At 42.0% G+C, this 72089-nt stretch overlaps 2 protein-coding genes across 2 annotated transcripts; both read right to left on the reverse strand.

Annotated features, from left to right (window-relative positions):
* Nucleotides 1-2187: 2187 nt before the first annotated feature.
* On the reverse strand, nt 2188-12305 carry LOC119817918 (cytochrome P450 4A11-like). The gene is made up of 12 exons (XM_038335381.1): nt 12050-12305; nt 11118-11250; nt 10618-10662; nt 10026-10153; nt 8492-8616; nt 7586-7746; nt 7053-7159; nt 6779-6969; nt 6545-6678; nt 4956-5020; nt 4756-4832; nt 2188-3000 (listed from the first exon to the last, which is right to left on the reverse strand). The coding sequence occupies exons 1-12, from the start codon at nt 12242-12244 to the stop codon at nt 2832-2834; spliced, it is 1530 nt and encodes a 509-aa protein (XP_038191309.1). The 5' UTR covers nt 12245-12305; the 3' UTR covers nt 2188-2831.
* A 10604-nt stretch (nt 12306-22909) lies between these two features.
* On the reverse strand, nt 22910-48276 carry LOC119817919 (cytochrome P450 4A12B). Its single transcript, XM_038335382.1, has 12 exons — nt 47984-48276; nt 46503-46644; nt 45833-45877; nt 45284-45411; nt 30189-30313; nt 29679-29833; nt 28751-28857; nt 28467-28657; nt 28235-28368; nt 27281-27345; nt 27058-27134; nt 22910-24149 (listed from the first exon to the last, which is right to left on the reverse strand). Exons 1-12 carry the CDS (start codon nt 48170-48172, stop codon nt 23981-23983), a joined length of 1527 nt encoding a protein of 508 aa, XP_038191310.1. The 5' UTR covers nt 48173-48276; the 3' UTR covers nt 22910-23980.
* Nucleotides 48277-72089: the final 23813 nt, after the last annotated feature.

Raw genomic sequence — 72089 nt, forward strand, 5'->3', positions numbered from 1 at the left:
ATTCTCAGCAAAGGACTCTCAAGGGCTGAGAAAGACAACATCCTCAGCTGTCAGGGAAATGCAAATCAAAACTACTTTGAGATTCCGTCTTACAGCTGTCAAAACGACTGATGAAAAACACAAGTGACAGCTCATGCTGGAGAGGACTGGAGCAAGGGATCCTCCTCCATTGCTGGAAGGAGTGAAAACCTGTATAGCCACTATGGAAATCAATACGGTGGTTCCTCAGAAAATTGAGAATCAATATACCTCATGACCCAGCTATACCACTCCTGAGCATATATCTAAAGGATGCTCCATCTTACCATAAGGGCACCTGCTCAGCTATGCTCATAGCAGGTTTGTTCATAACAGCCAGAAACTGGAAACAGCCTAGGTGTTCCTCAACCAAAAATGGATAAAGAAAATGTGGTATATTTACATAATGAAGTATTACTCAGCTGTTAAAAGCAATTACATCATGAAATTTGCAGGCAAATGGATGGAACTAGAAAAATCATCCCGAGTGAGATAACCCAGACTCAGACAGACAGAGTACGTACTCACTTATAAGTGGATATTAGCTGTTAAGTAAAGGATAATCATGCTATAATCCACAGACCCAAAGAAACCGAGTAACAAGGAGAGCTCAAGGGAGGACACATGGATCTCCCTGAGAACGGGTAGTGAGTAGACGAGCAGGTCTGTTTTTTGTCCTGCCCGGTTCCCAGCCACCTGGCTAGCTTATACCCCGAAATAACAACACATAAATTGTATTCTCTTAAACACTGCCTGGCCCATTAGTTTCAGCCTCTTACTCACATCTTGACTAACCCATATCTAATAATCTGTGTAACATCACGAGTGGTGTCTTACCGGGAAAGATTCAGCATGTCTGACCTGGTGGCTGGCTCCATCGTGTCTGACCCAGAGAGGAGAGGCATACTAACTTCCCTTCTTCCCAGCATTCTGTTCTGTCTACTCTACCCACCTAAAGGTTGGCCTATCAAATGGGCCAAGGCAGTTTCTTTACTAACCAATGAAATCAACTCAAACAGAAGATTCTCCCACATCAAGAATGAGAAATAGAATAGATCTTTTGGGTGGACTGGGGGCAGGTGAGGGTGAGAACAGGAAGAGTCAGTTGGGTATGGAGGGAGGGATAGACAGAAAGAGTACTGGGAGTGAGGACAGGACTAGATTTGGGAGGCTTTGTGGAAACCTAGTGCAGTAGAAACTCCCTGGAATCTATGAGAGTCACCCTAGTGACTAATCCTAGTAATGGGGGGAATATGGAGACTGAACTGGCTATCTTCTGTAACCAGGCAAGGCTTCCAGTGGTGAAAATGGGACATCAAGCCAGCCCCCAAACCTCTGACCTACAATTTGTAAGGTCTGCAAGACTTGTTTGGGGAAGGGAGGTGCAAAGCTTGTGGGAGTGGCCAACCAATGACTGGTCCAACTTGAGGCCCACACCACTAGAGGGAGCCCATGCCTGACATAGCCTGGATCACCAGGAACATAGGCTCAATAGCCCAGGGACCTAGGATAGAACCAAACATGACTGGACAAACAGTAAAATAAAAAGTCAATTAAATGATCCCTGATGATATTTTCTATACTCATAGATTGGATCCTAACCCAATCGTCGTCAGAGAGGCTTCATCCTGCAGCTGATGGGAGCAGATGCAGAGACCCACCATCAAACAGCCCACAGAACCTTGCAGAACAGGAGGAAGGATTGTGGGAGCTAGAGAGGGGTCCAGGGTACGATGAGAACATGGCTCATTGAATCAACTAATAGGGCTCATAAAGGCTCACAGAGACTGAACTGACAATCATAGAGTCTGTATGGGTCTTAGCTTGGTCCTCTGCATATGCTACGTTTGTGTAGTTTGGTGTCCTTGTGGGACTCCTAACGTGGCAGGGCTGGGGGATGTCTCTGCTCTCTGGATCCTATTCCTCTTTCTGGGTTCACTCTTACAGTCTTAATTAGAGGGTTTATACCTAGTTTTATTGTAACTCGTTATGCCATGTTCGGTTGATATCCCTGGGAAGTCTGCCCTTTTCAGAAGGGAAATGGAGAAGTGGATCTCAGGGAGAGAGGAGGTGGGGAAAGGACTGGGAGGAATGGAGAATGGGGAAACTGCAGGTGAAATATAATGTATGGGAGAAGAATAAATTTTTCAAAAAAGAAAAGAAAGAAAATTGGTAATGGAACATGAATTTATTTACACCTAGATCAAAACAACATGATAAATGCTACTGATTTCTCTCCATCTTTTTAGTAGCAGTATTATCATTTTATAGAAAAGATATGAAGTAACCCCAGGAAATTCATATATGTTAATTTTACCACAAAATAAGCTTTCAGAACTGTGTGAAGTCACCTCTTAAGAGTCAAATTCTTATAGCTGACATCAAGAATATTAGCTTTATTTTACTCCCAGTGTAGGATTACTAGGGACATTTTAATTCCTTTGGATCCATTTCTTCAGTAGTCTGACAACCATAAGGAGGGGCACAGGTATCTTCTAAAGTATCCATTTATCCATAGGAGCAATGGTTATAAAGTGTAAACTGAGGACAGGCAGGTGTTCAGGGGTTATGTGGTCAATCAGAGACATTGCCAGGTGGGAAACAGGTACACATACAATCTTGTAAGGAGTCTGGGGAGAGTTAGAGAAAGGACAGAAAGATGGGATGACAGGAGACATTAGAGTCAGCATAGGAGAAGAGGGTGGGGCCAGAACGCAAGCAAACTAAGTATAGAAAACCCAGGAACAAAAGCAGGTGATAGACAAAGTACTGCAGGCAAATGGCTTCCAGGGCTGTGCTTTTCTCCACAGGTGTTATTTTAGCTTCCTGAGACGAAGATAGATCCCATTCTTGGACCTTAGCACACTTCTTGGCACGAGGACTGGAACCCTGGTAGGATCTGACAGCAACTCAAAGCGGAGCAGGGTCAGGGCCACGGCAACCTTCAATTCATTCATGGCAAACTGTTTCCCGATGCAGTTTCTGGGCCAGGCAGAGACAGCGAAGTAAGATTTGGCCTCAGTCCTGTTCTCAGTTAACCAAGCATTGGCCCATGAGCCCCATTCAGAGCTGGGCATTAGGGTCCTCCTTCATGGTCCTAGACTGACTCCTGATTTTTGACAAAGTCTTTTACTCTTCCAGAACTAGCTCTGACCCTGGTATATCACATGGTATATCATTTGAATAGTGCCAGCACTATGGGGCACAGAGTCCTTCCACACGAGTCTTTTAATGAGTTAACAGTCAGTCAATTCCCCCACTAACAATCTCTGGATCTCCAGCCTGGATTCTTCGGTTTGGGGCAATACACTAAGGGGTGAATCACATTCCTGGGCATAATTATCTCTATATAAAACATATAAATGATTTCAGCATTACTGAAAAGTTAAACATCTTGGTGTTCCTCAAGCTGTTCCCTTAATCCTCTTCCCATTTAGGGTCATAGTCATCCATTAATCCTTCAAACTACCAGCATCTGTAGCCATGTGTCCTCTAGCCTCCGGACATCCAGCAGCTGCACCTTGTTTTGTTTTTTTTTAAGCTGGTTAAGATGAAATTCTTATTCCTGTATAAACTTTAGCCTAAAGTGAAGCACTGCACCTCTGACTTACTCGATGAAAGTTGATTTGGCATTGTAGAAGTCACAGAACTATTGAATCAGAAGAGCATCCTTTGGACCCATCAATTATGAGGTTCTGGCCATTTGTGACCTACAGGATGAGCCCTGTAGAACTGGTGGGTTTCCGCAACAGCACTTGCTGCTTGTCTCAGCCAGCAGCTCCATGCAGAGAGATAATCTCAGGAGCAGTCCTATCGCCACCACACTCCAAGGCAGGCCGAGCCTGTTTACTAAGTCCCTCCCCTCATGCCTAATTTTTCAAACAGGGAAAAACTATATACAAATTGCCAGAATTTTTATTCACGGTGAAAATTTGTGAGGCCAAAAGTCAAAAAGTGTGAGATGACTGTTACTGTGTCCAGTCTACAATAATCTGTAAACTTACACATGCATGACTTCAACAAGACCAGAAAAGCTCTGATTTTCAATCTATTAAAATATAGGATGCTACCTAACATGTCACATAACAGTATTAAATGTGTATACTTATATGTATTTCATATATATAAATGGGTGCTCATAAATTCATGGTAGTATTCACTTGCTGAATTAATTGAAAAAACATGTTGGGAAGCCCGGCTGCAGTGGTGCACACCTTTAATCCCAGCTCTCAGAAGGCAGAGGTAGGCAGATCTCTGTGAGTTTGAGGCCAGCCTGGTCTACAAGAGCTAGTTACAGGACAGGCTCCAAAGCTCCAGAGAAACCTTGTCTCAAAAAAAAAAAAAGAAAAAAGAAAAAGAAAAGAAACAGAAGAAAATATGTTGGGCTCTATTGAGATTTGGGGGAAAAGAAATTCTCCTGTCAAGTTTCTGATCATTGAAAAGAACACTTTAAAGTTGGTTCATGTGAAATTCTGAAAAATTTTGATATTGAAAAATCTGGGAAATAAGAAAATATGCTAATTTTGACACAAGTTTTTTTTTTCAGTGACCACAGAGCAGTGGGTTAAATCCCTGAGGTATGTACTGAAATGCCTTCTTCTTTTTTTTTTAAACAGACACACATCATTTAAATGCATATGAGAACTCTTGTGTAAACAGTCCTCAGAAAGCCATATGCAATGAGAAATATTAAACATTGGCACATGCCAATCATGTCCACTATCCCATTCTCCTTACCTTGATCCTCCCGAGAAGGGCAGGAAGGCATGGCTGTGACGGGCAGCATTTGGTGCGAATCTAGAAGGGTCAAACACCTGTAGAGAGAGCATGAGGGCCAGGACGAAATGGGAGTTAAGACCCTGTTTCCAATGCATAAAAGAGCAGAATGCCTATATTAGAAAGTGGGAGACCCTCCTCTCTTCCCAGGGTTTTCATACCTCTGGGTTTGGCCACAATCTTGGGTTATGGTGAAGGCCATAGAAGGAGAGACTAACCATGAAACCTGTGGGGCAGAAAGGACATAGATAGGCAGGTAATTATGTCAAAGATATAGACATCAATGAGGACCCTAAGAGAGACATACATAGATCTATTCTACATGGGAAGTATAAAAAGACAAGATCTCCTGAGTAAATTGGGAGCATGGGGACCTTGGGAAAGGGTTGAAGGGGAGGGGAGGGGCAGAGAGGAGAGCAGAGAAAAATGAAGAGCTCAACAAAAATCAATTAAAAAATAATAGCAAAAAATGTGCAGGGCTTTAGAGCCTCAGGAAGTAAGGGATACAAATACACTAACGGTTTGCATCCATAAATCATCACAGAGCAAAATGTTCCTATTGGGGATGAGGAGCTGAGTAAAGAATCCATTAGAAAAAAAGCGCACCTAGCAATAATGAATCAAGGGGTCTTGCTTATGATAAACTCATAAATGAAAACACATGCACAGCCTTCCATCAGTTTCTGGATGATACATTAGCTCATATGACACCTCTAAGACCCTTGCCCAGCCAAGGAAGACATTGTTTTATACTCATTTGCAGAGTCTCAGTGAGGCTAGTTATATTTCTTATGTTCACACAGCTTGGATGTGTCAGAGGTGAGATCACACCTAGTGGTGAGTGAGTTAATTTGTGGTTGACTACCATAACAGGAAACTCAGATTCTATCACCATCACCTCTTCTCTTCTTCACCCTTATCTCTCATTTACACTCACTCAAAGACAAAACTTCATTCCCACAAGGACTTGTCTCATTCCTTTTCAGACCTGATTTTTTAAATTAATGGATGTTTCAAGGCTGAGAATGACATTTAACTAGTGGGTCACATTATTTCTCAAAACATTGCAGAGGAAAGCATTAGTATGTAGCAATATTTTATTTGTAATCTAACAAATAAAGCTTGCCTGAAGATCAGAGTACAGAGATAAGTCACTAATTAGCCATAGAAGCCAGGCAGTGGTGGCACACATCTTTAATCCCAGCACTCAGAAGACAGTGGCAGATGGATCTCTGTGAGTTCAAGGCCACCCTGGGCTACACGAGATTGAATCTGTCTAAAAGAGAAACAGCTCACACAAAGGTGATCCCACCACTTGGTATCACATGCCTATAATCCCAGCACTAAGGATGTAGAGACAGGAGTGATATATGGCTGGGCAGAGAAAGGGATATAAGGTAGCGGAGACAGTAGCTCAGATGCAGTCTGAGGTTTCATAGAGAGAGGATGCATTCTGTCTGAGGAATCCTAGGGACAGAATTGCCCCTATAGTCTGAGGAGTCAGTAGAGATAAGAGCCAGTGACTAGTGACTCTGTTTCTCTGGTCTTTCATCATTAACCCCTGTATCTGACTCTGGGATTTTATTATTAAGACCAATTAGAATTCATCCTATATTAATATCTGGGATTTTATAGCCTTCTTCCAGCTTCAGAGTAAAGATCCAATATACTAAGAAGTGAGAGACCAAGTAAGGTTGAGAACATCAGAAACACATGATTGCTTGGGAGCCTGGGTCTGGGGGGTTCATACCTTTGGGTAAAGAGCGTCCATCTGGGAAGGTGACAGGTGTGCTGAGCTCTCTGGCTATAGCTGGGACAGGTGGGTAGAGCCTCATGGCCTCCTTGATGCACATGGTGGTGTAGGGCATCTTGTCCAGGTGGTCCCTGAAATGAGGCCCATCCTCAAAAGTCACACAGATATGGGAGGGCTAGAAGGCCTCTCCTATAAGAAGACAGGGTCTCCTTCATCTTGAGTTTTTCTCACCAGGTGACAGAGGTTCCATCACCCAGGACACTCTGAACCTCCTCTCTGCATCTCTGTTGGTGCTCAGGGTGTGTGGCCAGAGCATAGAAAATCCAGGATATTCCACTGGCTGTGGTGTCATGGCCCTCGAACATGAATGTATCCACCTCTGCACGCAGGTCCTCATCAGACAAGCTCTTCCCATCCTCCATCTGAGTAAAGGTACAGGTAAGAGAGCAACGTTGGTATCTAATCTGTGTTTCTGGACCAAACCTCATCCCTGAACTCCACTCACTTTGGCAAGCAAGAGGATGTCCAAGAAATCCAAGCGCCTCTTCTTCTTCACCTTCTCCAGCTGGTCCTCATTCTCCAGCTGAGCCTTCCTCATACTGATCATTCTGTCTGTCCCAGGACAACAGTTACCAGCTAGAGGTAAACTTTAGTGCAATGCAAGTACTCTTAATTCTACAGTCTTTGTGTCCAGCAGAACCCAGGATACATGAGTATGAGGATCAGGATTAAGAGTCTAGTTTCAGATTATTTAGGCCATGTCTCTATTCAGATTCACAGCCCACAGAAACAATGGCAAACATTGTCCCATGGGTCTCACAAAGCATCAATAATGTAATGACACTGGTAATTCCTGGGAAGCACTTCATGCTAATACCATACCTCCCCAAATTGTGATAAAGCAACACCCCGCACAAATGTATACCAGGTCCTACAGAGGCGCCAGGCCTGGTAGACTGAGCCTGAGGGAGGACATGATCATATTTTTGTCATGAGCCTGAGAAAGGAAGAGAGATTGGAGGGGAGGGAGGTCAGAACCTGTGTGTTCATGGGCAACCCGACAGGCACGGTGGAATGCACGGCCACTGGAGGACAGATTGTAGATGATATTACTCTGGTGAAAGGCAGTCCTCACTCTTGAGTGAACCCCACGAGTCAGCTCTTCAACCGCCTGAATGTAGGATCTGAAATTTCCGCAGCTTAAAAGGCACAAAATACTGGTCACAGTGATGCCTGATTCACAGACATAGTAAGGTATCTGTAGATATTCCCCCAGTTGTGGGAACCTATAACACTGGGGTACAGACCACCTCTGTCTTACAGCAGTTTTGATCCTTAAGCTTTTGAAGATGGGTGAACACTCAGGTACTGTGGAATATTCCTTTACACTGTGATTGGTCTAATAAAGAAACTGATTGACCAGTAGCTCGACAGGATAAAGCTAGGTAGAAAAAAACGAACGAAGGACAGGAAAGAAGGGTAGAGTCTGAGAGACACCAGCCAGCTGCTGAGGAAGCAGGATATGTAGAAAATGAAGTAACAAGCCATGAGTCACGTAGTAGACCTTAGATTAAAAATATGGGTTAATATTAAGTGAAAGAGCTTAATTAGGAACAAGCCTGAGCTATCAGCCAAGCATTTATAATTTATATTATGTATCCATGTCAGTTATTTGAGCAGCTGCTGGCTATTTGGGAGCAGGTAGTCGGGACAGAAAAACTCTGCCTACACCCAGGCTCCTGCACTCATTCTGCTATTGTTCCCATGGGTTCCTGTTTGGTGTCTGGGTTGTGTCTGGCTTGGAGTTTAACTTGGCCCAGAACTGGGTCAGAACCTTGCTTATTGCGGCTATGAGCATCTGAGCTGTCCCTCTAAAATGACTTCAGGTAAATTCACAACAGTTGGTAGCACCAAGGATCACACAGCTCAGGGGTGGTTACTTACTCATCCAGCTGGACACTGCCCTGGTAACTGAATGCACATTTCATGATTGTCTCCATGGTCATTAAGGAGACGTGTTGATAAATCTCCAGGGGGCTGTCCTGGCCAGCAAGCTGCTCCCACTTGTCCTGTGATAAGAAGGGGGAATTACCTTATTTTCTACTAAATACCTGTGTTAAAGAGACTGTGGCCTGCCTTTGAATCTACAGATAATCCGATCAGAATCTCACATCTTTGAGATCGGGGGAAAAACAGCATGAATCAAAGTTTTATAATCTGGTGTCTATTACAAAAATTTAACAAAATTGAATGCATCATTTCATGATGTCAAATCATAATTTTCACTTCTGTGAAAATACTTAGGACTTTTGATGAAATGGGCCTGGGTCGCCCTTGAGTTTTCTGATGGATTACTGGGCTCATAGACTCAAAAGGAACACATAGATGAGGACACGTGTGAGAACAGAAGAAAGCCTGCTAACCTCCACAAATATGCCTCCTCAGGACTATCACAGACTTTAATTTCTTCACTTACCAAAAATGTTCTGAGCACTGTGAATCAGAAATCAGGGTCTAATGAATGGTAATGATGCAGAACATTTGGACAGAAAGGTGCTGGCCTTGAGTCACTCAAGATGTCCAGGAAAAAACTTGATTTTGTGACATCCTTGGAAGTTGTCCTTTCTGACAGCAAAGCTGGCATTGTTCAGGTCACCCTAGAACTTACAGTCATGCTCTCTGCTGGGATTCCATTGTGATAAAGACTTTGGCCTATAATTACTAAGATGCCCTCTGTCTTAGAAAATGATTCCAGTATGGCTTGGTCCTGCTTATGATGACCTCTCCGTTAATCCACATTTGGGAAACTCACTACAGTAATGAGATGAGTGGCACTCTGTAGTGATAAGGCGCAGCCCTGCTTTTCATCCCGCCCTGCTCCCGCACGGCTAGCTTTGCCCCAGAAATAATTACACGGAAACTGTATTCATTTAAACACTGCCTTGCCCATTAGTTTCAGCCTCTTATTAGCTAATTCTCACATCTTGCTTTAACCCATATTTAGTAATGTGTGTAGCACCATGAGGTGGTGTCTTACCGGGAAAGATTCAGCATGTCTGACCTGGTGGCTGGCTCCATGACATCTGTCTCACTGAGGAGAGGCATGGCATCTGCCCGAGACGTCTGCCTCACTCCCAGCATCCTGTTCTGTCTACTCCATCCACCTATGTTCTGACCTATCAGGCTAAGCAGTTTCTTTATTAATTAACCAATGAAATCATCAGAGAGATAGAAGACACACCTACATCAGCACTCCTTGTGACTGTGTATAATAGGTATGGTTGGGCCAGTGTGTGAGTGTTGAGTCATGTGCACCTTGAATACTTGTATGGGTATAAAAAAGAAGAACAGAGGAAATAAAATGGTATGGAAAAGAGGGGAAGATAGATAGATAGATAGATAGATAGATAGATAGATAGATAGATAGATAGATAGATAGATAGATGCTAGATTGACATATTGGTAGACAGATACTCACTAGCATCACACGGACAGAATCTGCCATGATTCCCACATAAGGCTTAAGAATATCATAGTGGAAGGCTGGAGTTAACATCCGCCGGTGTTGGAACCACTTCTTTCCTTCCAACAGGAGCAACCCATAGCCTAGGCCAGAGATATGTATACATATTTGTTGAAGAAAGAGGGAGCCAGAGACCATACGAATATTTTGGAAGGAACTATGGTTTGAAATAAGCAAAACAACCCCCAAAGAAGGTAGAATTTCTTGGGCAAAGGCTTAAACAGCATAATGCAGTTCAGAAATGGAAGTCATAGAGATAGGGTGGTGTGATTGTCATGATCGTGACAGCGGTAAGCTCAAGGTTGGAAAATAGTCGTGAAGAACAGAAGTGCCGATTGGAATTTCAGAGGAATGATGTGCCAAAAGTTGAACTTCAGGTGGGCTCAGCATTAGAAAGGAGTGAGTCTGGCTAGAAGAAGAAAAATAAGACTTGATTTAGGGAGACACCATGACAGAAGCCACAGTCACCAGTTACCCTATGATATAAAGACAGTTGTTGGGATAACTAAGTGGGTAGTAATCTCAGTCCTGGTTTAGACATACATACCAATCCAGGGAGCAAAGAAACCATATGTTTTTACGGGCTTTGGATCTGCAAGAGAAGACTGATATGAACAGCTAATCAAAGATTAGATAAAACATCCCTGAGCAGACTGTTTTTCAGACTCTGACCTGTCAGAAACTCCTGATGACTTTCAGTGGCTATTTTATACACTCCCCTCATCCTTTTCTATCCCAGTTCTCAAAGCTGGCCTCAGAAAGCAGGCTTTATTGTTTCTGTCACTGTGATGTTCAGAAAGAAACACAAGTCATGTCTTTAATGGAAAAGAGTAAGAGAGCTTTATGGCTCTTCTGTAGTTAGTTGTGGCTTTAGTAATTCTATGACCCCAGAAAATCAACAATTAGAGCTTTAAGATCTAAGTCATTGTGCACATGTGGGTTAGACCAAGGAGAATGATTAGCAGTCCTTAGAAATTGTTGGCTGAAGTGCCATTCTTTCCTGGAATTTCACAGACCTACTGCAGCCACAATGCGGTTTGCTCTCACCTGATCTCCCCAGTATCAGCTTCATGTAGTCAGGATCATAGATCACGACACTTGCTTTGTTCCCCCAAAACCACTTTGAGCAGGTGGTTGGGAATTTCTCTACCCATAAAAGTGTCTGCTGGAGTTCCTGTTCCTTGGGGGAACAGACACATAAAAAGAAATAATTTTGAAATAATCATGTAATTACTTTATTATAATAAAGGAGAGAGGAAGGACCTCCACAGGGACTACTTAGAATTTTTCAGCAGAAAGTGGGGCTCAGATCAGCTTGATGACATGTGTGTATTATTATCCAGACCTTTGCTGTGTCTTGAGATTTGTCTTCACTAGATGCTATAGCCTTGGATGGAGCTCTTACCCTTGGGTAGGAGCTCCACATACTCTTTCTATTCGTAAGTGTGTTCAGTACAGAAGTTTTGCTGAGTGCCTTTCCATACAGTCACTTACCAAACAGTACTCTACACCAGAGCTGGAGACACAGAAGCAAGGTGATGCCCACCCCATCCTTCAGGAAGCACCTTGCAGTCATTTTTCATGACTTCATATATGTGTCATATTCTGTGCTAGGTACTAGTGTATATGAGATGCTGTTCTTGATGGTTAGGAGCTCATGGTACAAGGAGTGTGTAATAAAGCACAAAATTAAATCAATCCGCTTAATAGAGCAGTGCTTGCATGATTGCCGCCCCCCCCCAAGTCACCACTTCCAGAAATTACCTCAGTCTCGTCACTTGTATCCAGTACCTCATATCATTCCCCCACAAGGAAGTCTGGTTCTTTTTATTTTTCCTCTTTGCCTTGACACATTTGAAATACATGTATTGATAACAGATCAGCCCTCAGAAAGAGGCTGTACACTTCTCTCACAGGAAGTAGATTGAGAAGTTCTCAGAGATCGTGCGCTTATCCTATAACAGGCTGAGTCTTCTTACCTTTAAGAGGTTCCCAAAAAGCCAGTGGGAAGGCGTGGATGGGAACTGCTGGAGGCACTTGAGGAGCCATTGTCTGTGTAGGTAGTATTGGGCAGCTTTGGAGAGCAGAAGCAGCAGACCAAACAAGGAGATCACTTGGAGGAGTCCAGAGATATCAAACACGTTTGTGATGTGGTTCAGCTCAAAGAAACCCATAATGGAATGGCCTGTGGATAAGTGACTGTTGTTGAATTCCCTGAACACTTACATTTAAGTATTGTGTAATTTGTCCCACCTCCTGTGGGACCTGTGGGAGGGAAAAAGAAGAGGACAGGCGCTGCCCTCAGGGTCCAGAGGTGACTAATCAAAGAGAGCCACTTTAGCAAATAGTGAATTCAAAGCTGTTAGAGTTGAACTTAGAACTCATTAGACCACATTTCCTTTAGTCTTATGATCATGAGCAGGCACCTTGCAGAATATATGTCTGCAAGTCTACAACATATCTGGGGGTTCCCGGGCTTCAGAAAAGAAAGGCTCAAATCCCAAAGATGATGCAATTCGCTTCATCTGTGGTAGCTGATTCTTGGATCGCTGATAGGGTGCATATACTGCCCAAACAATACACCTGAAAGTGGCTATTGGCCACATCTCCCTATGTCACACAGTAAGCAGGGTCATTCCTTAACACCCCACAGTTCAAACTTTTCCTTCCCTCTTCCTCTCAACAGCTTTTATTGTTTACTTATTTATTGGCAATATGTATATGTGTTAGTGTGTGCATGAGTGGGCATGTTCATGTGAGTGTTGGTACCCAAGGAGGTCCACAGGGTCAGATCCTCTGGAGCTAGAGTGATGGGTCCTCTGTAAGAACAGTAAGAACTCTTAACCACCAAGTCATCTCACCAACTCCTCAAGTGGATATTTTTTGCCTTTCTGGTATTTTTCAAAACTCCTCTTATTTCCCAATGGACTCACCATACTCTCTCTGGTGTCAAATAAATCTTGTGTCCTAAGACACAGTCTGTCTGAATACTCTCTGACACGTCTGAGCCCTTATAAACGCCTTATCAGCTGGCCTCGGGAATAGTCATGGATATAATACTGAATTACTAGGGTACCTTTGAAAATGATGGAACCTCTCTTAGAAGGTAGGGTTTCAGAGACTTAAAGGCCACCAAACCACCTCAAACCAGTGACTTTCAGGTTCTTGACTCTCAGATGTGAGGAATAACATTCATAGGCCTAGAGGATGAGTTTTAGAGTTTTTGGTTAATAATGAGCTTATAGGGAAGAAAGGGAGACAGAGAAAGAGAGACAAAGATAGAATAGTTTCCATATTGAAGGAAGGTTATCATCCAGCTGTAATATGAGGGGTTTTTCAAGGACTTAATGGAAGAAGTAAAGATGAGGTGTGGGGAGGAGGCTGAGGCCAACCACCGTCTCCTCTCAGTTCCAGTCACGTGATCACGTACTGCCTTCGGGCAAAGACACTCGCTGAGATTTAACTAAGAGAAAGGAGTCAAAACGCCTGCATTCCTAGCCTCCAGCAAGGGATTCATATTCTAATTTTCTGAATGCCTAATAGCTGTAGTTATTTGTTTATTATGACTTCAGAGATGAAAATGAATAGGTTAGTGCATCTAGCTAAACATAGTTATTGAAGATCCAAGAGTTTGCATTGAATTCCAAATAAATTGGTGTGTGTGTGTGTGTGTGTGTGTGTGTGTGTGTGTGCGCGCGCGCGCGCGCGCGCGCGTGTGTATTATAATATTTTCCCTAGGGCTGGTGTCAGCCACCTTACCATCTTAACCCAGGGCTACTGGGGGATGGAATAGTGGACTCAGGAAGCTCAAGGTCCAGATGAATATCACTACTAGGCAGTTAGCAATTTACCCTCTCTGTGTTTCAGTGACTTCTTTAAACTGGGTGAGATATTTATACATTTCCCAAATGCCCATCATGAGCTTAACCATGAATTAATTACAGAAGTACTTCTTGTAATGGTCTGTACTGTACCTTTAAAAGACAAGCCCTGCCCACTGCCCATCCCATCCACCCTTGAGGCAGGCAGATCTTTCAGTCTTTCCTTTTCTGTCTCCCTCTCAAAAAGGCAGCTTCTGTCTCTTCATTATTCCACTTCTCCCCTTTCCCCCTCTCTCTCTCTCTCTCTCTCTCTCTCTCTCTCTCTCTCTCTCTCTCTCTCTCTGTCTGTTTCTGTCTCTCTCTCCTCTTCCCCCTTCTCCCCTTCCCTTTCACAACACACTAAATAAATATCCAACCTCACTCTGCATGGTGTGCCTATCCATGTCTTTGTCTCCTGCCGTGTGGCTCCCTGCCTAGGACCAGCCACCTTCAGAGACCTGCGGCATGGTCTCATGGCATACCCATCCATCTCTCCTTGTGGGACTGGCTGCTCCATTGAGGTCTCTCACCCACCACATGGCTCCCTGCCTGGGACTGGCTTCTCTCAGGACCCACTGCCTGCTGCCGGCTGCCACTTTGGGAACCTGTGGCATGGTCTCATGGCCCGCTGCCTGCTGCAGCCACTTGGGGATCTGCAGAATTTTACTTTTACCATTACACTTCTTGAGCTCGAAGTTGGTAAATTCTGAAAAAGATGTTTGTTAGGGCTGTGCTTGAGTAATTTCTGTCCAGGGAGGATAAGTAAAGCAAAAATAGAAAAATAAGTTCCTGAAAGGTTATTTATTCACCAACCAAACAGTGCTAAGATGGATCCTGACAGCTTATGGAGATTATTCCTAAGAATACAAGCAGGGGGGATGGTTTGTCCCTGGGGTCCTGTGGGGGTCCACAGAAATGAATCCATTCCACCTTGACTAAAGGTCAGAGAGTTTAAGCATATTCTTGCTCCTTCAAGGTTACTGACAGGAGATTTGACTTAAAATCTGACTACTAACAAAGATATCTTGGCCTTGGGTGTGGTTATTTGGTGTTTTGGGTATTAAGATCACTTTATTTGTTCCTTGTATCAAAAAAAAGTCTTTGCTTTCTTCTGCTTTTTTGAATTGGGATATTTAAAGACCATAAGAAATAAACATGGGCAGAATCAGAATTCACTGGGTTGCCCTCTGGCACTATCCTATGTCTCTGTATCTCCTTTGTATCTCTGTTTATTCTGCCTAACATATCTAATCCACATGCTGCTATCGTGGAATGTATGAACCCCCAAACCCAGCAAAACTGGACCTCGACAGATGTTGCCCCAGTGTGGGGCTATGACAGATGGTTCCCGGATGTGTGGCCAGTGGTACAAGGGAGAAAATGATAGACACTGCAGATGCATAAGACACTGCAGGTGTAGATAAAAAGGGAGCACTCGGATAAAAAGTGGAATAACTTAGGAGTAAAACTCTAAAAATCTCTGTATCTGTTTCTGCTCTACCCCAACCCTTCTGGCTATTGAAATACATCCAAGCAAATTCAACAGACAGTTGAACACTATTTCCTTGCCCCACTTCTACAAATGTTTAGAGTTTGTAAATAGTTTAAACTTCCTACTTTCTCTCCCACACTGGTGGCAAATCAGCTGCCATTTTAGGTCTGCCTTCTGGGAAGGGCCATGTTGCTTTCCCTTCCCCAAACCCAGGAACTCCTTTTTTTGGAGTAAAAAGCCCCAAGGTAAAACATAGATGAAGAGAAAAAGATTAATATAAGTTGTAACAACTAGTGGGACGAGCATAAGATAAGACCGAGCATTCATAACTAACAATAAGTCTCCATGTCATGATTTGGGAGCTGGTTGGTGGCCCAAAAGAAAGACTGATTACTACTATATGATTTCCAGTAAAAGAAACTAATCAAAAGTCCAAAATACCCCTGGAAGAAACATGTTTATCAAAGCTTGGCTTGTTAATGATTGTACTCTTTGTGATGTGCTGAGTTGTGGTGAATGAGAGAAAATGGAGCCGGGTGGTGGTGCACACCTTTAATCCCGGAACTCCGGAGGCAAAGGCAGGTGGCTAACTCAAGGCCAGCCTAGGACAGAGTAACCCTGTCTTGAAAAACAAAAACAAGCAAAAAATGAAAAATTTTAGATTTAGATCTACATATTTATTCTCAAGGAGCACACAGTCTGTTTAAACTCCAATGCGTGCCCCAGAGTAGATGTGTGTCCTGTAGGAAGAAATTAATACCATTTTGAAGGTGAAAGTTGTGTTTAAAATGAAAGACTCACATAAAGAAAATGACTAATTATTCTAGCTAGGGTTACTATTGCTATGAAGAAACACCATGACCAAAAGCTAGTTGGGGAAGAAAGGGTTTATTTGACTTATGCTTTGACATCATAGTCCATCACTGAAGGAAGTCAGGACAAGAACTCAGAGAAAAAACCTCAAGGCAGGAGCTGATACAGAGGCCATGGACGGGTGCTGCTTACTGGCTTGCTCATCATAGTTGCTCAGCCTGATTACTTATAGAACCCAGAACTACTAATCCAGGGATAGCTTCACCCCCAATCATTACTAATTAAGGAAATGTCCTACAGGCTCATCTGACTACAGCCCGATCTTCTGAAGACATATTTTGAATTGAGACCACCTTCTCTCTGATGACTCTAGCTTGTGTCAACTTGACATAAAAGTAACTAGCACATTTACAAAAAACAGGGTGTGTGGGAGGTGGTATGATACAGTTCTGTAAACAAATTCACTTTAGCATTTCTTTTGATTTTCAGCACAGTTCTAAGTAGTTACTCTCTTCATGAATAATAGCTGAAATATGTTGTATAAATAGGAAAAAATCCCTTCCAAACAAGACTCCGCAACTATTGAGCTCATACAAAAATGAGTAAATGGAGGCAAGCAAGGCTCAGCCTATCATTTCAGGAAATCTGTCCTGTTTGAACAGTGAGAGCTCCAAGAGAGAAAGGAGGTGTGGGCAAGTGTTTCAATGCTTCCGACCATAGTCAAAGCAATACCATTTCAAACAGAAACAGAAGTCAAACTGCTCTAGTTAATTTCTATTGCTGTGATAAGACATCATGACCAAGGCAACTTCTAAAGCAAGGAGTTTATTTCCAGCTTACAGTTTCAAAGGGTTAAGGTCTATGGATATCATGGTAGGGAGCATGGCAGCAGTCAGGTAGCCATAGTACCGAAGGAGTAAATGAGAGCTTACATCTTGAGACATAACCACAAGGCAGAGAGAGAGGGGAGAGGAATGGTGTAGGTTTTTGAAACCTCAAAACTTGCTCCCAGTGATGCACATCCTTCAACAAGACCACACTTCCTAATCCTTCCCAAATAGTTCCATCAACTGAGGATCAAGTAATCAAACATTTGAGTTTATGGGGCCATTCCTATTCAAATCATCACTCAAACATTGCTCTTTTTATTCGGCTTAGTCATTTCCTCACCCATTCAGGGAGAAGGGGAAATCAGTTACTAATGTACTTTGGTTATGTTCAACCCAGTATAAAAATATCAAGATACAGTAAATAATAATAATAGTAATAAGAACAATATAAGGCTCCTCTAACAAGAACCAGTTACATTCAATTCACCTTCAAGCCTACAAGTATCACACCTAATCCAAAACAGAGAAGGGCACAAGGAAACCACAGCTGACTTGTTATCTGGGACCACACATTGCTCAGACTGAGCTGCTCCTCTGTGGTATTGTTTTCCTACTACTTCTAGTGTTTTATCTAATTGAAAAGATCTTTCGATCTAGGGTGTATGCCCTTAAGGAATGTGTGCACATGCTTGTCCATAAGGTCTGAATGAAAATTCATGACCATTAACCGAATAGCGTGTCCCAGGCACAATGGGTACAAGCTTGCAAAGCACCTCATTTTAACTGGTGCGGCAGCTTTTTGTATTTTGGTTTTTGTCACTCAGTTCCTAATGATATTCTGCTATACTCATAGATCGATGCCTTGTCCACTCATTGTCGGAGAGGCTTCCTCCAGCAGTAAATGGGAGCGGGTGCAGAGACTCACAGCTAGGCATTATGCAGAAAGAGAGTCTAAATTGGAGGTCTTCATCAGGTCCCTCCCCTCTGAGATTGGAGAACATTGTGCAATGGGGGAGGGGAGATTGTAGGAGTCAGAGGGGATGGAGGACACTCAAGAGAACATGGCCCACTGAATTAACTAAACAGGGATCACATGGGTTCACAGAGACTGAAGCAGGGAGCATGCGTCCTGTATGGGTTTGCACCAGGTCCTCTCTGTATGTTTTGAACTGCTAGCTTGATGTTTTTGTGAGATGCCTAATAGTGGGAGCAGGTGTATCTCTGGCTCTTTTGTCTGCTCTTGAGACTCTTTTCCTCCTATTGGGTTGCTTTGTCCAGCCTTAATATGTGGGTTTTCACCTTGTCTTATTGTATCTCGTTTTGTCCTGTTTGGCTGTCATCTCTTGGAGGCCTGCTGGGTGAGTGGATCTGGGGGAGAGGGAGTTGAGGAATGTTGGGAAGAAGGGAGGGGGTGCTGAGGACGTATTGTATAAGAGAAGAATCTATTTTCAATAAAAAACAGTCATCATTGGTGTTTACTTTTTTTAGTTCTTTGTATATTCTAGATCTTAACCCCTTGGCAAATGTATAAATGACAAAGATTTTCTCTAATTCTCTAGTCTGTTACAGTTTATTTTTTCCCTTTGCTGTCAAAAAGCTTGTTAATTTCTTGCAACTCTATTTGTCCATTCTTGCCACTTTGGGTAAATTTACAGTTGTCACTGTGGATGTCAAAACAAAAGGGACCTGTCTTTACTGAATGAGCATATGCTGCTGTAGGATGTTATTTTTAACTAGACAAAGATGCGTTACTTTTGTTATGCTGCATTCATTTAACTATGTAAAGATGTATTATGTTTGTTTAACCTGGCCTGCCTAAGGCACATGATTGGTCTAATAAAGAGCTGAACAGCCAATAGCAAGGCAGAGAGAGAAAAAATAGGAAGAAAAACCTTAGCTCAAAGGAAAGAACAAGGGACATGATGCCTGGGGCCAGAAATCAGGCAACCATCAGCCAGTCAGATATAGAGACAGTAAAAAGGTAAGAAAAGGTGAAAAGCCCTGAAACAAAATGTAGATGAAAAGAAAGAGGTGAAGTTATAAAAGCTAGCAAACAAAGCGCTAAGCTAAGGCCAAGGATTCAAAACTAATAAGTTTCTTTGTGTCATGATTTAGGAACAGGTTGGTGACCCAAAAGAAAGCCTGGTACAGTGCACCATTATGTCAACAGACAGGGCCTCCAAATTATTACATATATATCCAAAATGACTCTAGACCTTCTAAACTTAAAACCAAAAGGCATCATTGAACCCTAACCGCATGAATTTCCTTGGTAGCCCAAACCCCTTTCTGCTATACAAGGCACCATTTCCTGATAGATAGCCTGGTAAAGCAACTGGAATCTTCTCTGTGTATTTTTGTCATTGCTACTTAACCCATCTCTGATCACCTCTATAGTTGGAATAACTCCTTAATCTTGCACACCATGAGTTCCTTTTACCTTTATAGGTTTTCAGACTCTATAACCACCTTCTCACCTACAGGCTTAGATCCCTCCAGATCCTCATGGTGTTAGGAATGTCTAAGGTCACGCTTCAGCCTTTTCCCTGTTGTTCCCAGTAAACAGAGAATCAAAAGAAGTCTGTAAAAAGATACCCCCAATATTTCTTTATCCTATTATCTGAACAAATACAAACATTTCCTGTTTTTCCAAAATGCTTCAAACCCAATGCTACTGTCGTGTTTTCAGAATTCTTAATTTTCCAGATACCAGACAATGCAAAGATTTGGCTTCTAAAGCCACAGACAGATTCAGAACGCCTTTCTTCCATAGCACACTTAAGTAGCCAGCATTCTAATTTTATCATTCAAATTTGGAAATGAATATTCAACAGCTGAAAGCTAGCAAAATCATGTCCTTCTGTCTATTAGGATCCTATCTGAGCCGGAAGTGGTGATGAAAATCTATAACCCTTTGTACTTGAAAGATGGAAGAGAGAAGAGTTCAAGGTCAGCCTGAGATACACTGTCACATTCAAAAAGAAGAAGACGAGGAGGGAAAGAAAGAAAAGGGAAACTTCAAGAAATATATGCTCCATGCTAAAATGTCACCATCAGTATCATACAACCACCTTAAAGGTAGAATTATCTAAGTGGACCACCATAGATTAAGTGGTGGCACATGAATGCAAACATTCAAACACAACAAGTATTTATTATTAATGGGCATACATATGAGGCACACTGCGATATTTCAATGTGTAGTTGTCACCGCATTAAGGTTGCTGGCAACCTATCACCCCAGACATCTGTCATTTCTTAGCACTGGGAACATTAAATAATTCAATATTCAAAATCCCCTGTACTAAATATATTAATAGAGTTGCTTGCTTGTTGTCAACCATAATTTTTCTATAGAGCTTTACATATCTGAGGTCAGTCTTCCTTCCTAACTGCACCTCTTCGTCTGTTAACCCTTCTCTTCCCATCACTCCTCCCCTCACGCCATTCCCAGGTACTAATGTCCACTTCTCTATTCTGCCTCTCTGAGATTGGTTTTTATCTTCTACATATATTAGAAAAGGCAGTCTTTGCTCTTCTGTGTTCAACATTTCATTAGTATAAGGTCCTTCAGTTACATCCATATTTCTACCAATGGCAGAATTTTATGCATTTTATTCCAAAATAATATTCCTCATGCATACATACAACACAACTCATAACAGATGTGTTCTCACCTGTTTATGGGTACCCAGTGTTGGGTCTATGTCGTAGCTATTATGGAAAGAGTTGTCCTGAACACATGAGTGCAGACATCCCTTCAACATGCTAATTTCAATTCCTTCATATGTACCCCATTAGTAAGATTGTTGAGTCATACCTTGGCTCTTTCCAGTTTCTTTTCTTTCCTTTTTCCTTTTGTGGTTTTGTAGATTGAATCCAAGGTCTCACAAATGTGAGCAAACTCTATACCAGAAATGATACCACTAGACTCTGTTTTACACAGTGACTCTACTAACACTCCTACACCTTTATATTAATGTTCTCTGAAGTTTTACAAAGATTTCTTTTTTCTTTTTGGTTATAACTATTTAAACTGTGAGGGGATAATGCTCCATTTTGGTTGTTACTTGTGTTTCCCTAGTGATCAGTGATGTTGAATACTTTTCACACATCTGTTTCCCTTTGTACATCTTTGTTGGAGGGATTTCTAATTTGGGTACATTTTAAAATCAGACTTCTTCTGGGTTTTTGCTGCTGAATTTGCTGCATATTCTGTTAATTTGTTGAATGGTTAGCTGGAACACACATTGTCTCTGCCTTCTGGGTTGTTTCCTCTGCTGTGCAGGAGCTGCTTTAGTTAGATATATTCCATTAGTCTAGTTTAACCTCTGTTGAATGTGCTATTAGAGAATATCCCCAAAATTCTGTCTAGTCCAATGTCCCAAAGTCTCCTTCCTATATTCTGTTGTAGTAGTTACAGGTTGAAATGTGTAGGTCTAATTGGGATTCAGTTTCCCCACTGTCTTTTTTTGAAGAGATTTTCCATTCTTCAATGTATTCATACCTACTGACTTTGTTAAAAATAAATAATAAATAAATAAATAAATAAATAAAACAACTCAATTGTTTGTAAATGTGTGGCTTTGCTCCTGGGTTCTGAGTTCTGCTCCATTTGTCTATGTAATGGATCTTATGGGTCTTTGTAACACAATTTAATGTGAATTATTATAATTCTCCCAACTTTGCTCTTTTTGCTCAAGGTTCTCTGGCTACTTGGACTTTTTCTATAATTCTATACAGTTTTCAGGGTGCTTTCAAAACCTTCTTATGGATGTCCAAACTGTCCTTTTCTGCTCCTTCTCAGAACATAGCTGACCTTATCTAGATACCTGAAAATCCAAGGAACTGAGAGCAAGGTCCTGCCTAAAGGTAGTACAGTGGCGTGAACCCCACTCAGGGAACAAAAAATGACGTCCCATCCCAAGCAGAGGGCCTCAGGGGGTTCTGCCTATGGCATCCAGGGTTTTGATCTAGAAATGGTTTGGAAAAGCAAGAAACGTGTTTACAAGAAACAAGAGAAGCAAGTTCAAGTTCAAATGAGGTATTAGAGGCAGAGACAGCATCCCAGCGAACTTAATGCAAGTGTATGGGTAATGTGTGTAGGCAACAGTCCCCAGGGTCATGAGCAACAACACTCAGGCAGTAATCAGATGTGAGCAGGATTGGTGAGGTTCTCTCTCCTTCAGGGTTGCCAGAGAGGGAGGCAGAGGGTCACCAAGGAGTCCTGTGTGGGAGGATCTGCTTCGGTTTCTCCCACTAGCAAGGCCTATTTTCCCACTTGAACTCTTTTCATCCCTCATTGGGCAGCTGTCCACTGCCCAAGCCTTCTGAAGAACAGACTAACCCTAGTGTGAGACAAACTGGCAGACACCATGGCTAAGCTACACTGCTTTAGTATTCTGAAGAGCAAGGTTCCAAAGGCTCACCTACTAACCAAACCTCAATCCTTTCTTGCTCGGGTCAAATCAGGCTCTGCCTTGGTGCTCTTCTGAAGAATCAAATGGGAGGCTGATTAGTGACTGATATTAATCCTTTAATAGCCCGGAGGCCTGGTTATTTTTTCACAGGAGATGTGTTTCTTCCTCTGAGCTCACAGACAAGAGCCCATTGTCTAAGCTCAGTCACATGAGAACCTTACAGTTGAGCAAGTGTAGGTATCAGATGTCAAATAGGTGATGCTTCCTGGAGTATGTGGGATCCGTCTTTTGACAGTCTAGAGAGGATCCATAATATCAGGAAGCAGATGTCACCTCCTTCCCTGGCCTCAAAAGGGACCTATCACCTCCTAATGTCTCTCTCCTGAAGATGGACGCTTAAAAGAAATCCCACAGTAGCTCAGAATTGAGAATAATAGAGGCTTATTTATTTAGGAGTAGACTCACAAACCATTACCCTCTGCTGGAATGGAGAACTGCAACCAAATCCCGCATCCAGAAAAGAGACCAGGCGGACTTTAAGTAGGCATCAATAGTATACACGTCCAAGTGGGCAGGTAACGTAAAGGCTACCGGCTGTAGGATTTCCTACAACACTCTCCCATTTAGTTTCTCTCTTTTCCCTCCCTTTCCTCCAAAGAGGATAGGAACAACATGCCACCTTGTGAACTTTATTGCAGGGAAGAGAGAAGATGGCTCAGCTTGCTTTAAAAATAAGCGGGTAGATGGAGACTCTGAAGGAAAGATTTAGAAGGATATATGAGGTGACAGTCAGGGAAGAACTATATTAGGTTGGTTAAACAATGGCTCTTCTGACAGGCATGTCCTGATCTTGGTAGAACTGCGAGCACAGCAAATATTTCCATTTCAGGCACAAAGTGAGCATACACCTCGGAAAGATGGAGAGATGATCTGGAGACAGAAGCAGGGATGCTTAAAGATGGTGTTTGGTTTTAACACTTAGGAGGGCTTTTAAAACCCAGGAAGGCAGCTCTGGATTATGGAAAGGGAAAAAGAAGAGACGCAGCAATAGCCAAGGGGCTAGCATGGCCCTGCAGTTATCTTAGCTTCACCCCAGTTAAATTATGTAAAATGTCTGGTATTTAGAACCAGAAGAGCACTTGCTTCTGTTGCAATCACTTACAGCATCAGTATAAAGCGCATTCAAGGACAGACAAGCAGCAGAAAAGAATGAAAGACCCAGAAGAGCAGGCAGGGTGGAAGTCAGCGAGATTTTTAAGGTGGAAGATCAGACATGCATTCATGTAGGGGACAGGTAGAGAGAAAAGCAGGTAGTGATCCTGGAAGAAGGTGAGGAAGAAAGACTGGCAGACAAGATGACAGGAAACACACAGAAGGAGATGAACAAGGAGGGAAGAAAGAAAGGATGTGAGCAGATGGGCTGGGACAAGAGTGAGTGACAGGAAGCCAAGATGGCAGGCAGCATGCCATTGGAGCTGTCCTTGTCCTGAGAGGATTATTGGAGCTTTTTGAGACATAGATGAATCCCATTCTTGGACTTCAACACAATTCTCGGTATGGGGACTGGGATCCTGGTGGGATCTGGCAGCAGCTCAAAGCGGAGCAGAGTCAGGGCCACGACCACCTTCAGCTCATTCATGGCAAACTGTTTCCCAATGCAGTTCCTGGGTCAGAAAGGGACAATAAAATAAGAGGCCTCAGGTCCTGTTCTGAGCTGCATAGGCATTGTCCTTTGTGTCCTGGCATAGAACTTGGCATTCGGGGCACTCTTCCATGGGATTCAGCCCGATCCCTTTCCTTACGGGTCACTGGACCCTGATACTTGCTGTCTTTTTTTTTTGTTGTTTTGGTTTTTGTTTTGGTTTTAGTTTTTTGAGACAGAGTTTCTCTGTAGCTTTGGGGCCTGTCCTGGAACTACCTTTTGTAGATCAGTCTATCCTTGAACACCTGAGTGCTAGGATTAAAGGCGTGTGCCACCACTGCCCAGCTGATTCTGCTGTCTTAATCTTTTACAAATAGCCCTCTTTGCTGAGACTGACTCTAAGCCTGCTTTGAGAGGCAAGGAATCAGCTAGTCTTTGGCTACCTGACTCCCACATTAAGAGTTTCTGACCCCCCAGTGTGGATTCCATTGGTCAGGGCAACACATGGAGTGATGGATGACACTGGTAGAAATCACTGTCTAGGGGGAAAGTCTCAGTGACCCTGATGTGGAATCAGATGCTAGCAGAGAAGTTCTTGTAGAACATACTGGGTTGGGGATCCTCAAGCTCCTGCCTATCCACCTCCCACTTATTGGTCAGGATCCCAACTCCTCTTCAGTCAGTAGCAGCTGCAGCCCTTGAGTTCTATTCCAGGGTTGGCCCCGCGTGCTGCCTTCAGTTTCCTGTCCCAGACTTCACTGGTACCCCTGTCCCTTCTCTTCATATTGACCCTCCCATCCTTTCAATTTGGAAGCAGGGAGGATGGTGGGTAGGTAGGATGGGAGGGAGGGGAGATGGGGGAAATGGAGTGGGGGAAAATGTATAGCATGTTTCTATCCAAACAGTTAAAATGAGAAGGATTTAATTTTTAAAATTTGGTAGCATAGTGTCTAGATGTCTCAAATGCAACCATACCCTATACCCTGTGAGTGGCTGGCTCCCTAACTCTTACCTGTTCAGCTCCTACTTTCTGTCTCAATAAATGTTGTAGAGACCAAGGAGAATGTTTCTCTCTCTCTCTCTCTCTCTCTCTCTCTCTCTCTCTCTCTCTCTCTCTCTCTCTCTCTCTGTCTGTCTGTCTGTCTGTCTCTCTCTCCCTTTCCTTTCACATGCTCAAGGCTCAGAACAATGAGCAGCTAGCCCCTATCTTTAAGCCTGTTGTTTCTTTCTTGGACACTCAAAGCTCCATTGGTGCTTTATTGGCGTCACAGCATAGTCCAGGGCCTAGGACAGTGTCAGAAATGTGGATCATTCTATTAACTTCTCAGTAAGTAAAGTATCAAAGAAGAAAGATGTGTCTGTTTCACACAAGGTGGCAGATTCTGTAGACCAGCTTTTTGCTCTTGATGAGCCAGAGGCAGAACCCTATGTCTCTGTGTTTCTGTCACAGCAGAGGACTTGGCACAGAAAAAAATAACTTTAATAAATGCAAGTGTGAAAATTAGCTAATTAAAAAAATAAAATGCATTAGAATATACAAAAGGTAAATATTTTATATAGTGATTGAGCTACCTGATACTTCCCTATCCATCAATGACCTCATCATTAATCCCTAAGAGGAAGTGTTCACCCCTAGACTCATTCTAGATAAACAATATGCCTGTTCTGTGACAATTAATTCAGCATGGCAGAAGTCACAGAACTGTAGCTACAGAGAAGCCCTTCTTCTCTTCATTACTTCCTTGACAACACACATTCCACAAGAAGATTAGTCCTCCAGCCTTTATTCATTTCCACAGAAGCTCTCTGAACTAGAACTTCTGAACTCAACAGCTATTTGAGGAATGTTTGGTGTGGGAGAATTGTCTGTAATCTGCCAATCATGTTTTAAATAAACGATGATTGGCCAGGCAAGAGGTAAAGATGGGAAAACCAGACAGGAAGTAGAAATGATGTAATGAGAACAGGAGAATTCTGGGAAGGAGGAAGCTGATTACTCTCACTCCTGCCCAGACGACCGAAGCAGCAGGATGTGATCTGCCTCACTGAAAAAGGTACTGAGCCACATGGCTAAAATAGATCAGAAAAATGGGTTAATCAAGATGTAAGAGTTAGCCAGTAAGAGGCTAGAGCTAATGGGCCAAGCAGTGTTTAAATGAATACAATTTGTATGTTGTTACTTCGGGGCATAAGCCAGCCAGGTGGCCAGGAGCTGGGCGGCAGGAACGTAGCCCGCTGTTCTTACTACAAATGTTTGTTAGTGTTATAGCTAGGGCATGTCTAAGGTACTCTCCCCATTTTTCAAAACTGGCTAAGTGGATCACCACTCTACAGTGTAAAATCCTTCTCCAAATTTTGCTCATTTGGGAAGCTATACATATTAATATGCAGTGAAATTTTTGTTGAATTAGAAATCAGAATTGTGTAGGGGAAAATTCATTGGTGTTCATCCTACCACAGTGGGCTCTGTACTTTTCCTAACATAGCTTCAACATAAATCTAAAAACATAAAAATATTTTTATACTCATTTTTGTGACTGATTGGTGAATTAAACAAAGTGGTAGGATGAGCGGAGAATGATGGAACATACATTTATCCTTTAAGATATCTGACAGATGAGAAAAACAACTGCCTGGGGTAAGATTATATGGGAAAACAAAGTATGAAGATTCATATTCTAGAAATGGTGAAAATTTCAACATATATTGAAGTTTAAAATACGCACTGACACAAATTTATATGGCTTTGGGGGAAAGTAGTCTGCCAAAAAACCCATGTTGCCTCCTGAAATACCAACTCTTTACAAAAAAGTGCATCCCACCCACAAACACCTGAAGATGTCATATAGGAGCACAGGGAATCATAAACACTAGATATATACCCGGAAACTACACTTTTCTCCACTCATTACACACAGTGGACACCTCACCTTGCTCCACCTGAGAAGGGCAGGAATGAGTGACTGTGTCGAGAAGAATCTGGTGCAAATCGAGAGGGGTCAAACACCTGCAGTGAGAATACCAGAGCCAGGGCAAGTAAGACTCACACTTCTGCTTTCAACTCATAAGGAAACCAAATATCCAAAAGTTAGAGTAGGGCTAAGTCTTGGTCCTGAGATACCTTCCCCTGACATTTTCCCATTGCCCTGATACCTCTGGGTTTGGCCAGACAGTTGGGTTGTGATGAAGGCCATACAAGGAGAGCAAGACTGAGATACCTGTGGGGTGAGTAGTACAAAGAGAGACTGGTTATGCCAATGGGGTAGGTAGGGCACTTACTCCCTTATTCAGCAGAGAACATGCACACGGAAATGGCCCACATACTAGAAACCATCATTTTGACCAGAGGGAAGTAGGATGGGCTTGGAAAGCACTGAGCACAGGTTAGTTACCAAAAGCCATGCACCTAGGTGTGAGAACAAGAAAGACTTTGAGAATCACTATTATATGAAGTGAAATAATAACTCTCTTTCATCAAATGTCTTCCATGGGCCTTCGCCGCATTCAACAGTCACAAGCGACTTCCAAAAATGCACTATTGTATTCTCCTTTTTTCCAGATGAGGTTATGGAGTATCAGCCAGACTGATTAGCCTTTCTTGTTCACACAGCTTCAGTGTGGCATACAGGGAAATCATACCAATGATTACTGATCCATGTACTTTTTCCACCATGATGTTGGACTAAGATCTGGTGATCTGGTGATCAGCTGAACTCTTCTATCAGCTTGAGGTATCCTCAGACATTAGACCACAATCTATCCATGATTTGGGAGTGCCTGAACTTTCTCATTTTCCTCCACCCATAGAAAGAAACACATTTTCCCAACACTTACCTAATTCTCTTATACATCAAATAATAATTTAACAATTAGTACCTAAAGGCTGAAATTCAAATAAAAGTTGGCTTTTTTTACTGAGATTTTGCTGAATTTTAACTGCATGAAAACCAATTCACACACTACATTCTAACTTAAAGTAAAATCCCTTCACAACTCCTGATAGGGAATGGGAGAGCCATTAGAGACTTTGCTAGTTCAGAACTTCTAAAGACACAAGGAAATCCCATTCTTCTTTGCCTCGTCTGAATTTATCTGGGGAATTCATACCTTTGGGTAAGGAGCGTCCATCTGGGAAGGTGACAGGTGTGCTGAGATCTCTGCTTACAGCTGGGACAGGTGGGTAGAGCCTCAGGGCCTCCTTGATGCACATGGTAGTGTAGGGCATTTGGTCAAGGTGATCCCTGAAATGAGTCCCATCTGAATCACACAGAGCTGGGTTGAGCAGGAGCTCCCCATTACTGGAAGACAGGAATCTCTTCTATCATGAGCTCCCACTTACCAGGTGATAGAAGCTCCAGATCCTAGAAGACTCTGCAGCTCATCCCTGCATCTCTGCTGGTGTTCAGGGTGTGCAGCCAGAGCATAGAGGATCCACGAGATACCACTGGCTGTGGTGTCATGGCCTTCAAACATGAACGTGTCCACTTCAGCACGCAGGTCCTTATCAGATAAGCTGCTTCTGTTTTCCATCTGGAGAAGACCACAGATAAGAGAGTAATGTTTGGTGGCCACTCTGTGATTTAGGTCAGGTCTCAAGCCTCTCCTCGGGTTTCACATACTCACTCTGGCAAACAGGAGGATGTCCAGAAAATCCAGTCGCCTTTTCTTCTTAGCCTTTTCCAGCTCTCCCTCATCTTGAAGCTGAGCCTTCCTTGATTTGATCACTTGATCTATTCAAGGACAGTAGTTACCAGACAGAAATGAGAACACAGTTCCCAAGAAGTCCAGGCACCTCTGTCTCAATCTCTACTTATTCCAGAGGCCAACGTGTCTATGGTCGAGGGTTGGCTAAGGTGTTAGAGTCTAGCACATCTTGTTGACAGAGGTTTCTGTTGCACCAGGTCCTACAGTTGTTCATTCCCAAAAAATCACACAGAGGTCTACATCAATTATAAACTGATTGGCCTATTATCTCAGTCTTCTTATTAACTCTTATAACTTATTTTATCCCATAATTCTTGTCTGTGTTAGCCACATGGCTTGGTTTTCAGCAAGGCAGTCACATCTTGCTTTCTCTGTGGCTGGGTCATGACTGCAGACTGTGTTTTCCTCTTCCCAGAATTCTCCTGTTCTCGTTGCCTCACCTCTACCTCCTACCTGGTCACCCTGCCTATACTTCCTGTTTGGCTACTGGCCAATCAGTGTTTATTAAACAAGTACAAAAAACAAATCTTTACAGGGTAAAACCATTGTTCCACAGCAACATCTGACAGATATCAAGTTGCCCCCTTGGGATAACAACTGGAGAAGATATTTTTTTAATGCTGCTTAGATGGATTTCATTAAATATAACCAATGTGATGCCCCGGATAACCACCACATATCATTTAGCAACCTACATCTTGGCTTCCTTGTTCTAGGAAAGTATCCAACATAAGTTCATCTTACATCCTTCAGAAGACCAAAGGACCTTATCCTGTCTCAAAGATCATAATTAGCCTCTTTAAGCTGAGCCTGGCAAAAGAAGGGAGAGAAAAGAAACAAACAGGACCTGTATGATCATGGGCAAGTCGGGAGGCACTGATGGCCTGGCGGCCATTAGAGGACAGACTGTAGACGGTGTCATTCTGGTGAAGGATGTTCCTCACACGGAAATAAAAGAGATTGTTCAGGTCCTCAACTGCTTGGATGTAGGGCTGGTATTTTCTGTGAACACAACACAGTAACAATAAGTTGATATGACCCAGAGACAGGTTGGTAAATCCTTTGATTTGGACAGGGATAACACTAGGACTCATGTTATTTCTCTTATACCCTTGTAACCACCATGTCTTTAGAAGATGGCATGGGCATTCAGGCTTCCACCTGTCTGGGAATTAATGGTACATCTGAGGCAGGGTAGTGCCTAATCTAGAGTTAGAGCATGGCCTAATTTCTTGCTGTATAAGGAAAGATCTTGTGTTTTATGGATGCTGGTATCTAATATGTTCCATCTGCCTCTCAGGGAAAGCCACATTAGTTGGCAAGACCAAAGACCCTAGAGTTCAGGGATGTTACTTACCCATCCAACTGGACACTGCCTTCGTGACTGAAGGCACACTTCATGATGGTGTCCAAGGTCATCAAGGAGATGTGTTGGAAGATCTCCAGGGTGGAATCCTGGTCAACAATCTGTTCCCATTTATCCTATAGTGGAAGTAGAGTCCTGACCCCAAGTGTCCAAGAAGGCTGGTGCTACCTAGATTAGACTCATTCCCTGCATCTCTAGATACAATTTTCTGACTCCCTGTACCAGCTGTGGTACCAGATGGCTGATTTCCATTGTCAACTTGGTTGGATTAAAATACACCAAGGAAACTCACAGGACACTCTAACAGGGAAGCAGGTAGGCTAATTACAGACCTTTACTCTGCTTCTGCTCCTCCAAATTAACCCCCTAGCTCTGTAATAGAACACCTCCTGCAGCCCCCCCTTTCCCTCTGCCCCCAGAACCAGTGACTCCCATCGATTTCCCCTCCTAAACTCCCTCCCCCAACTCCAGCTTTATCCTAGCCCCCAACTATGTGGGAACCCACTGGCCACTCTAACCAGGGATGCAAGTAGGGATGCAAGCTCAGATCTTCACTCCTCCCTCCATTCCTCCAAGTCCAGTCACTTAATCTCATGACCAACTCTTAAGTATCATACTGCTATGGCCTCTCCTCACTCTCCATCCTCATTCCCAGGAGACTAAGAAGATCCTGGTAGAACATCTGCTTACTTCCCTCTTGTGAAACTCCTCCATCATCCCCAGCTCAAACATCATTACTATGTCCCAATACTCAGAAACAGATTTTACCTGGAACCCCCAGTGCCCACACCTATCAGGACCTGGAAGATTTTCTTATAGGCAAAACACAACCACCACATACTTCTAAGACCCACAGAGGAAACAGAAACTAAGGAACAAAACACTACCACCAAAAGTAACCGGAGTTAAAAAACCATTGGTCATTAATATTGCTTAATATCAATGAACTCAATTCACCTATAAAAAGGCACAGGTTAAGAGAATGGATACAAAAACAGGATCCAGCATTCTATTGTCTACAAGGAACACATCTCAACCTCAAAGACAGACACTACCTCAGAGTAAAGGGTTGGGAAAATATTTTCCAAACAAACAGACCTAAAAAACAAGCAGGTTGTGGCTATCCTAATATCTAAATAAATTGATTTCAAACTAAAATCAATCAGAAGAGATGGAGAACTCATGCCAGGAACAATTCATCAAGATGAAGTCTCAATCCTGAATATCTATGCCCCTAATATAAAAGCACCCACATATGTAAAAGACACATTACTAAAACTGAAATCACACATCAAACCCCACACACTAATAGTAGGAGATTTTAACACTCCTCTCTCACCAATGGACAGATCAACCAGAAAGAAACTTAACAGAAAAATAAGAGAACTAACAGATGTAGTGAATCAAATGGACTTAACAGACATCTATAGAACATTCCACCCAACCAGGAAAGAATATACCTTCTTCTCAGCGTCTCATGGAACCTTCTCAAAAATTGATTACATACTTGGTAACAAAGTAAACATCCACAGATACAATAAATGGAGTAGCCACCTGTGTCCTATCAGATCACCATGGAGTTAAATTAGAACTTAACAACAATACCACCCCCAGAAAGCCTACAAACTCATGGAAACTGAAGAATCAACTACTGAACCACCCCTGGGTCAAGGAAGAAATAAAGAAAGAAATTTAAAGTCTTCCTTGAATTCAATGAAAATGAAGACACACCATACCCAAACCTATGGGACACCATGAAAGCAGTGCTAAGAGGAAAGTTCATAGCATTAAGTGCTCACATTAAAAAAAGAGAGAGAGAAAGCTCACTTTAGAGACACAGCACACCTGAAAGCTCTAGAAAAAAAAGAAGCAGACTCACCCAGGAGGAGTAGAAGACTGGAAATAATCAAACTGAGGGCAGAAATCAACAAAATAGAAACACAGAAAACAATCCAAAGAATAAATGAAACAAAGAGCTAGTTCTTTGAGAAAATCAACAAGATTGACAAACCCCTATCCAAACTAATCAAAAGGCAGAGAGAGAATAGTCAAATTAACAAGATTAGAAATGAAAAAGGAGGTATAACAATAAACACTGAGGAAATTCAGAGAATCATTAGGTCTTACTACAAAAGCCTGTACTCCACAAAATTGGAAAATGTAGAAGAAATGGACAACTTTTTAGATAAATACCATATACCAAAATTAAATCAAGACCAAGTGAACATTTTAAATAGATGTATAAGTCACAAAGAAATAGAAGTTGTCATCAAAAACCTCCCAACCAAAAAAAAAGCCCAGGGCCAGATGGTTTTAGTGCAGACTCCTACCAGAACGTCCAAGAAGAGCTAATATCTATATTCCTTAATGTATTCCACATAATAGAAACAGAAGAATCATTGCCAAACACTTTTTATAAAGCTACAGTTACTCTGATGCCAAAACTACACAAAGACTCAACCAAGAAAGAGAATTACACACTAATCTCACTCATGAACATCAATGCAAAAATTCTCAATAAAATACTGGCAAACCGAAACCAAGAACACATCAAAGAATCATTCATTCTGATCAAGTAGGCTTCATCCCAGAGATGCAGGACTGGTTCAACATATGAAAATCTATCAATGTAATCCATCTTATAAATAAATTGAAAGAAAAAAATGATCATTTCGTTAAATGCCAAAAAATATTTGACAAAATTCAATACCCCTTTATGATAAAAGTCTTTGAGAGATTAGGGATACAAGGATTATATCTAAATATAATAAAAGCAATATACAACAAGCCAACATCTAACATCAAATTAAATGGAGAGAAACTCAAATCCACTCCACTAAAATCAGGAATAAGACAAGGCTGTCCACTCTCTCCATATCTCTTCAACATAGTGCTTGAAGTTCTAGCAATAGCAATAAGACAACATAAGGAGATCAAGGGGATTCAAATTATAAAGGAAGATGTTAAACTTTTGTTATTTGCAGATAATATAATAGTGTATTAAGTGATCACAAAAACTCTACCAGAGAACATCTACCACTGATAACTACCTTCGGTGATGTGGCACAATACAAAATCAACTCAAAAAAAAAAAATCAGTAGCCCTCCTATACACAAGGGATAAAGAAGATGAGAGGAAAATCAGAGAAACATCACCTTTCACAATAGCCACAAATAGCATAAAGTATCTTGGGGTAACACTAACCAAGGAAGTGAAAGATCTATTTGACAAGAACTTTAAGGCTTTGAAGAAAGAAATTGAAGAGGATACCAGAAAATGGAAATATCTCCCATGCTCTTGGATTGGGAGGATCAACATAGTAAAAATGGCAATCCTACTAAAGTCAATCTATAGATTCAATGCAACCCCCATCAAGATCCCAACAAAATTCTTCACAGACCTTGAGAGAACAATAATCAACTTTATATGGAAAAACAAAAAACCCAGGATAGCCAAAACAATCCTATACGATAAAGGAACTTCTGGAGGCATTACCATCCCTGACATCAAACTCTATTACAGGGCTACAATAATGAAAACAGCTTGGTATTGGCATAAAAACGGAGATATTGACCTATGTAATCGAATTGAAAACCTAGATATTAATCCATAAATCTATGAACACCTGATTTTTGACAAAGAAGCTAAAATTATACAATGGAAGAAAGAAAGCATCTTTAACAAATGGTGTTGGAATAACTGGATGTCAACATGTAGAAGAATGAAAATAGATCCATATCTATTACCATGCATAAAACTCAAGTTCAAATGGATTAAAGACCTCAATATAAATTCAACCACACTGAACCTGATAGAAGTGTAAGTGGGAAGTAGCCTGCAATGCATGGGCACAGGAGACCACTTCTATGTATAACTCCAGTAGCACAGACAATAAGAGCAACAGTGAATAAATGGGACCTCCTGAAACTGAGAAGCTTCTGTAAAGCAAAGGACACAGTCATTAAGACAAAAGGCAACCTACTGAACGAGAGAAGATCTTCACCAACCCCACATCAGACAAAGGTCTGACCTCCAAAATATATAAAGAACTAAAGAAATTAGACATTAGGGGCTGGAGAGATGGCTCAGCGGTTAAGAACACTGACTGTTCTTCCAGAGGTCCTGAGTTCAATTCCCAGCAACCACATGGTGGCTCACAACCATCTGTAATGAGATCTGGTGCCCTCTTCTGGGGTGCAGGTATGCACACAGGCAGAACACTGTATACATATTAAATAAATAAATCTTTTTTAAAAAAAGAAATTAGACATTAAAATTCTAAATAACCCAATTAAAAATGGGGTACTGAACTGAACAGAGAATTCCCAATAGAAGAATTCCAAATGTCCAAATGATACTTAAGGACATGTTCAACTTCCGTAGCTATCAGGGAAATGCAAATCAAAACAACTTTGAGATACCATCTTACACCTGTTAGAATGGCTAAAATCAAAAACACTAATGAGAGCTTATGCTGGAGAGGATGTGGAGTAAGGGGAACACTCATCCATTGCTGGTGGGAATGCAAACTTGTGCAACCACTTTGGAAATCAGTGTGGCGGTTTCTCAGAAAATTGAGAGTCAACCTACCTCAGGATCCAGCAATACCACTGTTGGGAATATACCCAAGAGATGCTCAATCATACTATAAAAGCATTTGCTCAACTATGTTCATATCAGCATTATTTGTAATAGCTAGTACCTGGAATCAAGCTAGATACCCCTCAATGGAAGAATGGATAAAGTGTGACACATCTACATGACATCTCGAATTTCGCATGCAAATGGATAGAAGTAGAAAACACTATCCTGAGCTTGCACCAGAACCCCCCCCCCCCCGCCTCATCCTCCTGTCTTTGGGGCCACAAAATCCCACAGCCTGTTTGGGCGCCTGGGACCTGGAATTGAGTGCACCCAGGCGGGTGGGAGGTCCCCTCCTTCATTAGCCTGCTGCCTGCAGCAAGGTAGGCCCTTTGTCAGCGAGCTGCTTGGCCTGCAAGGGGACCTGAGAGTCTGCCAGAGGATCCATCATTCATTGGGGGAGCTGCTTGGCCTGCAAGGGGACCTGAGAGTCTGCCAGAGGATCCATCATTCATTGGGGTGAGTGAGGAGTGAGTGCCTGAACCGGCAGCTGCCCTGAGAGGGACCACCGACATTCCCCAACTCCCCCCACCACCACCCGCACACTTCCTGCTCTTCCTGCAGGGGTTATTCTCCCCGGATACTGCCTCTCTCTTCCTGTCCCTTCCCAGCTTGCACCCAGAAACCACCCTCCCCCACCTCATCCTCCCGTCTTTGGGGCCACAAAATCCCACAGCTCAGCCTGTTTGGGCGCCGGGGACCTGGAATTGAGTGCACCCAGGCTGGCGGGATGTCCCCTCCTTCATTAGCCTGCCTGCTGCAAAGTAGGCCCTTTGTCAGCGAGCTTCTTGGCCTGCAAGGAGACCTGACAGTCTGCCAGAGGATCCATCATTCATTGGGGTGAGTGAATTTAATTCATTGGGGTGAATTGAACTTCTAAAAGAAGACCCAAAGGGGATTATTCAGAGGAACAAATGGGCAGGCGCCAATGCAAGAATTCCTCCAACAATTTGAAAAACAACATGAAAGCACCAGAACCCAGCGAACTTATAACAGGAGGACTTGAACGCACTAATCAAGAAGAAGTAGAAAAAATTGATTTTATGAAAGTAATTGAGTCCCTTAAACAGGAGGTGAAAAACTCCCTTAAGGAAATGGACGAGAAGAATAACAAAAAGTTTGAAGAATTGAGTAAATCCGTAAATGATATCCTAGGAAACCAAGAAAAAACAATCAAACAGATAATGGAAACAGTGCAAGACTTGAAAACTGAAATGGAGGTAAGGAAGAAAACACAACCCGATGGCCAGCTGGATATGGAAAATCTATGTAAACGAACAGAGACTACAGAAACAAGCATAACCAACAGAATACAAGAGATAGAAGAAAGAATCTCAGATTCTGAAGATACCATAGAGAAAATAAATGCACTGATCAAAGAAAACAGCAAATCCAACAAATTCTCATCACAAAACATTCAGGAAATCTGGGACACAATAAAAAGACCAAACCTAAGAATAATAGGCATAGAAGAAGGAGAAGAAATACAGCTCAATGGTCCAGAAAATATATTTAATAAAACTATAGAAGAAAACTTCCCAAACCTAAAGAAAGATATTCCTATTAAGGTTCAAGAAGCTTACAGAACACCAAATAGACTGGATCAAAAAAAAATCCCCACGCCATATTATAATCAAAACACAAAACATACAGAATAAAGAAAGAATATTAAGAGCTGCAAAGGAAAAAGGTCAAGTAACATATAAAGGTAAACCTATCAGACTAACACCTGACTTCTCTATGGAAACCATGAAAGCCAGAAGGTCCTGGATAGATGTTTTGCAGAAACTAAGAGACCATGGATGCAAGCCCAGTTTACTATACCCAGCCAAGCTTTCATTCACTATAAATGGAGAAAACAAAATATTCCAGGATAAAAACAAATTTAAACAATACATAGCCACAAATCCAGCCTTACAGAAAGAAATAGAAGGAAATTCACAAACAAAGGAGTCCAGCATTGCCCAAAATAACTCAGACATCTAGCGACCCTTCACCAGCACATCTCAAAGAAAGGAAACACACAATCTCTACTACCAAATAAAAAATGACAACCGGAGTTAACATCCACTGGTCATTAATATCACTTAATATCAATGGACTCAATTCACCTATAAAAAGGCACAGGCTAAGAGATTGGGTATGAAAACAGGATCCAACATTCTGCTGTTTACAAGAAACACACCTCAACCACAAAGACAGACACCTACTCAGAGTAAAGAGTTGGGAAAAGGTTTATCAAGCAAATGGACCTAAGAAACAAGCCGGTGTGGCCATACTAATTTCTAACAAAGTTGACTTCAAACTAAAATCAATCAGAAGAGATGGAAAGGGACACTTTATACTCATTACAGGAAAAATCTGTCAGAATGAAGTCTCAATCCTGAATATCTATGCCCCTAATACAAAAGCACCCACTTATGTAAAAGAAACATTACTAGAACTCAAGACAGCCATCAAACCAAACACACTGATAGTGGGAGACTTCAACACTCCTCTTTCACCAATGGACAGGTCAATTCGACAGAAACCTAACAGAGAATTAAGAGACTTAATAGAGGCAATGAACCAAATGGACTTAACAGACATCTATAGAACATTCCACCCAAACAGGAAAGAATATACCTTCTTCTCTGCGGCTCATGGAACCTTTTCGAAAATTGACCACATACTCGGTAACAAAGCAAACTTCCACAGTTACAAAAACATATTAGTAACCACCTGCATCTTATCGGATCACCATGGATTAAAATTAGAATTCAACAACAATGCTACCCCCAGAAAGCCTACAAACTCATGGAAACTGAACAGCCAACTACTGAACCACAGCTGGGTCAAGGAAGAAATAAAGAAAGAAATTAAAGTCTTTCTTGAATTTAATGAAAATAAAGACACAACATACTCAAACTTATGGGACACTATGAAAGCAGTGCTAAGAGGAAAATTCATAGCACTAAGTGCCCACTTTAAAAAAACGGAGAAAGCACACATTGGAGACTTAACAGCACACCTGAAAGCTTTAGAAAAGAAAGAAGCAGACTCACCTAGGAGGAGTAGAAGACTGGAAATTATCAAACTGAGAGCAGAAATCAACAAAATAGAAACACAGAAAACAATCCAAAGAAACAATGAAACAAAAAGCTGGTTCTTGGAGAAAATCAACAAGATTGACAAACTCCTAGCCAAACTAATCAAACGGCAGAGAGAGAACACACAAATTAATAAGATCAGAAATGAAAAAGGGGACATAATCACAGACACAGAGGAAATTCAGAGAATCATTAGATCTTACTACAAAAGCCTGTATGCCACAAAATTGGAAAATGTAAAAGAAATGGACACTTTTTAGATAAGTACCATATACCAAAGTTAAACCAGGACCAGTTAAATGCTCTAAATAGTCCTGTTAGTCGTGAAGAATTGGAAAGTGTTATCAGAAACCTCCCTACCAAAAAGAGCCCAGGACCTGATGGGTTCAATGCAGAATTCTACCAGAACTTCCAAGAAGACCTAATACCTATACTCCTTAAGGTATTTCATAATATAGAAACAGAACAGTCAATGCCAAATTCCTTTTATGAAGCTACAATTACCCTGATACCTAAACCACACAAAGACTTAACCAAGAAAGAGAATTACAGGCCAATCTCACTCATGAACATCGATGCAAAAATTCTCAATAAAATACTGGCAAACAGAATCCAAGAACACATTAGAAAAATTATCCACTATGATCAAGTAGGCTTCATCCCAGAGATGCAGGGCTGGTTCAACATACGAAAATCTATCAATGTAATCCATCATATAAATAAACTGAAGGATAAAAACCATATGATCATCTCATTAGATGCAGAAAAAGCATTTGACAAAATTCAGCACGCCTTTATGATAAAGGTCTTGGAGAGATTAGGGATACAGGGGTCATTCCTAAATATAATAAAGGCTATTTACAGCAAGCCGACAGCTAACATCAAATTAAATGGAGAGAAACTCAAGGCCATCCCACTAAATTCAGGAATGCGACAAGGCTGTCCACTCTCTCCTTATCACTTCAATATAGTGCTTGAAGTTCTAGCAATCGCAATAAGACAAAACAAGGGGATCAAGGGGATTCGAATTGGAAAGGAAGAAGTTAAACTTTCGTTATTTGCAGATGATATGATAGTGTACATAAGCGACCCGAAAAACTCCACCAAAGAACTCCTACAGCTGATAAACTCCTTTAGTATCGTGACAGGATACAAGATCAACTCCAAAAAATCAGTCGCCCTCCAATATACAAAGGATAAGGAAGCAGAGAAAGAAATCAGAGAAGCTTCACATTTCACGATAGCCACAAATAGCATAAAATATCTTGGGGTAACTCTAACCAAGGAAGTGAAAGACCTATTTGACAAGAACTTTAAGTCTTTGAAGAAAGAAATTGAAGAGGATTCCAGAAAATGGAAGGATCTCCCTTGCTCTTGGATTGGGAGGATCAACATAGTAAAAATGGCAATACTACCAAAGGCAATCTATAGATTTAATGCAATCCCCTTAAAGATCCCATCAAAATTCTTCACAGATCTTGAGAGGACAATAATCAACTTTATATGGAAGAACAAGAAACCCAGGATAGCCAAAACAATCTTATACAATAAAGGGACTTCTGGAGGCATTACCATCCCTGACTTCAAACTCTATTACAGAGCTACAGTATTGAAAACAGCTTGGTATTGGCATAAAAACAGAGAAGTCGACCAACGGAATCGAATAGAAGACCCAGATCTTAACCCACAAACCTATGAACACCTGATTTTTAATAAAGGAGCTAAAAGCACACAATGGAAGAAAGAAAGCATCTTCAACAAATGGTGGTATAACTGGATGTCAACCTGTAGAAGAATGAAAGTAGATCCGTGTCTATCACCATGCACAAAACTCAAGTCCAAATGGATTAAAGACCTCAATATCAATCTGAACACACTGAACCTGTCAGAGGAGAAAGTGGGAAGTACTCTACAACATTTGGGCACAGGAGACTGCTTCCTACGTATAGCCCCAGCAGCACAGACATTAAGGGCAACATTGAATAAATGGGACCTCCTGAAGCTGAGCAGCTTCTGTAAAGCAAAGGACACTGTCACTAAGACAAAAAGGCAGCCTACTGACTGGGAAAAGATCTTCACCAACCCCGCAACAGACAAAGGTCTGATCTCCAAAATATATAAGGAACTCAAGAGACTAGACTTTAAAATGCTAATGAACCCAATTAAAAAATGGGGCACTGAACTGAACAGAGAATTCTCAACAGAAGAAGTTCGAATGGCCAAAAGACACTTAAGGGCATGCTCAACCTCCTTAGCAATCAGGGAAATGCAAATCAAAACAACGTTGAGATACCATCTTACACCTGTCAGAATGGCTAAAATCAAAAACACCAATGATAGCCTTTGCTGGAGAGGATGTGGAGTAAGGGGTACACTCATCCATTGCTGGTGGGAATGCAAACTTGTGCAACTGCTTTGGAAATCAGTGTGGAGGTTTCTCAGGAAATTTGGAATCAACCTACCCCAGGACCCAGCAATCCCACTCTTGGGAATTTACCCAAGAGATGCCCAATCATATTACAAAAGCATCTGTTCAGCTATGTTTATAGCAGCATTATTTGTAATAGCCAGAACCTGGAAACAACCTAGATGCCCTTCAGTGGAAGAATGGATGAAGAAAGTGTGGAATATATACATATTAGAGTACTACTCGGCGGTAAAAAACAATGACATCTTGAATTTTGCATGCAAATGGAGGGAAATAGAAAACACCATCCTGAGTGAGGTAACCCAGGCCCAAAAAGATGAACATGGGATGTACTCACTCATAATTGGGTTCTAGCCATAAATAAAGGACATCGAGCCTATAATTCGTAAAAAATCCTAGAGAAGCTATATAAGAAGGTGAACTCAAAGAAAAACATATAGTTATCCTCCTGGATACTGGAAGTAGACAAGATTGCCGGACAAAAAATGGGAACATGGGGGTGGGGTGGGATGGGGGAGGGGGGATGGGGAGAGAAAAGTGTGAAGTGGAGGATGGGAAGAGCTTGGGGGAATAGGATGGTTGGGATATAGGAAGGGTGGATATGGGAACAAGGAATTATATATCTTACTTAAGGGAGCCATTCTAGGGTTGGCAGAGACTTGACTCTAGAGGGGTTTCCAGGTGTCCAGGAAGACGCCCCCAGCTAGGTCCTTGGGCAGCTGAGGAGAGGGTGCCAGAAATGTACAGATCCTATTGCCATACTCATGAATATCTTGCATATCACCATAGAACCTTCACCTGGCATTGGATGGAGAAAATGACAGAGCCCCACATAGGAGCACCGGACTGAGCTCCCAAGGTCCCCATGAGGAGCAAAAGGAGGGAGATCATGAGCAAGGAAGTCAGGACCATGAGGAGTGCGTTTACCCATTGAGACGGTGGGACAGATCTAACGGGAGACCACCAAGTCCAGTTGGAATGGGACAGATGGAAGGGGACCAAACCGGACTCTCTGAATGTGGCTGACGGTGGAGGAGGACTGAGAAACCAAGGACAATGGCGATGAGCATGAACTCTACAGCATGGACGGGCTCACTGTGAGCCTTGTCAGTTTGGTTGCTCACCTTCCTGGACTTAGGGGGAGCTGGGAGGACCTTGGACTTAACATAGTGAAGGGAACCCTGATGGCTCTTTGTCTTGGAGAGGGGTGGAGTAGGGGTATGGGTGGAAGGGAGGGGAGGGAAGAGGAAGGAGGAGGGGAGGAGATGGAAATCTTGAATAAAAAAAAGTGAGGAAAAAATAAAAAAAATAAAGAAAGAAAGAAAACACTATCCTGAGTGAGATAACCCAGACCCAAAAATATGAATATGGTATGTACTCACTCATTAGTGGATTCTAGCCATAAACAAAGGCTAATGAGCCCATAGTGTGTGAACCTAGAGAAGCTAAGTAATAAGATGAACCCAAAGAAAACATATATAGATCCTCCTGGAAGTTGGAAACATAAAATCTCCAGGTAAAGGTTTGGAGCATGGAGGTGGGAGGGGTGGGGGTAAGGAGATAGGGGAAGAGAGAGGGGAGAAGGGGAGGGTTGGTGAGAGTTTGGAGGAATGGGATGCTTGAGATGGAGGAAGGACTAATAAGGGAAGGAGATATCTTAATTGAGGGGGCCATTTGGGGGTTGACAAGGGCTTGGCTCTGGACGGGTGTCCAGGGGTCCACAGAGAAGACCCCAACTAGGACCCCGGGCAGTGGAGGAGAGGGTGCCTGAACTGGCCTTGTCCCGTAGTCAGACTGATGACTATCTAGAATATCACCATAGAACCTTTGTCTGGCGAGGGATGGAAATAGAGACAGAGACCCACATTGGAGCGCTGGATTGTGTTCCCAAGGTCCAGTTGAAGAGCTGAAGGAGGGAGAATATCAGCATAGAAGTTGGGACCACGAGGGGTTGGTCCATGCACTGAGACAGTTTGCCTGAGCTAATGGGAGCTCACCAACTCCAGCTGGACTGTGATTGAACGAGCATGGGATCAAACTGGCCAGCCTGGTCTACAAGAGCTAGTTCCAGGACAGATATCAAAGCTACAGAGAAACCTTGTCTCAAAAAAAAATAAAGAAAAGAAAAGAAAAACAAACTGGACCCTCTGAATGTGGCTGACAATGGGGGCAGACTGAGAAGTCAATGATAATGGCACTGGGATTTGTCTCTGCTGCATGTACTGGCTTTTTGTGATCCTATTCTATTTGGATGCATACCTTCCTAAGCCTGGATGTAGGGGCGAGGGCCTTGGACTTCCCACAGGGCAGGATAACTTGTCTCTTCTCTTAGGACTAGAGAGGGTAGGGGGAGAGTATGTGGAGGAGCAGGAGGGAAGTGGGAGGAGGGGATGAAGTGGAAATTTTGATTGGTATTATTTATAAAGTAATAAAAAATCAAATAAAAATATATTAAAAATAAAGTAAGAATAAGAAATTAAAAGTAAGTATATTGTTAATACAGCTTATATGTCACACTCATAAAATCACATTGGTTTAAAGACTCAGAAAGCATGTAACTGATAGGATCTCACTAGCGATATGGGTTATTCTCACTATGTATACCATCATTTTTTAAAGAAAATTTCACATCCTTTAAGTGTTAAATTTAATAATAAACAAGTTTATAAAGCTATATAAAATGTAACAAAAATAAATAAAATTCCTTCTCTAGTCTTAAAATAAAACAAAAAACAAAAAAAGAATAATACCTGACTTCTCAATGGAGATGCTAAACACCAGAAGAACCTGGACAGATGTGCTACAGACCCGAAAAGACCAATAATGCCATTCCAGAATACTATACCTAACAAAACTTTCAATCATCACAGATGGAGAAAATAAGACATTCCATGATAAAAACAAATTTAAGCAATATTTTTCTGCAAATTCAGCCCTACAGAAGGTGTTAAAAGGTTAACTCCAACCTAAAGAAATTAACTACACCCAAAAAATACAGGGAACAAATAATCACAGACCAGCAAAATCAAAAAGGGGAAACAAACAGACAGACACACAACCACCACCACCAACAACAACAGCAGCAGCAGAAGCAGAAGGAGCAGCAGCAGCAAACACCAGGAATGAAAAACTGTAAGTAACTGATATTTCTCAACATCACAGTCTGAATTCCTCAATAAAAGAACTAACAGAATGATGTGAAAACAGGATCCATACTTCTGCTGCATCCAAGAAACAAACTTTAACATCAAGAAAGATATCACCTCAGGGTAAAGGGTTAGAAAAAGATATTCCAAGCAAATCTACTTAAGAAACATGCCTGTGTAGCCATTTTAATATCTGATAAATAAATTTCAAACAAAAACTAATCAGAAAATATAGAAAAGAATACTGCATGCTAACCAGAGGAAAAATTCACCAAGAAGACACTGCAGTTCTTAACATCTGTGCCCCAAACACAAGGGCACTCATGTATGTAAAAAAAAGCACTACCACAACTTAAATCACATATTGACCTTTACACACTGATAGTGGGAGTCAATACCTGACTCTTTGCCAACAGACAAGTCTTCCAGACAAAAACTAAACAGAGAAATTCTGTAGCTAACTGATGCTATAAACCAAATGAACCTAGCAGATATTTACAGAACATTTCACCCAAACACAAAAGAATAGACCTTCATCTCAGCAGCTCATGGAACTTTCCCCAAAGTTTGTCACATATTCAGATACAAAGCAAGTCCCAATGGATACAAGAAAATCTAAATAACACCTTGAATCCTATCTGATCACTATACATTAAAGTTGGATATCAACAACAGAAATAACAGAAAGCTTACACATTCACAGGAACTGAACAACCTTCTACTGAATGAAAATTTGTGTCAAGACAGAAATTAAGAAAGAAATCAAAGACTTTCTAGAATTGAATGAAAATGAACACACATCATACCCAAACTCATGGGACACAGTGTAAGCTGTTCTAAGAGGCAAGTTCACAGGACTTAGTGCCTACGTAAAAAACTGGAGACCATGTACTAGTAACTTAACAGCACACAAGAAAGCTCTAGAGCAAAAAAGAAGAAATTACACACAAAAGAAGTAGGCAGCAAGAAATAATCAAACTTGGAACTTAAATCAATAAAATAGAAACAAAGAAAAATGGCAGACGAGTGAAATTTGAAAGAAATAATGAAAACTCAAATAATAAAATAGTCAAGGGAAAGAAAGTCCATGGGCCTGCACATGTGTTCCTAATGGGGATCGCCTTGGTCTTTAACTCTTTTTCATTCATCAAAGGTCCAATGAGCACTATGAAGACAGAAATTTAGGATCATATGGGGTGTGATGGTACATGTAGTTTAGCTGTGAGAAAGTGACCCTGGAGTGCATTTCACTGCATGTGTCTTTTAGTTCTATGTAGAAGCTCTGGGTCCCAGGACAGAGTGACATCTTGGGGAATAGGCCTGGTCACTGAAGCTGCCATGCTCAGGTCATCCAGGGACAGCTCATATTGTTACCTGGCAGGATTCACTATTCATCAAGTACACTGTTAGACTTGGCCATGTACCCACTATGATTTCTCTTCTCTTCTCCCTTTCCTCTCTCCTCCTCTCCCCTCCCCCTTCTTCTCTTCCCGTCTCCTCTCCTCTTCTGTCCTCCCTCTTCCTCTCCTCGCCTACCCTCTCCTCTCCACTCCTTTTCTCTCCTCCCATCTGGATCCTCTCTGTGCATTGACTTTTGAGGAACCTATTTCACATGATGAATTGAGTGTTAATCCATGTGACTGTGTTTGATGGTTTCTACATTAAAGAGTAGAATCTGAGTATGTCCTATGAGTGGGTGTGTGGACACAAGAGTGAAAAGGGTAGGGGTGAAGGAGAGAGGGAGCAAGAAAAAGAGAGGCACACATTAAGAGAAGACTCACCAGCATTATGTGAACAGCATCTGCCATGATTCTCACATAAGGTTTCAGGACATCATAGTGGAAGGCTGGAGTCAACATTCGTCGGTGCTGGAACCAGGTTTCTCCATTCAACAAAAGCAAACCATAGCCTGGAAAGAGATGACTGTGTGACTGAGCGTATGAGCAATGGGATCAGAAGACGAGGGACAAACATTCGAAGAACAGGAAGACAAAGGAGGATGAAAAAAAAGACTACTACTTTTCAATAATAGGTTTTCCCTAGTTGACCTGGCACTTATGATGTGATCATGATAGCTACAATATAAAGATTTAAAATAGTGAGGGAAGGATGTAGAAAGACAAGCATGGCAGGCTAAAAATGTTGGCAAATAGGAAACATGACAACACACGGAAGAGGTTAACGTCTGGTTAGAAGAGAAATGAAATTACAAGTAAGGGATATATCGAAGGTAATGGCCCATCTCCATTGTTCTCAATGAATCAAGATACAGTTTTTGGTAAACCCAAGTGGAGAGTGACCACAGTTGGTGTTTAAATGACTGTACATACCAATCCAAGGAGCTAGAAATTTGTAGGAACCATGAGTTTTGGGGTCTGGAAAAGAAATTAAGGCATTAGTTAGAAACAAAGAAAGATGTAGTGGCCTGAGATGGTGAGATAAGCCCAGAAAGCACCATGAAATCTTGAAAACTGTCTACTGTCAGTTTGCCTCATGCTACTTCCCACTGTCTCCCATCCCCCTTGACAGTCTGACTTAGGGAGGCAACCTCACTACGCCAGAAGCTAAATATCCCCAGGATTAGGATGGTGCATTAGCAAGAAACATCAATTATTATGTCCCCAACCCCAAGGAATAACACAACCTTGTGATTTAACTGCAGTTGCTAATAGCTTAGTCATCCACGATACAGAACAGAACAATTAGAAGATTCAAACCCAAGTCACTATAGATATGAAATTTATTTTATTTATAACTGGCCATCCCAATTCAGTTAAAAATGGTAAATAAATTGAACTCATACTACTATTTAATGTTGTAGTGCTAAGTAGCAAGAAAGTATTAAGTAAGTATTGTTGGCCATGCAAGGTCATGACCAGGAAAAATGAAAAGTACTGATTAGGCATTAGTAACTGAATAGTCACTTCTTCCTGTAACTCACAGACCCAGATATAAGCCCAGAATGGAAGCTCCACGATGGTGATAGAGTTTCACCCTTACCTGATCTCCCCAGAATCACCTTCATGTAGTCAGGGTCATACACCTGTAAGCGCAGTTTGGACCCCCAGAACCACCGTGGGCAGGCACTTGGGAAATTCTTTACCTGTGTTAGAATCTCTTGAAGCTCCTGGTCCTCAGGGATCTGATATCAGGAGAAAAATGAATCACTAAAAATACTTGGTACCACGTGTACTTGGTGACTCATGTTTGTAATCTCAACACATAACTTAGGAGGCAGAAATCAGAGGATCTCTGCTGGTATGAGGCCAATATAGGCTCATAATGAGTCCCAGGCCAGCCTGGGCTACCTTGCAACACATTGCAAAAAATAAAAAGTAAAAAAAAATCAAGAGGCAAAACCTCAAAGTAAAATAAAAAGAAATCATCTCTTATTTTAGTTCTTGGTCCTAAATAAAGGGCAGAACAACCTCAGGAATGTGGTGAGGATGATTCCACAGAACCTAGGATTAGAGCCCAGCTTGATGGCCTTCCTGTGATATCTTCTAGAATTTTGCTCTCCCACTTTAGCCAGATGCTGTGGTCCTGTTAGATAAAGCTGTATTCCCCAGAAGCTCACCCCATAACCTCAACTCTGCCCCATATTCCAAATATTCTAGATCTTCTTAAATGTGGTCAATATGCAACCTTTGTCATGTGTCTCTCTCTGCGACCTTTTACCTAGTTCTGTGCCTATTCCTCCAGAGGTGACAGAGGCTCTTGCAGCTCCTAGGTTGCTTTTTAAATCTCCTTTTGTGAAGACTACACTTGTGCCAGGCCCTTGGTTGGGCATTGAGGAACAGTGTGCTTAGCAACATGGAGCACACACACTACAGGCTGTGCAGAAGTAGAGCCCATAAATAAAAGAACTCTGAATAATAGTGTATCTCTAGCAATGACCCTCACATCTGCTGAACAACTTTCCTGACCCTTAGGATTTAAACCTATAAATCATCTACCCAGTCAGCTCTTTCAGTCTTAGATAAATCTATATAAGCAGTTGCTTCACCCAATAGCATCTCCTATGATTCCTGCCTGTTGTTACCAAGCACATGACAGATTCTACCACACTAATAGCCATGTTCTCAGACAAACTCTGTGCTAGGAGGAGAGGAGGAAGAAAAATGGGGGCAGAGGTACCACCAAGAAGCCCAGCTTTTTTAGAACAGGTGAGGCTGTGGGATTTACTTTGCCTGGAAAGGAAAAGGCTTACGTAGGACAAACTACAACCTCTCAAGTCCAGGGCTCTTGAAACTGATGACAGATCTGCATAAGGAAGGAGGGTCCAGCAGAGTCTACAGTATTAAGACCAGGCTCTTTTGAGCAGTGAGCCTGTTTGCTGAAGTGAGCACAACCTGAGATGTGTCCTATTATGAGCAGAGTGACCCATAAAGGACCTGTGCTTGTTTTTATAGCAAACTCTATTCTGTAAAGTTGATGGCTATTCTCTGAGACCCCCACCCATCCTTCCCTTTCCTTCATACCTTGTGCCCAAAGAACCAGTGGGCAGATGGGGATGGGAACTGCTGGGTAGCTCTGAGTAGCCATTGCCTGTGCACATAGAACTGGATCACCTTGAAGAGCAGCAGGAGCAGGCTGAGGACAGAGGCCACTTGCAGGAAGCCAGAAATGCTGCCTGGGAATCTGGTGGGGCTCAGCGCAGAGACACTCATGGTGCAAATGGCTTCTGGATCACTGACTGTCCCTCACTTTCACTGAGCACCCTCCTGTCCACAAGCTCCAGGAAGACTGCCCCCACCTACTGTGGGAGGGAGATGGGTGTGAGCAGAGCTTGGTTTCAATATCAGAGTTGATCAACCTGAACAACTTACTTAGGGAAGCAGTGACATGAAAGACATATCAAGTGACAGTGGTTAAATGTCCCTTTTTCCACATAGCTTACAAGAATTTGTGAAAGAGCTACAGAAAGAGCCAGTGAAGGCTGCCTTCAAACTAAGTTCATGGCTTAGTTTACCAAACGTTCATTAGAAGAGGCTATTTGTGCTATTTCCAAGATTTTAGGAATGGAAAATTATGACAAAAAGGTGAATTGAGGGGTTACATGGGGAAAAGACATTGAAAGTATGCTGTAGGGTTTCCTAATGGATGTCAGAACTGTCTGTGCCAGCATCCTCTGAAATAGATCTCTGATCTCATGGCAGTCACCATCCAGTGACTGAATGGAGTCCAGTGACCCACAGTGACAGCTGGTGAATGGTGTATTGCACTTAGATTCAGGATGTTTAAGACCGAGGTCAGCCTCATTACATATACAGCCAGCAATGTAACCTCTCTGAGCTCAGCATCTTCGTTTACAATGTGAGATCTTGATACCTTTCTAGATCTATAATAAGATACACTGTTTTCCCATCATTAAACACATTTCACAAATATTTATTGAACTGACATTCTTGTGATCAATGGCAGAAGACAGTATTCATGCAATAAAATTTGAAAGGGCTGTATCAAAGGAAGAAGCATTGTGTTAACTACTTTCTTGCTGTTGAGATAAAGCATAGTGATCAAGGCAACTTATAGAATGAGGACTCATTTGGACTTATGGTTCCAGAGGAATATGCATCTATCACGACAGTTGGCTAGAGCAAGAAGCTAAGAATTCATGTCTTCAGTACGAGCAGAAAACAGAGAGAGGGAGAATTGGAAGTGGGCTGAGGCTCTAATTTCCCAAAGGCCACTACTAATGATAAATGTCTCCAGCAAGGTTTCATCACCCAAACTGCACCATCAGGTACAGACCATGTTTTCAAACGTCTGAACCAATGGGGGACATTTGCCACTTAAACCACCACAAATGTCTACTACAGAAGGGAAAACTAAAACAGAATATAGTGCCCTAAAGGATGAACAGGAAATCGCCCATGGGAAGGGACCAATGAAGTCGGCAGAGCACAGAACGGATATGTTCAAATGCAGAACCTTCACTCTCAGTTTTCCACGATTCTCTAAGGTCAACAAGAAAAGTTCAAAAGCAAGAGACATTTCAGGAAGAATCCTAAGGAAGCCATCTCTCCTGAGACGGCAACTTGACCTGCTTCTTCACACACTCAAATTCTTTTTCCTAAGACACATTCTTCAATGCCCTACATTTGATCGTTGTTTTCTTCCTTCCCTGAATTATGCTCTCTGTCAAAACCCATGCAGCTATGTATACCTTAATCCCATCAATATTTTGAGTTTTGAGGTTATTTTCCTTCTTGAGTTCTTCAGACTCGGGCTTGTAATTGCTAACATGAACTGAACATACTTTGTTCAAAGCAATGATCAGCTTTTGCTTGTTTTCTCTCCTAACTACCCTATAAAACAACATAAAGTGTAAATATCTCAATCTAAAGTAGAAAGCCCAGGATCATTCTGTAGCAGGCTTTCATCTGGGCCACCAGCCAGCTCCCAAATCACAACATGGAGACTTATTATTAGTTATGACTGCTCGGCCTTATCTTTTGCTTGTCGCACTAGCTCTTTTAACTTGATTTAACTGATGGAGGATTCCCATTGGCTAATAAAGAAACTGCCTGGCCCATTTGATTGGCCAGCCCTTAGGTAGGAGGAGTAAACAGAACAGGAAGAAGGAAGTGAGGTAGATGGCTCAGTCAGATGCCACGCCTCTCTTAAGTTAGGCAGACTGCCCTGCCTCTCCTCAGAGAGAAGCCAGACGCGATGAAGCTCCAGCCCAAGATGGACGTACGCTAGAATCTACCTGGTAAGGCACCACTTTGTGGTGCTACACAGATTATTCGATATGCTTTAGTCAAGATGTGAGTAAGAGGCTGGAAATAATGGGCCAGGCAGTATTTAAAAGAATACAATTTGTGTGTTGTTATTTTGGGGCATAAGCTAGCCGACGGCCGGGAGCTGGGTAGTGGAAGGCAGCCGGCCCGCAGCTCCCCACTACAGAATGGCGCCCACGTGGCTAACGGAATCCGCAGAAAGCTTGAGAAAACTTGGGAAAGAATAGAGTAAAGCTCTATTTTTCGGGTCTGGCAAGCAAGCACTCTCATCTAAGAGAGGCTTCCTGACTCAGCTTCAGCTGCAAAACATTGCAGCTCTTTTAAGAGGTTCGGCTACGAAACACTTAAATGCTGTTGATGAAAATTAACTGCATGCTTTTCGGTTTTCAGCCGTAGCAGGAAAAAAGCTGTGTCGTTTTAAAATGCCAGCTTTCTGGGCCATCCTGCCAGGGCAAACTCTGACTCTTTCAAGCAGGCGGTCCTGACTATGGAGCTTTTGATTGTTGTTTAACACTGTTGCAGCTTGCTTGCTGACAGGGACCTTGAACCGCCAAAGAGTTGTGGTACCTCTGCCATGAGGCTGGAAAGCTAGGGAATGGGCTGGATCTAGCCGCCAAAGTCATGGCTTTAGTCCTACTGATATTGTTTGGTAAAATAAAGACTCATGTAGTCAGAAAGAGAGATATACAGTAAAAGAAAAATTCAAAGTCGAAGAAAATGTCTAAGTGGTTTACACTGTGTTAAAATTATATGCAGGCTAAAGGTTAAAGTTCTTAAAAAACAAACAAACAAAAAAGAAAGAAAGAGAGAAGTTTGTTGTGGTGGTACACACCTTTAATCCCAACACTTGGGAGGCAGAGGTAGATTGACCTCTGTGACTTCAAAGTGTGGCAGAAGACACCTTTAATCCGAATGCCCAGGAGGCAGAGACGGAAAGATCTCTGTGAGTTCAAGGTGTTGTAGCACACACCTTTAATCCCAGCACTGGGGAGGCAGAGACAGACGGATTTCTGAGAGTTCAAGGACAGCCTGGTCTACAGAGTTATTCCAGGACAAAGATATACAGAGAACCTGTCTCAAAAAATAAAAGTAAAAATAAACGAAATAGAGGTTAAAATAAAGCTGCACAAAGATGGAAAATACACAGAGAATCTTGATACTGTATGCTATTATGCTCTTTTTGAATTGTTTGAATGCTGAGGAAGGAGCAACAGCTGCTAAAAGATATTTGTTTATAAATGCTGCTGAACTAATCCAACATAGATATTTTGAAAATATCTTGACTTCAGAATTTGGATCTAAGGATATGATACTTTGGAAAAGAGATTCTTCTTTTGTTTTTACAGAAAATGAGACCCATTGGATTGCTTCTTTCCCAATATGGTATGATAGACCACGCCCTCCCGAAAGGTTGCTATGAATACCCTCAAAAAATCACTTCGCTCAACTGATGACTAAGATGAACCTGGCACACAGGTTACATTATGAAAGATCTGATTAACAGCATCCCCATTCAGCAGGAAGCAGTTTGGAGAGAAATAACTGCGCCCATATTCCCAAATATTGTTTATAAATATTCTTTTACATTTAAAGGGGATATGATATAGATATGAATAATTTGCATTGGTATGGATTTTAAGGTCAATTTTGTTATATGTATATGTATTTCTAATCTTGATTAAGGTATTGTGATTGTGTAGTTCATTTTAAGAATATAATGTATAATTAGGAAATATAGGTTGCTAATGGATAATCATTGATAATAGTAAAGCTTATAGTCATGTTAGTTAGATTTTCTAGATATATAGAGATATATTTAAGTTAAAAAGGCATTCTTCATATCTTTCAAAGACTACAGAATATTGCATTTTAAATGTTTTAATAAGTTAGGACTGTTCATGACAATGAGACACGTCAGCTCCTGGCAGCACCAATCTACTTCAAGAGGAAAATGGGCATCAAAGAGGCTCCTTATGGAGTTTGATAGCCATTTGGGCAAGAAACTGCTCTTGCCTGGACTGTTGTAGAAACTGGACACAAAGAACCCAACGAGAGAGGACTGCTGAACTTGCCTTAATGTGAGATGATTCTTTGGGGTTCCTAATTCAAGAAAGAGTCTGCGAGACATTCTGCAGGACACAGCAGATACTGACTGAACTGCCTTTGAAATTTCCTGATCATGGAAATGTCTGCTGGAAACTATGGGCCTGTAGGCTGAAGATGGATGCCCCAAGAGTACAAAAGAACTTTGGGTGACTGTCCAGGCAGTGAGATGTCTTCTGTCATTTCTAGAGTTTTGGAAGTAGCTTACTTCTTGTTCACCTAGGTAATATTGTGTCCTTCTGGAGTCTCTGATGGAGTTGAAGAATAGATAGATAGTTATAGTTGTTTTCCTTTGTTATGATAAAAGATAAAGTAGATATAAATATTGTAACTGTAATTCTTACTTGATAACTGTTTTGTTATATGTAATTTTACTATGTTAAAGTTAAAGCCTTTCTTTTTTTAAACAGAAAAAGGGGAAATGATGGAGGATTCCCATTGGCTAATAAAGAAACTGCCTGGCCCATTTGATTGGCCAGCCCTTAGGTAGGAGGAGTAAACAGAACAGGAAGAAGGAAGTGAGGTAGATGGCTCAGTCAGATGCCACGCCTCTCTTAAGTTAGGCAGACTGCCCTGCCTCTCCTCAGAGAGAAGCCAGACGCGATGAAGCTCCAGCCCAAGATGGACGTACGCTAGAATCTACCTGGTAAGGCACCACTTTGTGGTGCTACACAGATTATTCGATATGCTTTAGTCAAGATGTGAGTAAGAGGCTGGAAATAATGGGCCAGGCAGTATTTAAAAGAATACAATTTGTGTGATGTTATTTCGGGTAAAGCTAGCCGGCGGCTAGGAGCTGGGCGGCGGGAAGCTGGCCCACAGCTCCACACTACATTTAACCTGTTTCTCTCCACCTACGTTTCACGTCAGGGCTTTTTACCTTTCTTTCATTTTGTATGCCGTACTCACTGACTGGCTGGCCCTCGGTATCTCCCCCTCTCTTTCACTCTTGCTCTCTCTCTTCGCTCCCGCTCTCTCTCTCTCTCTCTCTCTCTCTCTCTCTCTCTCTCTCTCTCTCTCTCTCTCTCTCCCCTTTTCCCTGTCTCTCTCTTTTCTTGAACATAGATTCCTCCTCCTACTTCTTGTCTCCCACCCACAAGCCCCACTTATTTCTCTAATGTCTAGCTATTGGCCATTCAGCTTTTTAGTAGACAACTCAGGTGCCTTAGGCAGGCAACGTAAAACAAAAACACAATACATCTTAAACAAATGCAAACACGTCTTTGCCTAGTTAAAATAATATTTCACAACATCGTTCAGGTGCTAAGATTTTCAGGCAGGCACTCTGGGTCCAAATACAATCTAATGCTAAGCTTAACCCTTAATGTGGATAAAGTAAGAACGAGGCTAAGCAACTGGTCCATGCAACAGCTATGCTTATAACAGGATCATTTATGCCAGTTATGGTTTTCTGTATTTGTGGGCTTTTTTTTTTCCTTTGGTATATCTAGTGGCAAGAAGATGAGACTATATATATATAGTATATATATATGTGTGTGTGTGCGTGCGTGTCTGTGTGTGTGTGTGTGTGCGTGCGTGTCTGTCTGTGTGTGTGTGTGTGTGTGCGTGTGTGTGTGTGTGCGTGCGTGTGTGTGTGTGTGTGTGTGTGTGTGTGTGTGTGTGTGTGTGCGTGTGTGTGCAATGTAGCTCTCACTATTCAGAAAAGTTTCTATGAGAAGATGATGACAAGCCATGTGACTGGATGTGCACAGACAGTGACCATAATGTCCATGGAGATTTTAGGAAACCTTACAGCAAAATCATAAAAACAGAGCGTAGTGGCTGGAGTTCTTTTTTCCTGCGGGTAGATTGCATCAGTATGTTCTTGATTTTTGAGTTTGGCAAAATTGAATTTGCTATCAATGCAATTGTATATCAGTCACTTACATTTATGCCTTTCCAAAGGCCAAATAGCTCAGGTAAACCTCTTATTTTCAAATTACCTTTTAATTTTTACTTTTTCAAAATGAAAAGTCCCTGGTAAAAAAAAAAACTACATTGAGAGAAAACAATATAATTATGTACCTGTGAAATTTCTAACAGCATTGACAAGATGCCTATGAGAAATTTAGTAGCTTAATTAATGTCAAAAAAGCTTGCATGCCTTTTTAAAGAAAAAATACAAGAAAAAATCTATGCACATTAAATATTTGTGCATTTTTGAAACCACTGAACATATCAGTTTTACTCCTGACTCCATAGTAAATACATATTGTACAAGTATGGACAGATGACATGAATAAAATGGACAATTTTTAAGATAATAATTAGTTACACATTTGAAATCAAAGAGCATCGTTTTCGTTTTTGTTCCTTTTTTGAGACATGACCTTGCTGTGTAACTCTGGCTGATCTGGAACTCACTCTGTACATGAGGCTGACCTTAAACTCATAGATCATCCAGCCAAGTGCGGGGATTAAAGGTGTGTACCGCTATGGTATGTTCTCTCATTTGCTGCTCCTAGCCCTGCTCTTCAGATTTAGATGTAAAAAACTGAAATACCCTCAGGGCCAAGAAAGTGAAAACGGATTGTGGAGGAGGGGAAAGAAGGAGCTCTAGAGAGGGGAATAGCGGGACCTGGGTGCTATAAAAAGGAAGGGGGGAAATGGGGAGATACTTTAACTGAGGAGTGGGGGAGGAAATGAAATGGCAGAGGAACAAAAAGGATGTCAGAGGAAGCCACAGGAAAACATATTGATCCATTGGTTTGCATAGAAATACATCGTGTGTGTGTGTGTGTGTGTGTGTGTGTGTGTGTGTACATATTCGGGGGTGGGTATAGAGTTATGCTAAACAGGGAAATGACACTCCTCCAGGAGCCATTGACCATCTGATAAAATCCCTAAGCCTGCTATGGGAAGCCGCCCTTGGTAGAGTCCTTACTAAAGAAGGAAGGGGAAGGATGTCCTGTTTCACATTCTTTGGAAAAAAAATTGTGGAAGAAAAGATAACCCAATACAAGTAAAATAAAGGTTTGGGTTATTCCATTAAGTAAAGACAACATAACTTTCTAAGGAGCCTTCTCAAAGCAAAGGGAGCATGGAACAGATGGCAGAAGACAAAGGTCTAGATATTGCTGTAACCTTGTAATGTGTGGGAAAAATGGGAGTGTGTAAAGATCATTCGTTTATTCTCCACTGTCTTGCAAATACATTCATGTGTATCAACATTTGTTCTTTTTTTTCTCATGGTTTTTTTTTTTTTTATATTTAAAAATTTCCATCTCCTTCCCTCCTCCTCCCCCCCCCCCCCCCCTCCCTCCCCCCCTTCCCCCCCCCCCTCCTCCCCCTTCCCCCCCCTCCCCTCCCCCCACCCCTCCCCTCCCTCCCTCTCAAGGCCAAGGAGCCATCAGGGTTCCCCACTCCATGCCAAGACCAAGGTCCTCCCAACTCCCCCCAGGTCCAGGAAGGCGATCGACCAAGCTGAGAAGGCTCCCACAGAGCCCGTCCATGCAGAAGAATCAGAGCCCAGAGCCATTGTCCTTTGCTTCTCAGTCAGCCCCCGCTGTTGGCCACATTCAGAGAGACGGGTTTGGTCGCATGATCCATCAGACCCATTCCAACTGGAGTTGGTGATCTCCCATTAGTTCTGTCCCACCGTCTCCATGAGTGAACGCACCCCTCTCGTTCCTGACTTTCTCCCTCATGTTCTCGCTCCTTCTGCTCCTCATCAGGACCTTGGGAGCTCAGTCCAGTGCTCCAATGTGGGGCTCAGTCACCTTCCCCATCTGTCTCCAGCTGGAGGTTCCCTCACGGTCCTGACTTTCTTTCTCATGTTCTCTCTCCTTCTGCTCCTCATCAGGACCTTGGGAGCTCAGTCTGGTGCTCCAATACTACTCAGCGGTAAAAAACAATGACATCTTGAATTTTGCAGGCAAATGGATGGAAATAGAAAACACTATTCTGAGTGAGGTAACCCAGACCCAAAAAGATGAACATGGGATGTACTCACTCATAATCGGTTTCTAGCCATAATTAAAGGACATCGAGCCTATAAATTTGGGATCCTTGAGAAGATAATAAGAAGGTGAACTCCCAAAAAAAGATATAGTAATCCTCCTGGATATTGGAGGTAGACACGATCGCCAGGCAAGATTGGGAACTTGAGGGTTGGGCAAGACTGGGCCAAGGGAAGATGGGGAGAGAAGGGTGTGAGGGGAGAACGGGGGGAGCTCGGAGGAGTGGGGTGCTTGGGATATAGGGGGGGTGGATGTGGGAGCAGGGAAGCATATATCTTAATTTAAGGAGCTACCTGAGGGTTGTCAAGAGACTTGACCCTAGAGGGGTTCCCAGGTTTCCAGGGAGACGCCCCCAGTTGGTTCCTTGGGCAGCTGAGGAGAGGGAGCCTGAGGGGGCCAGTTCCTATAGCCATACTGATGAGTTTCTTGCATATCACCATAGAACCTCCACCTGACGATAGATGAAGAAAATGACAGAGCTCAACATTTGTTCTTCCCGCCTCCATCATTCACATCCAAATTTAGATATGTTAACTTCTCTTATGTCACGTTAGAATACCAAGGAGAAGAGTGAACATACCATGACTTTTATACTGTTTTCAGGGGGAAAGAGTCGTGTATTTTCATTGTTATTATCTACAGTTGGAAGAAACAATATCTATTGTGTTTCTGATGGTCAAAAATAAACTCAGGGCAGTGGGTCTCCACCAAATCTTTGTTTGCAGATTAAGTAGTTTCAAAAGGAGGAATTATACCAACTTGATGAGCATTAAATGTCATATTAATGACATTTAAGTTAACTGTGACTATGGTAAATTATCCAGCTACTCAATTAAACACTAGTTTAGTTATTCTGTGAACAATGACTACAGTTAGTTGATTTCAGTTACAAGAGATTATTCTTGATAATCTTGGTGGGCCTAATTTACTTGCCCTTGAGGGTGAAGCTCTAGAAACTAGATGCTAGGAGAAACACCTGAAAAATGTAGTTTTTACTCAGGGGAAGCCAATGTAGCTATCTAGCCTGCAGATGTAAAAGACTACAGGTATGTGCTGTTTAAACCAAGAAAACAGTGTTGGTTCGTTACAGCAAAGTAGGGCACACGCATAGCAACAGAAAGGGAAAGATGTGTGAAAGGGGCAGACAGGTGGAGGGCAGAAAGGTGATCCAGAAGTGAGGAGGGCATTGAAGCACGCCGGCAGGTAGGAGATAGTTAGAAAGACAAGTAAGTGGGTACCTAGAGACAAAAAGATAGAAGATAACGCAGAAGACAGATAGAAGGAAAGACCAGCGAGCAGACCAAGGCCAGGATAGGACAGATGGGTAAGGGGACAAAGTAGATGACAGAAAGGCAGAATGGCAGGCAGCAGATACTTGGAGCCTGTCCTTGCCCTCACCAGGATTAATGGAGTATTCTGAGACACAAAGGATTCCATTCTTGGATTCAACAGAAATCATGATACAGAGACAGGGATCCTGGTGGGATCTTAAAGCAACTCCACACAGGGCAGGGTCAAAGTCATTGCCGTCTTCATCTTGTTTGCAGTGAATTGCTTTCCCGGTGCATTCCCAGGAGAAATGGTCTCAAGCATTGTGCAGAGCTTGGCAGAGACTGGACAAGGAGCTTCACTCATATTCCTAAGGAACACTAGGACAAAAGCTTTAAGATCATCAGAGGGAGATCAGATGTCAATGGAGAAGTTCCTGAAGAAGGCATCAGATTGGGGATCCTCAGGATGATGCCCTATTGGTCTCCCACTTGGTCCTTAGGCTCCACCCCACCACCTCTCATTCAACAAGCACCTGAAACCTCCTAACTGTACTGGAGAGAAGTCCTGTGAGTCATCTTCAGTTTCCTCTTCTGGGCTTCTCTCTTCTCTATCACCATCTTCCTCTACACTAACCTTCATGCCCTTCATCAGATCAGACAGCATCCAGACGCTGCAGCAGCACTTATTGCTTCTATTAACTGTTGCCCCCTCCCAGCCCTACCTCATACCTCAGCTCATGTCAAGATCAAGGGAACATTTTTCCTAACCCTCTTCCCAAACATCCTGAAATATCAGGCCAATGAGTAGATGCCCCTACTCATTGTAAATGTGCCAATTGTCCCTGTAAGTTCTATGCACCCAATGTTATGGTTTAAGTAAAATGCTGCAGGTTCCTGAGTGGCTGCAGTGGGCAGCAGATCCCGAGAGCAGCTAGTCCCAGGCAGGGATGATGCAGTTCCCCAAGTGACTGCAGTGGGCCATGAGGAGCAGCAAGTTTCCAGGCAGGGAACCGCATGGTAGGTGAGAGACCTCAACAGGGCAGCTAGTCCCACAAAGAGAGACAGACAGATGGGCATGCCATGAGACCACGCCACAGGTCTCCAAAGGTGGCTGGTCCTAGGCAGGGAGCCATGCGGCAGGTGAGAGACAGAGACATGGACAGGCACTCCATGAAGTATGAGGTTGGATATATATTTAGTGGGTTAGTAAGAGGAAAGGGGAGAAAGGGAGAAGAGCAGAGAGAGAAAGAGAGAGAGAGAGAGACAGAGAGACAGAGACAGAGACAGAAACAGAAGGGGGAAAGGGAGCATCCACTTTGCACAATTTCTGTTCACTGTGCCTATGTGTACACATGTAACATAAATATACCTATGCTTACTATTAAATGTTATAATCGCCTGTTCATTGTATCTCATTTCAGACTACAAAAACAATAATTCTCATGTTTTAAATTGGTATGTACTTTTAAGTCTCTTACAAAAATATGGTATATTTAATCCAACCCTGATTTTATATATATATATATATATATATATATATATATATATATATAGCTATTGTCAGTTCTGCCATTAACCTTCTATTGCAAGCAGTTTTTTCTTCTTTCTGTCTTTTTATGAGTGGAAATCTTACCTGTTAAGTTAAAAGCCCAGTACAGTCAAGTTTGGTCCCAGCTTTCCAGGCAGATTTTATACTGCAGTTATACCTGATAAACAACCCTCAACTGCTCAGAGATCTGGAGACTATGGCATTTAAATATTTAATTATTAAAAGACTTTTTTGCAACAAAAGAGACAAGTTGGCTCCTAGCAGCAAAACTCTGTTTCCTCCAAAGAAGACAGAAGACAAATGGGCACAAAACAATGTCCATCCTCACTTTGTTTCAACTGTCAAGTGCTGACTACTGGGAAAAACTGCCTTTCATCTAAACTGAAGATCACCAGAACCGCTGGAATCGACAGCCTAGCTGCTCAGGCCAAGGTAGGCTTGTCTTCCTACAGATTTCTTAGCCCATGGGATCTTCTGGAGCCTGGCAGGCCCTGCACTAAACAGCAAAAGGCAAATATGACCCTCAGTGACCATGGAGGACCCTGAGGAGTAGCTCTAGGTGCCAACCGAGAAAGTTCTCTGTCATTTTTAAATCAATAACTCAAGTAAAATTTTATCCTTCTCAAAGACCTCTGATGCAGTTTGACAGCTGAGAGGCCTTGTCAGTTTAAAAGGACAACCTCACCAAACAAATTTCAACAAAATACAAATACAAGACCTGCAAGTTATAAAGGTATGAGGACAAATACAAGTTATCAAATTTCTCTCTCATGCTGCCTTCCATAGTCTTAAAAATACTTTTCATTGTACAAAAACATCTGTCACACTCATTCTGCTGCTGTCCAAAACTTCTGTTTTCACAAACCCAAAGAATTCTTGTGAGTTCCAGGGAGCTGAATTGAAGAATCTACCTTAAATATGTCACCCCTTTCAATTCCCTGGTCCTAATTTCTTTTTCTAAACTTAACTTTGTCCTCTGTTCTGCCAATACGTTAAACAGGTATAAGAGACACCAGACATTTTCATACCACAACGCCAGACAGGAACAAAGAGACCAGCTACCCCAGGATATGACCAGCACCCAGCTTTCTCAGGTTCCCCCCAAGACGACACCCACAAATAAACAGGAGGCAGTCTTGAGAATCTGCTGCCCCAATTCCTTTAACCTGTTATGCCTAAACTCCTACCTTTTTATTACAAAAAAAGAGAGAGAGAGAGAGATGGGACTGTAATGATCTGTCCTGTCCCTTTAAGAGACAAGCCCTACCACTTCCTCTCTCATCCACCACCCAGGCAGGCAGATCTTCCTTCCTGCCTGCAGCTTGAATCCTTTCCTTTCCCCTTCTCTCTCTTTCTCTCTCTCTCCTTCTCTCTCTGCCTACCTATGTCTCTTTCTCTTGCCCATAGCATGGCTCCTCCATTCCTGGGACCAGCTGCCTTCGGAGACCTGCTGCATGGTTTCATGGCTTGCCCAACTGTCTGTTTCTCCTCAAGGGACTGGCTGCCATATGGAGGTCTCTCACCCACCATGTGGTTCCCTGCCTGGGACTTGCTGTCCCTCGTAGCCCACTGCAGCCACTTGGGGAACTGTGCTATCACTGACTGGGACTGGCTGTTCTCAGGACCTGCTGCCCGCTGCAGCCACTCAGGGATCTGCAGCATTTAATTAAACCATAATACCCAAGACACACACCAGGACCTAGAATAGTACCAGGAATTGGAACATTTCAGAAACTGCTCAGTCAGTGGGAGAGTGTGCAAATGAAGGAAAGATGTCATCTGTCCCAAGGGTAGGTGCTTCTTATAATGCCTTTCTGTCCTTCCTTATCACTGACTTATTGGAAGATTTATCTCTATTTTCTATCTCTCAGCACAGGACTTGGCACAGAAACACATCCTTTAATTCTTCATATTTGGATACGTTACAAAACAAACCATATTAGAACATACTGAAAGAGCCTCCTGGTTCTCCCACAGATTTGATTTACTTGTATTTCGCTGTTCCCTGGTTTCAACAACCTTATTCAAAGTCATTGCCTAAGAGGAAGTACTTAAACCTTGGGTAAACTGAATCCAGGAACCAGTTTACAAATGAACAACTGCCTTAAAACCTGGTGTATGGAAGTTGATTCCATGATAAAAATTTATATGATAAAATTCTGACCATCCTTGTTTGCCAGTAATATTAAAATGCTTGTGGCAATTTGTATTCTACAAGGAATTTCTCAAGTCTTAGCAAGTTTTCCCCACACCTCTTTTGAAGTCATTTGTCTCTAGAGGATTTGGGTGAATTTAAAGTGTGCCTACCAGGACTTTTCAAATGGCATGCTTTAAATAGAAATAATGGATTTCCTCAGAGGAAGCTTACTGATTCCATTTTTAATGTTTTTTTGTAAACCATATATTTACATTATGATTCATAACAGTAGCAAAACTACAGTTGTGAAGTAGCAATGAAACAATTTTATGATTGGGGATCACAACACGAGGAACTGTATTAAAAGGGTCACAGCATTAGGAAGATTGAGAACCACTGGGTTAAGAGGTGATTCAGTGTCTAAAAGTGCTTCATGCTCTTCGAAAGGATCCAAGTTTAGTTTCCAGCACCCAAATCAGGAAACTCACAGCCCCTATAACTCCAGTTTCAGGGGAATCTGATATTTCTGGTTTCCACAGGCACCTGCACTCATGAACATACAAGCAAATTTATACACACATATATAAAATTAAAAACAGTAAAAATAAATCTTAAAAATTAGGAGATAGATGAGAGGTGATGTCAGGTTTGACTGTGAAAATATGGACCTGGTACACATTTCACTGCATAGGTGACTTGTGTCCATACAGAAATTCTGGCCCCAAGACAGAATCTGACTGATAGCATACCAGGAAGTATACCCTTGGCCACTGAAGACCCTGTTAGTCAAACTATCAGGTGGTATTACATACTTCTTCTGCACACATTACTGGGGACTTGAAAGTAGGATACACTTGTACCCACTGTGATGTTTTTTTCCTTGCACAATAAATTTAGAATGGTTTGATCCTAGTATATGGGTTGTCTCTGTTTCACTGACTCTCTCTCTCTCTCTCTCTCTCTCTCTCTCTCTCTCTCTCTCTCTCTCTCTCTCTCTTTCTCTCTCTCTCTCTCTCTCTCTCTCTCTCTCTCTCTGTGTGTGTGTGTGTGTGTGTGTGTGTGTGTGACATGTATCATGGCATACATGGAAGGTCAGAAGGCAACTTGTAGGAATCACTTCTCTTTTTCTACCCTGTGACTCCCAGGGATTGGGCTCAGATCATTAGAGGAGGCAACCTGAACTCAGACAATCATCGTTGATGGAGGTAAATGCCTTACTCACTGAGTCATCTTATAGCACCTGTCTCATTGATTTTTGAGAAACCTATTCTCATGATAATGGCTTAAGAGTGCTAATCCATGTGTTTTAGTTGGGGGTTTCAATTGTGTGAAGAAATACAGTAGCAACTCTTTTTTTGCGGAGGTGGGGGTGGAGGTGAATTTCTCAAGACAGGGTTTCTCTGTGTAACTGCACTGGCTGTCCTGGAACTCACTTTGTAGACCAGGCTGTCCTTGCTGGGATTGAAAACATGCGTCAGGCAACTCTTACAAAGCAAAACACTGAATTGGTTTCTGAGATTTAATCTATTATTATTGCAGGGAACATGGCAGTATGCAGGCAAACATGGTGCTGGACAAAGAGCTGAGAGTTCTACATCATGATCCTCAGGCAGCAGGAAGAGAACTGGCTTAAGAGCTTCTGAGACTTCAAAGCCCACCTCCTTGTGATGAACCTCCTTAGAAAAACCACACCTACCCCAGCAAGGCTACACCTCCTAATAGTGCTGCTTTCTTTGCTATGGGGGCCATTTTTCTTCTAACCACCACACCCATGTGACTGTGTCTGATGATTTTTATGTTAGAGAAGGGAATGTGATTAAGTAGCTATGAAAGGGTGTGCAGGTGAGGGAAGAGAAATATAGGAGCAGGCATCACACGTATAGTGGAGGGGTTCTGCTAGAACCATGTCTGTTTATTTGATAGAAGAACACCACACCAGAGAGAGTTGTGTATATATGTATCTGGGCCATGAGAGACTAGGGATATTTTGGGACAAGAAGATGTTGGGAGTTATGTGGTAAGAAAGCTGGGAAGTCAGCTTGTTCCTTGGGCAGCAGAGGAAAGGGTGCCTGAACTGGCCTTATCCCATAGCCACACTGATGAATATCTTGCGTATCACCATAGAACCTTCATCTGGTAATGGATGAGAGACCCACATTGGAACACTGGACTAAGCTCCCAAGGTCCAAACATGAGCAAGGAAGTCAGGACCACGAGGGGTGCATCCATCCATGGAGACGGTGGAACTGATCTAATGGGAGCTTACCAAGGCCAACTAGACTGGGACTGAATGAGCATGTGATCAAACCGGACTCTCTGAATGTGGCTGACAATAAGAGCTGACTGAGAAGCCAAGGACAATAGCACTGGGTTTTGATTCTATTGCATGGACTGGCTTTGTGGAAGCTTAGTCTGTTTGGATGCTCACCTTCCTAGACCTGGATGGAGGGGCGAGGACCTTGGACTTCCTACAGAGCAGGAAACCCAGACTGCTCTTAGGACTGGAGAGGGAGGGGGAGGGAGGAGTGGGAGGGAAATGGGAGGAGATGGAAATTAAAAAAAAATAAAAAAATAAGAAAATAAAATTAAAAAAAAGAAAGCTGGGAAGTCTGAATTTCTTGGACCAACATAGTAAAGTGTGGTACTTCTCAAGAATATTAACTTCCTAGTTGGCTTGGTGTATCTAACACAATCATGAGAGCTGAGATAAAAAGCTGAGACAACAGTAGGGGCAGGGCATAGAATGGCATAAATTTCAGTCTTATGACAGATAATTAGGAAGAGCTGGAAGGAGCTATACTTGGGTTGAGGAGATGGCTCGCACTAGCAAGAAAAGAAGAAAATCTTGTTAGAAGAGAAATGAGGCCTCATTTTAGAGGTAGGTCACCATAATGATCCATCCAAACTTCAGAAATGCATCATGCTAACCTTGACTGAGAAATAAACATGTCTAAGCAAACATAATGCCTTAGTTACTGTTCTGTTGCTGTGACAAAGCCTTTAATTTGGGCCTGGTTTACAATTTCAGAGCATTAGTCTATGACCACTATGGCAAGGAGTGTGGTGCCAGGCAGGCAAGCATGGTGCTGAAAGCTACAACCTGATCTGCTGGCAGGCATAAGACAGACAGAAAGAGAGAAAGAAAGAGACTGGGCCTGGCATGAGCTTTTTAAACCTCAAAGCTCACAATCAGTGACACAGCTTCTCCAACAAGGCCACAATTCTGTGGAATAATCCTTCTGTACACTGTGTAAATATATGTTATTATGACTGGTTTAATAAACAAGCTGAGTGGCCAGTAGCTGAACAGTATAAAGTTAGGTGGGAAAACCAAACTGAGAATGATGTGACGAGGAAGGACAGAGTCAGAAGAATTGCCAGCCAGATAGAGTACAAGTTGAACACACAAAATGGGATAGAAGTAAAAGCCTGAGCCTCAGGGTAGCACAGAGTAATCTGTTAATCTGTTAATACAGAAATGGGTTAAGTTATAAGAGCTAGTTAATAATAAGCCTGAGATATTGGCCAAACATTTATAACTTATATTAAGTCTCTAAGTCAGTTATTTGGGAAGCAGATGCCGGTTATTTGGGAACAGGTGGTTGGGACAAGAAACTTCCATCTATAACACACCTACTTCAACAAGGTCACACCTCCTAATCCTTCCCAAGCAGTTCCACTAAGGATCAAGCATCAAATATATGTGCCTATGGGGTTTATCCTCATTTAAACCACCATGCATACCAATCCCGGGGAAACAAGAACCTACAGGTATTATGCAATTTGGGGTCTAAATGAAAGGAAGAAAGAAAAGGTTTTATAGGAAACTGGCATTGACTACAGCCAATGGACTGGCCAAGGTCATGAGATGCCATAAATTCTGGATAACTGTCTATGGGCAGACTGTCCCATTTCATCTTCCAATGCCTGTCATTCTTGTGTTTCTATCTTTCCAGACAACTTTGTTTTGTTCAAGAAGGCAGACTCTGTGCACCAAAATTCATTCATCCCAGAACACAATGAGCACTCACTGAAATGCATACACTGTGTCCTCAATGACAAAACAGACTTCTAACTTTTACCATGGGAGATTAACCAAATCCTATGGCCTGTTACAGCAAATAGTTTCACATATCAATCCGTATAGATATGATGTTTTCCTTCTATATTTGGGGAAGTTTGCATAACAGAGCACCTTGTTTAAGATATGAAAGTGGAAATTAATTCAGCTCCACATAGCCATAATATACATCCAGTATTCCATAAATATCTATTGGCCATAGTAAAGTTATAGCTTTGGAGGAATGGGGACCAAAGTGGAGGTTAACACAGTCACATTTTAACTACCACTCTTGGAATTTTTCTGATTTTAAGGCATTTGTTCAAATGAGAAGACCTTTGTAGCTGAAATTCACTCTCACCAACTCTCCCCAGGATCATGCTAACTCAGACAGGGTCACAAACTAGTAATAAGAGTTTGCCCCCTATAGCCAGTGTGGACAGGCTCTTGGGGGTTTCTCTACCATTTTCAGAAGCTGATACAATTCTCGGTCCTTTTGGAGCTATCACGGGGTAAATAAAACAATATCACCTTACTTTTCAGTCTGGTTCTTAAAGTAGGAATGAAGGGTTGACCAGCTACATGGACTTTGGTTCTGGATCTCTCCATGTAGCTCAGAGACTCACAAACTCACACTTTTGTTATAGTACAGACTCCTGCTATATCTCCAGAACCTGATCTTAGGTCAGCACCTGTCTCTTTGTTGGGCCACCAATGAATCCTTATTCAATAGCTTCCCTTAGAATTTTCGGCATAATGAATACTTGGCCAATGTCTAGGGGTGGACTACACAGGCCACAAAACTTTTGTACACTGCTTATATTAGAGTAAGGGTTAATTAGGAAGATATGTGTATCTCCCTCTAAATTTACATATTAAAATATTGACCCTTAATACCACAGAATGTGACATTATTAGGAGTCAGAGACCTTAATAGAGGTAATCAAGGTAAGGTTATGTCATGAGACAGACTCTAACTCATTATGATGGTATCTCCATGAAAGGAGGAGTTTCGCACATGATAGCATGCATGGATATAGATTGTGGTGTGGTATAGATATTAAAATGATGATTTACAAGCCAAGGTGATAGGTCTACAACAGATGCCTCCTCGGAGTATAGAAGAAACCACTGTGCCATCAGGTGGCCCGGGACTTCTAATCTCCACACTGAGGAACAAGATATTCCTGGTATTTTAGCTATGGCTTTTCAATGTGGCAGCTGTATCAATTGGCCCTATTCTCTAATGCTGTTATCACTGCTCTGGTCAAGGAAGGATTGTTACTTTAACCTATTTCCTGAAGAGTGAGAAAACTGAAACCATTGTTAGATAATACGCATGATTTATTAACCCCAACCCTGCTGATCCCATAGTGTTCTTGTCTGGATTCCCATAGCTTCCAAGTGAGTCTTTATGCTCTGCTGGAAAATTTAGCTTCAAAACCTGTCGTTGGAGGGTTTTTAGAGCCTACCATATAGCACATAGGCTCACAGAATTCAAGTCTTGCAGGCATTCATTGAAGCCTCTAGAAGCTGGTTACATATATACAAAGCAATACAAACACTCCCCACTCTGGTGAAGCTGATGCGCTCTTGGTGGCCCGGACATTCCAGCTCTTCCCCATGGACACATCACCATGCTGTGCTGTAGTTGTTCTGTTCACAATGGCTAGAACAGGGAAGAAGCCTAAATGCCTATTAATTGATAAATGGATAATTAAAGTATAGTACCTATAGAAAATGGAATTTTATTCAGCTGTAAAAAAAAAAGGTGAAATTTGCAGGTAAGTGTATGGAGCTGGGAAATGTTATAAAAAATGAAGCAGTTCAAACACAGTAGAACAAATATTACATGTGAAGACAGCATTGGATCTTCAAATTCGTGTGTTCAATTTGGAGCACTTGTAGAATCTAGAAAAGTAGAACAGGGCCATTGATAGGGAGGGAAAAGAAAGATCCTAAGGGAGGAGGGATAGAATGAAGGTTATATGGAGGGGTGAGTAATGATGAAAAGGAGGTTCAAGGGGACAGAAGGATGGAGAGTAGAACCGAGGAGGGATCTGGGGGAAGAAATAATTAACTCATGCCCTGTGAGGAATGTGGGTGCAGCTTGCACACTTCGCCAGTACCTCCATGTGAACTGAGAGGACTCTCAATACGTTCCCACTTACCGCTGGGCTGGGTTCGTTGGTTCTGCTTGGATAGAAACCACATGGCGGTGAAGAGAAACTGCCAGTACTGGATCCTTGGCAACTTTTAACCCTCGACTTCTGATGTCAGCAAGTCTTGGGAACAGTTTGAGCAGCAAGTGGCGTTCTGCTGATACAAGTGTGTGTCTGGGCCTTGGGTATTAGAACCCTTAGCTCTAGAGCAATGTGTGTTGTAGCTCCTGTCTAGGTCCAGCAGGTGTGGAGTTCTTCAGCCACTGCCATGGGTTAGTGTCATGGTTTCCGCTTAGAGTCCCGAAACCTTTGTTCCTTTAAGTCACTGTCATTGCCAATGTCACGGACGCTTCCTCCACTGTCTCTGCTGCTACTTCACTACTGGCTCATGCTGACGCTATCACCACTACTTCTCCGCTGCCTCTCTCAAGGCTCTGCCACTATCACTGCCGGCTGCTCCCCAGTTCCACCGTTTATGCAGCTTCAAGGCTGCCACTCCACTAAAGCTGTCGTCTCTCAACCATGGCAGTGGCTACTGCTTTCTTCACATTAGCTTGTTCTACTAATGGCAGGTAGAAAAATTAGGCAAGGACCAGTTCAGAAACACCTTCCCCTGAGCCTCCTATTACACCATGAGGCTCGCACACCTGAACCTCCGGAGAATACTTCTCATTCAAACCACACCCTTAGGTTTGCAGATTTGCTTATCTGAAGTTGGCCCTTGGAGTCACTTTTATTAACAAAGTGCAAATCCTTACTTGATGTTTTAGTGAGGGTTCATGTTGCTGTGATAAAACATCAAAACTAGAAGCAACTTGGAGAGAAAAGGGTTTGTTTCAGCTTTCAACTCTCAGGTCACACCCCGTCACTGAGGGAAGTCAGGGCAGGAACTCTGGAGGCAAGAACTGAAGCAGAAACCAAGGATGAGAGCTGCTCACTGGTTTGCTCCCCATGGCTTGCTTAGCCTGTGTTCTTATACCCTAGGACCACTAGCCCAGGGCTGGCACCAATGCAGTGGGGAAGGGACTCTCATCTCAATCACTAGTAAAGAAAATGTCCCACAGGCCTAATGAATTACTAATTAGGAGTTAGTAATCACTAATTAAGAAAATTGCCTACAGGCCAATCTGATGGAGGCATTTTTTTTCTCAGTTGTGGCTCCCTCTTCTCATATAACTCTAGGTTAGAGTGTGGAGAACTAAAAACCCAAGCAAGATAGTTGATTTAGCATCTTAGTGGGACTCTCTTTATTGAATTTTTAGTCCTTTTTGGAAAATATGGTTGTATCCTGAACAAGTGAACACAGCAGTTCCCTGGAGGTCAACAATCACGAGAGTACTGTCCTTTCTAGTCCGCTGAGGCTACTCAGCAGCTGTCATTTTGTTTCTTCAGAAGTGCTAGGTTCCAGTATGAGAATCTTGGTCAGTGCCTCGTAGAATTTTGTTTTCTCATGTCACTAATTATTTAGTCTTTTGGTTACACTTTCCTGCCAGGTGTTTATGACCATCTACTGATGAGATCCACTGAGATGCTTTAGGGATTATCCTTAGGGGCTTACAGAGAACCCTGTGGTTCCCATAACAACCCCCTACCTATGTATGTGGCTACCCTTGGAAACATAAGAAACATGTCCTCATTTAATAATTCCTATTATAGAGGATGTTATAATCCCGAGTCCTGCCTGACTTTGGAGGACATGGACTCAAATATTGCCTGTCCTTTTTGTCCCTCGTCCCCAGTGGCATAGGGAATCAAACTGTTGGTCTTAAACATCTCCGAAGACAGTAATGTCAGCTACTTTTGTGTAATATTTACACAAAACTTAGAAAAAAACAAAAAAAAATCATTTTAAATAAAATTTTAAAGCCGGGCGGTGGTGGCGCACGCCTTTAATCCCAGCACTCGGGAGGCAGAGGCAGGAGGATCTCTGTGAGTTCGAGAACAGCCTGGTCTACAAGAGCTAGTTCCAGGACAGGCTCCAAAGCCACAGAGAAACCCTGTCTCGAAAAAAAACCAAAAATAAATAAATAAATAAATAAAATAAAATAAAATAAAATTTTAAGACTCAGTTTCTCAAGTAGTTAAAACCTTAACAAACAGCATAAAATGTAAGTAATTCTCTGCTCAGACATAATTTATGTTTCTTTAAACCAGTACTTGCAAAAACGTCCTAGGAGAAGACAAATACTTTTTTGCTCTTGCTTTGTTTTTTGAGTTTTAAGGGTCTCAACATGTAACTATGGCTGCCCTGGAAGTCACTCTGTAGACCAGGCTGGCCTTGAAATCAAAGATCCACCTCCTCTGCCTTCCAAGTGCTGGGATTAAAGGCATAAGCCACCACACCCAGCCCTGAGGACTTTGTAGGCTATAGGTCTATTTAAATCGTTCACCTGGTCTTGATTTACTTTAGGTATGTGGTACCTATCCAGAAAACTCTCCATTTCTTTTACATTTTTCAATTTTGTGGAGTTCAGGTTTTTGTAGTATGACCTAATGATTGTCTGTATTTCATTGATGTCTGTTGCTATGTCCTCCTTTTCATTTCTGATTTTGTTAATTTGAATGTTCTCTCTCTGCCTTTGATTAGTTCGGATAAGGGTTTGTCTATTGTGTTCATTTTCTCTTTATTTAACTGATTCTTTGTATTGTCTTCTTTGTTTCTAATTTTATTGATTTTAGCCCTCAATTTGATTATTTCCTGTTGTCTACTCCTCCTGGGTGAGTTTGCTTGTTTTTGTTCTAGAGCTTTCAGGTGTGCTGTTAAGTCACTAGTGTGAGCTTTCTCCACTTTATGTATGCACTTAGTGCTATAAATTTTCCTCTTAGCACTGCTTTCATAGTGTCCTATAGGTTTGGGTTTGTTGTGCCTTCATTTTCATTGAATTCTAGAAAGTCTTTTTAATTTCTTCCTTTATTTCTTCCTTGACTCAGGAGTGATTTGTGAGTACTGTTCAATTTCCATGAGTTTGTAGGCTTTCTACAATTAGTGTTGCTGAATTCTAACTTTAAACCATGGTGATCCAATAAGACACGGGGGTTATTCCAATTTTTTTGTATCTCTTGAGTTTTGCTTTGCTTCCGAGTATGTGGTCAATTTTAGAGAAAGTTCCATGAGGTGCTGAGAAGAAGGTATGTTCTTTTGTGTTTGGGTGAAATGTTCTACAGATGTCTGTTAAGTTCATTTGAGTCATAACATCTGTTAGTTTTCTTATTTCTCTGTTAAGATTCTGTCTGATTGACCTATCCCTTGGGGAGAGTGGGGTGTAGAAGTCTTCTGCTATTAGTGTTTGGGGTTTGGTGTGCGATTTAGACTTTAATAATGTTTCTTTTACATATGTAGTTGCTCTTGTACTTGGGGCATAAATGTTCAGAACTGAGACTTCATCTTGATTGATTTTTCCTGTGATGTGTATTAAGCGTCCTTCTCCATCTCTTCTGATTGATTTTAGTTTGAAGTCTATTTGGTTAGATATTAGGATAGCTACACCCGCTTATTTCTTAGGTCCATTTGACTGGAAAATCTTTTCCCAACCCTTCACTCTTGAGGTAATGCCTGTCTTTGAGGTTGAGGTGTGTTTCTTGTATACAGCAGAAGGATGGATCCTGCTTTCATATCCATTCTGTTAGCCTGTGTCTTTTTATAGGAGAATTGAGTCCATTGATATTAAGAGATATTAATGACCAGTGATTGTTAATTCCTGTTATTTTTGGTGGTAGTGTTTGTGTGTTTCCCTTTTTGGAGTTTGGGGTTTGTTGGTCTGTTCCCTGTGTTTTTGTGGGTGCAATTAGCTTCCTTGGGTTGGAGGTTTCCTTCCAGTACTTTTTGTAGGGCTGTATTTGTGAATAGGTATTGTTTAAATCTTGTTTTGTCATGGAATATCTTGTTTTCTCCATCAATAGTAATTGAAAGCTTTGTTGGATATAGTAGTCTGGGCTTGTATCCGTGGTCTCTTAGTGTCTGTACCACATCTGTCCAGGACCTTCTGGCTTTCAGGTTTTCCATTGAGAAGTCGTCTGTAATTCTGATAGGTCTGCCTTTATATGTTATTTGGCCTTTTTCCTTTGCAGCTCTTAATATTATTTCTTTATTCTGTATGTTTTGCATTTTGATCATTATGTGGCAAGGGGATTTTTTTTTTGGCCCAGTCTATTTGGTGTTCTGTAAGCTTCTTGTACCTTCGTAGACATATCCTCCTTTAGGTTGGGAAAGTTTTCTTCTATGATTTTGTTGAGTATCTTTTCTGTGTCTTAGAGCTGGAGTTCTTTTATCTTCTCTTATTCCTATTATTCTTGGGTTTGGTCTTTTCATGGTGTCCAAGATTTCCTGGATGTTTTCTGTTAAGAATTTGTTGGATTGGGCTGGGGAGATTACTTGTTAAGAGTACAGAGGACCCAGGGTTCAATTCCCAGCACCCACATGGCAGCTCACAACTGTCTGTAACTACAGTTCCAGGGGATCTGACACCCTCACACAGATGTGTACATAAAATTAAAGTAAAATAAAAAGAATTTGTTGGATTTAACTTTTTCTTTGACCTCTATTTCCTCTATCATATCTTCAACACCTGAGGTTTTCTCTTCCATTTCTTGGTTGGTTATG

Source organism: Arvicola amphibius, chromosome 6 (assembly GCF_903992535.2).
Source record: "Arvicola amphibius chromosome 6, mArvAmp1.2, whole genome shotgun sequence".
Taxonomy (NCBI): domain Eukaryota; kingdom Metazoa; phylum Chordata; class Mammalia; order Rodentia; family Cricetidae; genus Arvicola; species Arvicola amphibius.

Coding starts and splice junctions, on each gene's coding strand:
- LOC119817918 (XM_038335381.1), bottom strand. CDS start 12,244: ATGGGTTTCTTTGAGCTGAACCACATCACAAACGTGTTTGATATCTCT. Junction 6,679..6,778: donor GATGGAACCTCTGTCACCTG/GTGAGAAAAACT, acceptor GCCTCATTTCAG/GGACCACCTGGACAAGATGC. Junction 3,001..4,755: donor CCCTTCTCGGGAGGATCAAG/GTAAGGAGAATG, acceptor TGCCTGGCCCAG/AAACTGCATCGGGAAACAGT.
- LOC119817919 (XM_038335382.1), bottom strand. CDS start 48,172: ATGAGTGTCTCTGCGCTGAGCCCCACCAGATTCCCAGGCAGCATTTCT. Junction 45,878..46,502: donor GGTGATTCTGGGGAGATCAG/GTAAGGGTGAAA, acceptor TTTCTTTTCCAG/ACCCCAAAACTCATGGTTCC. Junction 28,858..29,678: donor ACTTGCCCATGATCATACAG/GTCCTGTTTGTT, acceptor GTCCTTGAATAG/ATCAAGTGATCAAATCAAGG.